This window comes from Gossypium arboreum, chromosome 10, assembly GCF_025698485.1.
Source record: "Gossypium arboreum isolate Shixiya-1 chromosome 10, ASM2569848v2, whole genome shotgun sequence".
In the NCBI taxonomy this organism is placed as follows: Eukaryota; Viridiplantae; Streptophyta; class Magnoliopsida; order Malvales; family Malvaceae; genus Gossypium; species Gossypium arboreum.
In genome coordinates this window covers 28,218,855-28,290,717 of record NC_069079.1, presented here as the reverse complement: position 1 = coordinate 28,290,717, position 71,863 = coordinate 28,218,855, and the positions used below count along the sequence as shown (strand labels likewise).

Sequence of the window (71,863 nt, the reverse complement as noted above, 5' to 3'; positions counted from 1 at the left end):
AATGGCTTTAACACAATATCAACCTTGGCCAAATACCATTTCCATGGCACAACAAGGATTTGAACCATGGGCTAACATGAACATTAAGTTAGCAACTAAAACATGCATGAATCTCATGACACAACCTCATACATACCTTAATCTTGGTACAAGTATGGCCAAATCTCCTTCTAGTTCTCTTCTAAACCAAAATGGAGCAAAATCCCTTTCTTCCTCATGATTTTCGGCCAAAAGATGAGAAAGGATGAACACAACAATTTTTTCTTCCTTCTTTCTCAACTCACGGCAAGGGGGGATTACCACACTCACACACATTTTTTCTCATTCTTTTATCACCCATACACCTTTGTTTATTATTTCACCCTAATGCACCAACAAAACATGTTTCATGACATGTTTAGCCCATACTCCTTGTCATGGCGGCCACTTCATGTTAGGGGGATTTGACATGCAAATCCCTTATTTTTTGCATGCATTATCAACTAGTCATCACACATTTCCCCATCATACTTTCAAAGTTTACTACTAGGTCCTTTCTAGTGAAATTCACATTTATAACTCTAAATCGAAACATAAAAAATGTCACACATGAATTAACACATATTATATGCATCAAAATAAATTATAAATTATTTTTATGCCTCGGTTTTGTGGTCCCAAAACCACATCCCGACTAGGGTCAATTTTGGGCTGTCACAGGATATGTCTCCCTTTTATTCTAATTATGATTCTTGCTTTGCTCTCTCCTCTCACGCTTAATCTCCTCCACAACCTCAGTCTTCTTCAGCAAAGTTTTTAAGATCTGCTCCTACTATGGAATTACCAGAACCTTTAGATCAAAACAGAGTTCGTCCTCAAAATTAATGCTCTTATCATAATCAATAGCCACAAAACTCTGAGCATACCTACTCAGCCTTAGAAACTCGGCCACAGTTATCTTACCCTACTTATGCCTGATGAACTCCAACATACGACCCTCAATGTATCTCGCTCCCACATATTTCTTCTGGAAGGCACTCTGAAAAAACTCCATGTCACATGCTTAGCCTTTGTGCCCCGCACCATAGCCTGCAACCACTAATATGCCTCATCACAAAGCAAAGATACCTCACCCTTCAACTTTTGCTCTAGGGTGTAGTCCAGATTATCCATAATTCTTTCGATGGCCTCAGTCTAACACTCAATCAATGTTGGGGTAATCTTAGCGACACCTTGAAATAGTTCAGCATCATTAGACCGGAGTCACTCAATTATCAACACTCGACCCCCAAATCCCAGTTAGGCCCCAATGACCCTCTGTAACACTCTAAGCATAGCTTGGGACACTACATTGTCCCATGCACCTTGATTACCAAACTCAATAGTATGCGTCTCAATTGTTTCACTTGTTTCCAAATTAGGAATATTGCCCAAAGAAGAAGACTCAACTCGAGCCCCACGACAACTCCCACCGTTCCCTTGCGTACCACGAGTACTCATTATACTTATCTATAGTTTCAAAACTCTATAGATTAGCTTAGGTTTATTAAAAATCTTAAGTCTAAAGTTTAACAAAAGTGACTAATCAGAAGTAGAGAGTGTTTTATCCTACAATCTCTAAAGTTCAAAAGTTTTACGAAATGACTAAAGTATAATAACTAGAGTATAGTAATTAGAGTAAAAAGTTTCTTACTTGAACAGGCATTGGAGTCTCAAATTCTTATTTTTGAAATCTTAATAAATTTTATAGAAATTCGCCCGTATCATAATTCCAAAAAAATTTCTTTAAAATAAAAATTTTTAAATTTACACATGCAATTTTTTTAAAACCAAAACACCACAATCCAAGTTTTAAACCTGTCTCTGATACCACCAAATGTAACACCTCAATCCTACCTAAACGTTATGATCGAATCTTGAGGGCTACATCTTCTATTTGTTTTAAAATTCTAAATTAATTCATTTAAACTACGATACATGTGTTTCCAAAATCGTTCGTTTACTTCTACTTGAATAGGTTTAAGACCACATCCTTGGCTTCTTTATTATCTAGAAAACTCATTTTCCTTATTTGGATTTCCAGTGAAAAACTCTAGAGTTGTCAGTTTTTCAAAACAATGACTCTAGTATGTGAAAATGCAAAAATTTACAATTTAACAAAAATAAATTATTAAAGTTGAACAACTAGTCCAAAACCAATAGTAATGTCCAAAAATTATCCAAAAGTCTAAAAGGTCCAAGAATAATTGTGAAATCAAATTAAATCGTTCAATGCTAGAATGTCCAATCCGATACCCAAACGCAGCCCAATCCTAAGTCTGTGGATTACTTGAAATGATTAAGTGGATGAGCTAGAAGCCCAATGTGTGACTTTACCCACCGACATAACATATGGCAAAACGATTAATGCACAGGTTACAATATATAGAGCATATACAAATGATATGGCATGTTAACGATGCAAAATATGAAACAGAACATATCCTACCCCCATCTGCTACACACTAACTTCATCCAACCCAACACATCAATTAGGATATTTGATACTCATCTAACCCAACACACCAAAAAGTGATAATATGTCACTGTACGATAATATGCATCCAAGTTACCGGATATTATGCGAAAATCTACCAAAATTAGATATTGTAATTTTAACTGACAGATACAAATATTACGATTTTACCGCCAGAAATGCAAATCGTAGTCTGCTAGAACTTCCTCCGTCACATTATCATAACCCACCCCAATGCACATACAATGACATAATACATTTACATTTACATTCAGAATAAACATGCTCATTTTAAGCATTTTAGATCAGAAACATGCTAATGGTACTTTCAGATTCACAAATCAGATATACAATTTATACGGCTAACATGCTTTTAGAAAAATATGCACACAAAACAAAAATATCATATTTCATTAATCAAACTACATACATATCATTCATTAGAGCCTACGAAATTGTTGACCTTGAATGTGCAATCAAAACAAATCCCTAACTAAACTTACTCAAAATGGGCCTGCACAACTGTGTGGCATCAACAGTTTTGATTTTTCAATGTTTTATGAAATTTCAAGTTAATGCCACACACCTGATTAATACCGGGATGTTGACACTACTGTAGCTCCCAAATCTATAGTCAACATTCGGAACCTAATCAATTAATACAAAATATACTCAAAACCGAACTATGTATTACCCCTAAATAATCAGGGAATTCAACCAACTTCAACCAAGTAATCGACCACTTACCCAAGGAGAACAGTTTATAGAATCTTAATTTGCTGAAGAGTTATTTTTCGCATGCACCACAACTAAACTGTAACAGCTCGTTTTCAGAGAAATCGGAATAGTGGTTTTGGGACCACAAATCCAAGTTCGAAGAGAAAAATTACTTTAATATTATTTTATGGTCTGAATTATGATAGAAATATTGTATGAAATTTTTGTTAGAAAAATTTTACCAATTACATGTTTAATTGATAAAAGAACCAAATTGCATGAAATGCAAAAGTTGAGTTCTAGTAGCTATAAGTATCAAATAGCTATGGAATTCAAAATAGGAGGTCTTTATATGGAAAACAGGAGTTAGTAGATAAGTATGCTTAGTCATCCATGAAAAATTAAATAAAGAAAAGGACTAAATTGGAAAGTAAAAATTATAAATGATTAAATAAAGAAAATATCATCTTTTTCATCATCTTTCCCAAATATATTTACATGGAAGCCCTAGTTAGAAGAGCTTGAAGGTAGCAAGCTTATTTGGCTCAATTAAGTAAGTATTCAAGTCCCGTTTTTAGTAATTTTTATGTTTTCGATATCGTAATAGCTTAATCTGGCTATCTTGAGGATGAATTTGCAAAGTTATCAAAGTACTAAGGTTTTTCCATGGATGAATATAGTTGAATTATGAAGTTTCATGGTAGAAAATGAAAGGTTGTTGATAGATAAACAACTTTTGTAAAGGGAATTTTGATGAAATTATGATTTAGGGACTAAATTAAAAATTTGTAAAATTCATGGAAAAGTTCTGAATTTTATGAAATACATGGGCTGCTATTGTGACATGTAAAAATTGATTAGGCTTGGAACAAGGATTAAATTGCATGAATTTCATTTTCCGAACTTAAGGACGAAATCGTAATTAAATAAAAGTATAGGGGTAAAATGGTAATTTTGCCTAAGACTTGAGTTGGATTGAATTGAATATGAATTGTATTAAATTGAGTTAAATTTATTCGTATAAATTCGGATAGACCAAATACGAAGCTAGATTGAGTTAAAGAAAAAGTAACTGATTAGTAGCATACAAGTCCACGAAAATTATCGAGGTAAGTTTGTGTAACTAAATCGTATAATTATATGTTTGAATTGAATATTATGTATGTGTGTTGTGTAATTGACATGTATGAAATTCAGTCACATATCCTAAAATGTCCAATAAATATTCAGTCCTATTTGGATAAATGAAATTCGATGGATACAAAGTTCCCGAATTGGTTGTGGTATTGTATATGTTGCAGACACACCATAGCTCGAAAAAGGGTCCCGTTATTAGCCCTCTCAAGCTTCCCGTTATATGGTTCTTGTGAGCTTCCCGTTAATAGCTCTTCGAAGTATCCTGATTGGTCGTGATCCTGTATGTGTTGTAGGTACAACACAGCTCATATGAGCGTCCTGTTATATGACTCTTCGTGAGTTTTCTGATTAAAGGCTCTTTGTGAGCTTCCTTATTAATTGCTCTCCGGAGCTTCCCGATATGGATCGCTTGAACTTCCCGATATATAGGCTATCTGAAGCTTCCTTTTAATAGCTATTCGAAGCTACACGTTATTGTCTCGCATGAGCTTCTTGATTATGGCTTTTATGAGATTCCCGTTATATAGCCCGGATAAGCTTCCCGTTATACAGCTCACATGAGCTTCCTGTTATATGGCTCGAGAGAGGACTTTCCAATTATATGCCTTAAGGAGTACTCTCGAATATGAATTGACGGATTACAGTTTGTACACTTCAATTGTACTACCTGTGTATCCATCGATATTTCTAATAAATTCAACAGGCAAAGTTTCCGACATGGAATAATCTAAATTTAAGATAAAATATTATGAAAATGTATATGTTATATTAATATATGATGTGGAAAACATATGTACATGAATATTTGTTACATGATGAGTTCATCCTGGTTTTTTGATATTCACATGAATTACATTATTAACATGTTTCTTGAGATTATATGTGTTTAGGCATATTATTAATTTTTCTTTGGATGAATTTTGCATGCTTACTTTAAATATAAATGAATGATAAGTTAAATTCCTGTTATACGAACTTACTAAGCATAATATGCTTACCCTATATTATTTTTTATGTTTTATAGTAATTTAGAAGCTCAAAGTGGTTAGAAGCTGGTCGAAGCATCATCACACTATCCTTCGGCTCATTTTGGTATATGTAACGAACTAAATTTTGGTATAATGGCAAGTATAGGTTCAATTAGGCCATTGATGGCAAATATGTGTTTGGTTATAAATAGCCATTAGAATGGCTTGAGTTAGACATACTTTTGTTAAGTATATATTTGTGTGGCTTCTTTATGTTTGTTGTGTTTGATGTGGTTGAGTGATGGATAAGGTATAGGCATATTGATGTATGAGATGAGATAGTATAGTTGGTATAAGTAAACAAATAGATGTTTTCATTAATATGGTAAACTTGAATGATGAGAAATGAGGATATATGACACGTTTATGACTTGATTTTGGTTAATTTAAATGTCTTGGATTGGCTTTTGAATGTGTTAAAATGTTAGTGTAGGTGGAAGACCAAATACGTGAGGGATATGGCTTGGAAATGGCCTTATTTCGTCCACACGGGCAGAGACACGGGTGTGTGTCTCAGCTGTGTGTCACACAGGTGTGTGTTTTGGCTATGTGTCCCATACATCTTTCAAATTTCAAAACAAAATGCTCAGAATTGATCACACAACTTGGCAAACTGGCATGTGCCTTGGCCATGTGACCCCTGCACCTATACACGGCCTAGCACACGGGCGTGTGACTTGGCCGTCTGACCTAAGTCAGAAAGTTACAGGGGTACAGACACAGGTTGGGACATGACCGTGTGCCCTACTTCAAATGACCACACAGCCTAGGACACGGGCATGTCACATGGTCGTGTGAGCCATACGGCCTGACCGAACTGGCGTGTGTCCCTTGCACCTTGGAAAAATTTTAAGATTTTATGAAAAATTCTCTTAGTACCCGGTTTAGTCCCGACTTGTTTCTAATGTGTGTATTGGATCTCGAGGGCTCATATAAGGGACTTTATGAATAATTTCTGACATGAATATTAAATAATATGAAATTATTGTATTTGTTCTGTATATTTCGGTAATGTCCGTAACCTTATTCCGACAACGGATATGGGTTAAGGGTGTTACATTAAACAGAAACACTAGGTGATCAAACATCACAAACTTACAATATTCAGCCAATGCAACAACTACCTCCTTATAGCATGAAATCGAAACGAATCAGCCACCCTTAAGAAATAATAGAAAGTACTTACAAACAGATGAAAACATAGTACTAAACTTCTTCTGATCGTGCAAGGCCAGCACCCAAAGCACAAAAATAACAGCACAAAATCAAATGGACGGCAACCAAGAAAAGAAAAGAACAACAAATGGAAGAAATAGAACGATGCCAATTGTGATATGGGAGAATCAACGGAAGGAATGGAAAGAATCGAAAGCCAAAAAGGGAAACAAGTAAAATATTGCAAAAAATGAAAACTACCGTCACAAAAAATGAACTAAAATGAGAAAAAAAATGAATGTGGAAATTGAGGGAAGAAGGGACAAAAACTAAGGAAATATTTTAGGAGAAAAATTCTAAAAATTTTAAATAAAATAAAATAAAATCTTACCAAATCTTAACCTATCAGACTATTGTTATCACAATCTGGTGGCTTAGAATTTGAATTTGACCCACACTCTAACATATGGGCGGCACAAACAGGGAGTAGCAAAAACAACCCCCTCTTGTACCTAATAAGATTTGAATGTGGGAACTAGTAGTGTAACACCCCTAACCTAACCTAGACGTTATGGCCAAATCGGGGTGCGTTACGAGGAAGGATTTTAAATTATATCTTTTAAGTTAAAACATATCGTTTTATTCGAAACCAAGATAGTGTTTGCAAAAACCATTTGTTAAAAACCATTTGTTTGCGTAAAGGGTTTTTATCAATGTTGCGGAAAAGAATGCAAAACAAAATCCAAATCCAAAAGTTAAAACCATACAATCCAGAGAGTACTCTCAAGAAAAACTAGATTTTAAATTAAAACCGATATTATTAAATAAAATAAAATAAAAAAATTATCTGTCGAGTGGTCACCGCTGAGCCTCCGTCGTACCAACCCACCCTAAGTCTGTGGATTACCTGAACAGGATAGACAAACATATGTGATTTTTTGTAAACTCAGTGTGTAACCTGACAGAAATAGTCATGCAACATACATAGAATTTCATATACAGTCAGATATAAATTCGGACTTAAGTCCATAACAATAACAGATATCAGAATTAGATAACAGATCGACGTACAGAGTCCTACCCCCATCCTCTACACACCATCTCTGTCCATCCCATCACACCATGTGGTGTTAAAAACACCCACCCATCCCTACACACCATAAAATGTCGATGCAACACATAACAAATAATATGCAGTCAAGCTACCAGAATTTAGATGAAAGGTCGCCGTACAGATCACTTCCTCCACATATACAAATCCCACCCCAAACACAGATACAGAATACAGATGCAAAAATAACAGAATAAACATGCTTAACATGCTCGCCTACATATAAATACATATTTAACAGTACAGTCAGGCATACATATCAGTTTCCTACTCAGATTAGACTATCAGAGTATTAGGTTACATGAAATAGGGTTTGGTTAGGCCTTACCGACCCTACGGTAGGTTCACAATCGATCGGAATAACTTGTACGACTCTAGGGAAAATTTTAAAATTCTATGCCCACATGCCCGTGTGGGCCCACACACCTAACTTGACCTAGCCCGTGTGGGTCACACGCCACACTCACATTGTTACATGGTCGTGTCAAGTGCACTGCCACACCTACGTTAGTCACATGGTCGTGTCTCGCACACGGCCAGCCATATGGCCGACCACATGCCCGTGTTGCATTGACAGACCCAATATTTAGCTTTCACCGAACTCATTTCTCGCGTTAAGGGTACACACCTAGTATGATTTTAATGCGAAACCACTCTCGAGACCACCAACACCTAAAAACAAAATACCCAACACCTTTTTAGCAATCAAATTACGAATCGACAACATAACCCGAAACAATGCACACAACTTACCGTTGATAATAACAGATACTATTACGATTTAAACCGTTGGAGCGAAAACCACAGGTTCACTGTTTTCTCCTATGCAATACATACAAAAAAATCAACTTATCCATTTCGCACTATTACGGTAATTGAAGCAGAAATAAGAGGAAACTAACCGATTACACTTACACTTACCCACATGAACGAAAAACAAAAGATTTAACAAATTCCCAACTAAAAGGACAATGGATTGATTGATCAAAAATAGAGAGAAAAGAAGAAGCAAAAACAAGATACAGAGAAAAAAGAGGAGAAGAGGGAAGCTGACGTCAAAAAGTTTTGAAAGAGAGAGAAAGAATAAAATTAATCTAATTTGAATACACTCCTACTACATCACAACTCCCACAAACCACTAACCACCAAATCCCCCAAAAACCTACCACTAACCTCATCCACTCTCAGAATTTCTACTCCATCCAAATTCCACCATACGACCAATACACACAGAAGCAAAAATTACATTCTTCGCTCGCACGAGGATTTAAACACAGGACCTCCATCACACTAACTCCTTTCCACTCAAACTAGTAGGCTCATTCTAATATGAGTTTACAAACGCCAACCCAGTAGGGATAAGGCTAGGATAAAAAATAATAAGATTTGCTAAAAGTGATACTTGAACCCAAGACCTCACACACACACCCATAACACTTAACCACTAAAGTAGATACATATTTGTGTCAAGATTTACAAAAACAGAAATAAATTATTCAAGGCGTTACAACCAGACTCATTCTTGTAGACTTAAAAATAATAAAGATAACCCTTTCGATCCAAATCAGATATATAATCAAAATTAATAGAGAAATTTCTTAGAAAAGGGAATCGAACACAAAACCTCCAACACACAACCAGACACTTAACCACTGAACCAAATCAAATTATTTCACATAATTTAGCAATTCAAAACTAGGAAATTTAGGGCATTACATTTCATGTCAAATATTTCGTTTTCAAGTCTTTGATAGGGATTATGACAAAAGAAGATCACAAAAATAAATTCAATTTAATAACAAGAGTAATAAATATAAAATCAATAACTCAATTCTTTTTTTCTTCTTTTCAAAATAGATATTTATAGCAATAGTGATTCATATGACATATAATCTTTTCCTTATTCACAATCTCAATATGAAATCCATTACAATGAATATCTTTTAAAACCAATGCATAACCATCACAATTTTTTTCTTTTTAGATATTGATATATTAGTTCTTTTGGAACTTTTCAACTAATTTTGTACTACTAAATATTTGAATAATATTGGTTTAAATTTTATTTTATGTTTGCATTCAGTTCGAGGAATGCAACAGATTTAGTCTGACAATTTATAAACGTTCTAATAGATTTTTTATTTCATAATTACTATCGCAAACATGCGTGGATTTCAAACCAGAATCTTTCTATTAATGTTGTCATGGTTAGCCTCCAGTTATAATAAACATGTTGTAATAAAATAAATTAGTAAAATATATATGTAGATCATCAACATCATCGTCATCACCTTGGTTATTATCAGGAGCATTATTACAAGTACTAAATTAACTAAACTTTCATAAGAACATACTACACATATGTTATAGAATAAAAACATACTACATATATGTTATAGAAATTTATGATGCTCTAATAAATTATTTGTACTTTATAATTCAATCTAAAAGGTATAATACAATCATTCAACAATAACAAATTAATGAATCAATTAGATACTAGTGAATTTTACTCTTTTTCTTTAATCAAAGGAAATTGATTAGTAATACTCTCTCACAATTTTCATCAAATTTCAAGCATATTTAATAACAATAATTAAATCATTAAAAATTTTAATCATTCAAATATCATGCATAATATAATTTGATAAAATAATATTAGTTTAAAAGAAACCTTAAAGTAATAATATTTTTTCACGAAATAATTTTACCAAAATCAATCAACAAAGGAGAAAAACATACCACGTAAGGATTATATAAATTTCTTTACATTATGATTACCCATAGTGTGCATGGCTTAATTGAAGACTGAAATAGCAATAGCTCCAGAAGGCAATTGAAAACAACTTGAGCAGCAAATTTAGAGTGATCGACTATTGCATTGATTGCTACTTGAAAGAGGTAAAGTATGGTGAAAGGGAAAAAATGGGAAAATTAGTGGCTAAGGACCCTTTCTCAAGTGGCAGTGGCTGAGGATAATTCTTTGCATGATTTGGGGATATTTTTATGGTGTGTGATCTTGTTAAAAAAAACTTATGGAGAAAAATAATTAAAAGATTATTGTGCTAATAATGTATGATAAAATAAAAAGACAGAGAGTAAAGAATAAAGAAAATGGGAGAGCAAAAAAAAGAGCGTATTTTATTGATAAATGGGAATTATCTACAATGCTTCTACAAAGTCTATATTTATACACTTCTAATGACTATTAGAATTTAAAGTACATCAAAACTTAACTTGATCTTGATGGACATCAACTTAAAACTAAAATATTCATAACATTTTTATTATTGTTTGTAAAAATAATTTTATCTTATTTATAAAGGATAAATTAGACATATATGTCATTTTAAGAAATAATTAGGGTTTTAGGTTAATTTTTTCGATATTTAAGAAAATAGGCCAATTTTGGAGAAAGAAATAAAAAACGCGTATTACAAGATACATTTTCAGCCAACAATAACTTTTCCCCACGATAAAAAAATCCAACAACAAAAGTTTTTCCAACGGCTAGTTTATTTGCTATATAAACCCAAGCCATTTTCTTCCTTTTGCATTCCAATCTTATTCTCTCAATTCTCTCAACTTTTTTATTCTCAATTTTTCATTCATTTTCACTCAAAATTTTTTTATTTTAATTTTTTATTTTATAATTTCTTTTTTTAATAGGTTTTTATAATGACAACCCACTTATTCGTTTGAATGACAAAAACATTTCCGACATCCAATTACAAATGATAAGAAAATATTATTCAAATTTTAATTTTAATTAAGTTCATGATTAAGTTAACATTGTTAATTTTATAATTTTTATATAATCAGGCCCAAGATCGAATTTTAGAGACGTGCATACACAATTTAATTGCGAGGGCACCACATGTTATTAAACAACACTTGCAAGAGGTGTGATTCTTGAAGGTGTCTCGTATGCTCGGGGGGACTAGATTGGATCCCACAATTATTAGCACTTTAGTGGAAAGATGGAAACCCGAGACTCATACATTCCATATTTCGTGTGATGGGTGTACAATTACACTCGAGGATGTAACTTTACAACTCAATTCACCGATGGATGAGTTAGTCGTTATGGGGGTAGTGGGCGTTGACCATTGGAGCGTAATTGGTGAGCAACTATTAGCTAAAGTGTTAGACAAGATTTTTGCTAGTCGGATGGAGATGAAATGGTTAGAAGAAAATTTCAATTATATCGACAACTTTGCGACTGCCAATGAAAGAGAAAATATGTCCTAGCATTCATCCTGAGGTTAATCGAGGGTCTTCTAATGCCTGATAAATCTTGAAATATGGTACATTTCAGGTGGTTACTAGAACTTGTCGACTTAAAAGAAGCCGACAACTTAGTCAAGGATTAACTGTGTTGGTAACATTGTACTGAGAGATGTGTTGGGTGACGCAACCATAAAAAATTAAAATCGGTGGTTGCATACTCATTCTTAGTCATGGGCATGGTACCGACTACCATTTTTACGTCCCCAAGTAAATGCCCCTCATTCATTCTCACTCGTAATAAGGTAAATTTCATTTAACAATATAGTTATCATAATATTTTTCATTATTATATTTTTGAAATAACATATTTTTTGAATAGATGGAACAATAAGGCTAGTCATGTGGGTATAGTAACAAGCTCAAAGATATCCAACTACTGTTAGATAAACGATCGAAAGATAATGTTAGATTTTGAAATTTTAAATTATAGAATATTTACGTAAGGATTTGAAATTTATATTAGGTACTTAATTTATAATTTCGTACTAATTGTTTGAATAGATGTCATATGTTGATTCGAGAATTCAAGAATGCATCTCGGCTAAATTTTTGGCCAATCGCAATATCTGGCATAGTTTTCGCGATGATCGAGATGCATGAATTCGGTCAAGTGATGCGCTAATTCAAGTTTAGGCTAAGTAATCTGTCATCACCCCAAGACATCAATGAACTGCATAAGGTCGCCTTGCAGGGGAGAACTAACGAAGATTGGGCAAAATTCCATGCCAAATATATCTACATTTTGGAGCATAAATACGATTTCATACCTATGCGCGAACCAATTCTTGCACTGAATTTGGCAACCTCTCCTGATTACAGGACATGGTTTAGACATTATGGTAAGCCATATCTACTGTAGAAGGAGGAAAGGATTAGGTAATGTCATCATAGGATGCCAAAACGACCCCGCATGAATCCTAGGTCGAGAGTACATGTCTCGATGGAGTCATCATCAACTCCAACCCCACACGAGGTGTGACAGCCCTAAAGTGACCCTAGTCGGAAAGCGGTTTCGGGACCGCTAAACCGAGTCACCAAATTATTTGGATGTGATATTTATGGTCTAAAATATGTGAATATGAATGTGCAAAAAAATTTTAAGCTTTGATTTAGTTAATTGCATGTGAATGGAGTACATAGGACTTATGTGAGAAAATTTAGAAATGTGCTAGGCAAATGTAAAATGGCCTATCAATACATGTGGGAAACTGTTTGTCCTTGCATGTCAAATTAGCCAAATTGAAGCATAGTGGCCAGCCATGCTATGGGTGGAAACATGTCACAAACATGTTGGGTTAGTGATGTATGTAAGGAAGAATTAAATAATGAAAGGGAGGAGTGATGAAAAAAATGGTCTCATCCATGCCCCCCTTTTGCCGTGAATGGAAGAAAGAAAACAAAGAAAAAATGTTTTGTTCATCCTTGAACATCCTTGGCCAAATAGAGGAAAGAAAGGAAGGGGAGGAGCTTGAGAAAATCGGCTATGGTGATTTGCTAGACAAAGGTATGTGTGATGTTGTCCATGAGATGCATGCATGTTTTAGTTGGTAGCTTGAGTTCTACCTAGCCCATGGTCTAAATCTTGCTAGGTGATGGAAATGACACTCGGCCATGGATGCATCATTCTTGCTTGGTGTTGATGTCATTTACATGCTAAAAATGAAGCTTTGTAATGATGCATGTGATGGTGGATTGATGTTTTAAGGTTTAATAGAGTTTAAGCTAGTAAATACTTAATTTTGGTATTTATATGAGAAAGAGATGAACTTGAAATTTTGAATTTACATGAATAAATCTTTTGGTTTGTCTTAGTATTAAATTGAAGGGAATGCCATAGGTGCTTGAATGTACTAACTAGATATTGTTGTATATACATCTCTCAATAGGTTCGGCTTTGTGCATGAATTTGGGGGATTAAACCTTGAATGATGTTATGTATAAGTTTCGACTATGAATCTTTGTGTTTAATTTCTTTATGTGTTGATGCTCAAATTGAAAAGGGATGTTAGTTATGTTATAACATTTGTTTAATAATGAAAGGACATGAGCTTAAAGCTTGAGTAGCATTCGGTATTAGAGTAAGTTAAAATTTGTTAGAAAATAACTCCCAAGTTAGTGAATCACGAGTTAAGAAAGGGATTTGGGTTGAATATATATATATGTATTCGCAATGGGATAAAATGTGTATTAAGGTAAGTTTCTAGGTGATTAATCGGCTATGAAATTAGCTAAATTGAATAGGTATGTTTAATGATATGCTTAGTATAATGTATGATCTTATAACTCGGTTTGGTATTGAGATAAAGGTTAGATGTATGATTGGATTTTGGTATGTGTTAAACTGGTCAATCAAAGATTAAATGATATGTGAGTGCCAAATGTGATTGTTAAGTGAATAATATTAGTTAAGTACTTAAGCAAATCTATTGTTTTACTTAAGCTTAAGAGCAAAGAGGATCGAAGTCGGATGGGGGAAAAGAGAAAGTAAACGAATAGCCGTGGACATCTAATCGTCGACCACATCCGAGGTAAGTTTTAAGCGATTAATCGTTGAGTAAATTCACTCATAATAGGACATAATGAGTTGATTTGATAAGATATGATGTGGCTATGATATGTCTTAAGCCCAAATGGTAAGTTCATAAGTGTTTGGACTTGGAAAGTTAAGAGCAAATTGTAATAAATTGCTTGGACAGCAGCAGTAATGTGATTTTAGAAAATCACTATAAATTTTGGTGTGGAATTATAGGCTGAATAAAACATGTGATCAAAGCTTAGTTGGTCTAGTTTCTTATAAAAGAGACCGTGGAAGCAAAGAAAATTCCTATGAAGAGATATCTAAAGTTGTAAGGGACAGTGTCGGAATGACTCCGAAATCCCTGTTCTGTTTTTGGAAAATCATTATAATTTGTAGAAAAATGGTTATGAGATAAGATTTATATGCTTAGACTCCTTAATGAGTCTAGTTTCAAATGAAATCAAGTAGAACATACTTTGAATTCTGTACAATGAGAATTTTGATTTGTAGTGAAGACTGGTCAGGTTCGTCAAACAGTGAAACAGGGAAACTTTAAGAAAAATATGGTATTGATTGGCCAAACCAAAAATTCTGAAAATTTCATGGATGGAAGATATGTGAGTCTATATTCTGAGAAAATTAACGGCAAGTGATTTGGAGTCTTGTAGCTCCAGGTATAAATAATTTAGTGACCATTGCTCAGGAAAACAGCTCAGAGCGAATATGTGATTTTGTTGTGATTTTGTTTTAGTTGCTCATAAGCTATTGATTGATCCCATATTGAATTCTAAAGTGTGATAGTGTAAAATGATACATGAGTGTTAGATGGATCTCTGATATCAAGATTCGTGAAAATGTATATATATGTGATGAGGCCTAATGGCCGATGTGATGAATGTGAAAATGTATATATATGTGATGAGGCCTAATGGCCGATGCGATGAATGCGAAAATGTATGTATATGTGATAAGGCCTAATGGCCGATGCGGTGAATGGGAAAGTATATGTATATGTGATAAGGCCTAATGGCCGATGTGATGAATGTGAAAGTATATGTATATGTGATAAGGCCTAATGGCCGATGTGGTGAATGTGAAAGTGTATGTATATGTGATAAGGCCTAATGGCCGATGTGATGAATGTGAAAGTGTATATATATATGTGGTAAAGCCGAATGGCTAATGTGAATGTTGTAACATGTGATTAAGTGTACATGAAACTTGGAAATATGTTCCGGTGAGACCCGATGACTACGTGTGGAGATTATGTCCGGCACGACCCGATGACTACGTGTGGAGATTATGTCCGCTAAGACTTCGTAATAAGAATTGCTTATAAATATACATAATGCGAAAGGTTAAACAGGTATGTACTCCTAGTTTACATGTGAGCTTAATTTAAACTAAACCATAAGGTAGTTATGTGATGTATACGAGAGAAATCTATGAGGCTACTCCCATGATTATGATGAGATGTGCATATTCGGAAAAGGGATGGTATGCCCGAAGGAAGAGTGAAATAAAAATACGAACAACTATGTGATAATTTGATTGTTATCTGTTGACACTGCTTAAAACTTACTAAGCATTGTAATGCTTACTCCGTTTACTCTGTTTCCTCGCCTTATAGGTCTCATTATGAAGCTACTGTGCTCGAGGATCGTCAAGAACTAGTCACACTATCGCTATCCACTGTTTGGTACTGCTACATTTTGGAATATCTTATGGCATGTATAGAATAGACTAGTAGTGAGAGGATATCATGGTTAATGTATAGGACTACCCTTTGCTGTTTTTCAAGTACGTTTTGTGATGTATGTATGTACAGCCATGCGAAAATGGCTTGTAAAAGTGGAGTATGGCATTAGACCATTTGTGTTTATGTATATATGTATGGTTTCATGATGTGACTACGGACTGAATGGAAGTGTTGGGCAAATGATTAGCCATTGGAGTGGCTAAATATGATTATATGTGGACCTATGTATGACAAAACTCTAGTTGGTCCATGGAAACTAAGAGATAGGTAAAGTTTACCTTGAAAACAGATGCTGGCAGCAGCAGTGGTGTGGATTTGAAAAATCATTAAAATTTGTAGCAATGGAATTAAATAGTGAATAAATTATGTAAATGAACCTTGATGAATCTACTTTCATATGGAAGAAACGAAACGGTCATATGAGTTGTATGTTAAGAGATATTAAAGTTCTCGTGAAACAGGGCCAGAACGGTTTCTGGATCCCCTGTTCCGACTTTGGAAATTCATTGTAAATTAACCAGAGATAATTAGGAGTCATGCCATACATGTATAGATTCCACTCTGAGTCTAGTTTCTATAGAAACAAACGGCATCAGTATTGAAGCCCTGTACAGGGAGATATCCAATTCGTAACGCACGAAGGTCAGTGTAGTCGATCCCTGCAACAGGGGAGATTTTAACTAATAAACTGTACTAATTGGAAAGACCAAAAATTCTAGAAAAAAATCTGTAGATGTACATATGAGTCTAGTTTCAGGGAAAAATTACGAATCTGATTTTCGAGTTGTGGAACTCAAGTTATGATTTTTAAGGTGACAGTGACGCAGTTAGCCAGTCGTCTGAAAAAAATTTTAATTGGACTGCGAGAGTAAATGAATTAGTCGGTTAGCACCTCGTGTTCGACTCCGGTAACGGTCTCGGGTACGGGGTGTTACACGAGGCATTGAGAGGTGCACCACCTCCCAGTCAATATAGCTCATATTGTTCTGGTGCTTTCACTAATCCTTTTTTTTTCTACACAAGCACCACTTTATGCACGATCGTACCAAGTATCAACACTTTCTGCAGGTGTATTTTTTGCACCACCTCTATCCCTAACACCATATAGAGCGCTACAATTGTCAACAAATCCTGACTGCTAGACAGATTGTGTGCCAAAGTTAAAATCGAAGGCTGAAACTGATGAATGCCTTCCTATTGATGATTTTGGCATTTCATGATAGGAACTTTGTAACAATGTTGTTAACCTACCTCACAACCTATGGTTCGACTTTATGCCATTCCAACATTAGTTAGAACTATTGTCGAACTCAGAGTACCTTTATTGATGTCGACAAAATGGGTATATAACTTTATATAATTGATCCACTAAAGCAATATGAATCAAGCATTGCCTTGACCTCTATGTCGATTCTGAGCTCAAATATATCATATCTATATTTCAAGCTCAAAATTCTTCTTTGGCCTAAAGTCGACACTTTCCTCTTACTTTTTGACCAAAGCTCATGCAATTTTATGCTCCGATGAAAGCAAATTTTGTAGATTGGGCTAATATAAAAATGACCCCAATTTCGATGTCACAAATTTGACTATCATAATAAATAACGGCTTTAATCCGTCTACTCATCTTCAACTAAATAACATGTTTCACATGTTTAAAACAAAACATTATGTAGAAAAAAAGGGTATGAATTATCCAAAAAAATTAACAATGAAACTTACTTAAACAAATTTACTTTGTTGATTCAATTTTTTAAATTCAGGTCTTTAACATAAACAATCTTCTCCTTATGCAAATCTCCTTATGAAAATGATTTGCTTGAAATTTTAGTATGGAAGTTCTCCAATAGAATGGTGGCTCATTTTATAGCAAATACTACCCCAGATATCAAACATAAATTCAAAATGTTGGAAAAGATTGAACATGACAAGTTTAAAAATGCTTCAAACATGAAGCGTTTTCCTGAAAAGTCTGAATAGTTTTTTAACAAACGTGTCTTGTTAGAAGCGTTTTTAAAAATTTTTGAATGTCATGTCTAAATTTTATTCAAGATTATTTGACTCAAGAATCTCTGGTTTAGGGTTAAGGTTACGAATCTTAATTTTTTTTCATGTGTTAGAGTTTGGGTTAAAAATGGAAAGGAAGAAAACGCGCCTTGTAGAACGCATTTCTAGTTGAGGTAGCAAAATGAACACTGAAAATGCACCCTATAGATCGTGCTTTCAACCTGCATGGCAACCACTCCAGCTGAAAACACGTCCTACAAGGCGTGCTTTCAGAGTCCCTTTTGCCACCTCAACTGAAAACACCTCATGTAATAGGCGTTTTCTTCCCTCCCATTTTCAACCCTAACCCATGAAAAAAAATCAAAACCTAAAAATCTTGGGATAACTTTTAGACATCCAGTGAATCCCAATATATTTTTTCTTCCGAATGCCTATATATAGTGGGTTTTGCTCCCCCTACTCCATTAACTCTCTTGACCACCGTCTCTTACAAAATAAAAATTTCTCTTCTAAGTTGTTTTTCTTTTTATGAATGTTGAAACTTTTGGACGGAAATATTTATTTTTGTTTGTGTTTGAAGGAGAAAGTGTGATAATTTTAAGGTGTGTTTGAGTTCACGGTGATGTGCTAGTGTTTGGAGACCCCAACATTTCATTTGTCATGTCAGGACGGAACCATACCTTAGAAGCTCATCACATTGTAACTCAGGCTCCCAATTCATGGTGGTTATATGGTCACGAGTTGAAGTATAACTAGGGCTCCTGATTGACAGTGGTTATACGGTCACAGGTTGAAATATAACTAGGGCTCCCAATTGACAATGGTTATGCAGTCACGAGTTGAAGTGTAACTCGAGCCCCAGTTAGCGGTGGTTAAACGGTCACAGGTTCAAGTTTCATGATACCAGAAGAGGATGCTTTATAAACCTTATTCATAAGTTTGGGACCATAATCATAAGGAAAAACTAAGAGGCTTTCTAGTATAATCAACTTAATTCTTTTTGTCCATATCCACTAAAGCAGTATCCTTAACCTCATTGTTCGAAACCTATGACAGAATTAGGGGCAAGAGGACTTTCAGAGAGAGGAGTGATTGTGGTGCTGTAGAAAAGCTGAAAGTCCTTTCAGGGCAGCAGCGGTTGTTGTGATTAAAGAACTCATTAATAACTACAACCTTAATTGCCCCCAACTCGAGTTTTAGCTTTCTTTCCACCGCCACAGTCACTCCTCCTAAAAGTCCTTTTGCCCCTAACGTTGTCATAGATTTCAGATAATTAGGTTAGGATACTGCTTTGATGAAAATGGAAAAAAATAATAAGTTAATTATATTGAAAAGCCCCTTTGTTTTTCCCTATGATTATATTCTCAAACTTATGTATGGGGTTTATAAAGCTTCCTTTTCCAGTATCATAAAACTTGAACTTGTGAGCACATAATCACTGTCAACTGGGCTCCCAAATTATACTCCAACATGTGACCACATAACCACCATCAACAAAGGAACCCTAGTTATACTTCAACCTGTGATTGTAGAACCACTGTGAATTGGGAGCCTAAGTTGCAATGCTATAGGCTTCTAAAGTGATAGTTCCATCCTGACACAAAAGATGAAATGTGTAGGTCTCTGAGTGCTATTGCATCACCATGAACTCTGATATACCTTAAAACTATCATAATGTTTACCTCAAACACAAACACAAATAAATCTTTCTCCCCAAATTTTTAACAAAAAAAAAACAACAATTTTCAAGAGAAACAGAAAATGCGTCAGGCACACTTTCCTGGCACCCCAACTAAAATGTATCCTGCAGAACGTGTTTTCTAATTCTCTCTCCAAAATTGGCTTATTTCCTTAAATATCAAAAAAAAAAATCTAAAACCCTAAATATTTTTTAAAATTTATATTTTATCAAATTTACCCTATTTATAACGTTAGCATTATTTAGTATAATTCAAAAAAATCTGAAAATTAATGTTTTCAAACAATTTGGTTCAGTTGAATCATCTTCTCCAAAAGCATAAATATGCCTATAGGAATAGACAACAATAAGTAATTATATTTATTCATTATTAAATATTTTCAATTAAGTCTAAAATGTACCAAATTTTATTTAAATACTCATATCGTATACATCATACATATCATATATATGCTAAAGTAAGGTTTACACATAAAAAGTATGGTTATAATGTCATCTCTGCATATTTAATTTGATTAATATGAATATTTGTATTCCACAATCTTCATGCATGTAACATATTCAAAATATTACAAATATATTATATCCTAAATAATTTATTATACACATTAAATCTATAGATCACACGAGAAACAAAACTAGCTTAAATATGTAATAATATATAATTTTTTTGAAAAATTAACTTTAGTGACAATAAATGAAGAAAAATAAATAATTTAGCTTTAAAAAAAAGCTACATTTTAAAAAAATTTAAAAGTATTTTCTCAATTTGAAAATGCATTTAATTTTAAAAATTATTTGTTCAATCTATACTATTATTTAAAGGGTTGACTAAGTTGGTATCATAAATTAATCGAATATTATATTAAGGTGAAAAAGTTATCAAAATCTATTCTTTTATAAAATAAAAATATTATTACAAAATTAATTTTATCATTTTATATTTTATGTACAATTTAGAAAAATAAAATGATAGAATTTAAACCCAAATTACCATTACTTTTAATATCTAAACTTTATTATTTCAATTAAAGTATTATTTTATTATATATATATATATATATCAAATTTTAGTAAAAGGTATTTTTATCCTATTTTAAAAAGTTCTTACTTGATGAAATTAGTAATAAATTTTAAAGTATATTATTTATTATTGTTGCGGTTGAAAAATTCTTTTCAAATATGTGAAAAAGCGTAGTTTGTTAATTTAATTGTTTTGCATTGATATAAAAATATTGTTAAATGTCAAAAATTAATTAATTTGAAATATAAAATTTAAATACTTTTTAAGTAATTAATATAAATTATTTGTAAAATTTAATTCAATAGATAAAATAAACTAGAGTAAATTAAGATTTCTTTTATTAATCTGTAGGCTAATTACTATGTGGTAAGTAAAAACTTAAGAAATATATATTTGTTTGCTAAAAAAATTTGATTGCTATGTAAAAATAAATACTATGGAATAATCCATTAAACTTATAATTGGTTGATAATTTTATATTCAAAAGCCAAAAGCATATTTTTCAGCTTTTGAGTCTAAATTTAAGGGTAAATTATTCTATTAGTCACTCTAAAATTAGGTTTTTCCTATTTTAGTAATCAATTTTTTTGTTAATTTGATCATTACTATTAAAGAAATTGATCAAATTAGTCACTTTAACTTTTTTTTTTTAACATTAATCTCATTATAGGTTTTTATAATCTCTACTCTTTTTGATACAATGCTTGGAATTAGGCATAGCCCCTCCTCAAACCCTTAAATAGGGAGATAATATGCTTCAATGCACTCGAACCCACATTTTTCTGCAACAACAATAATACTGAAGTCAATCGACCTAATACTCAATTAGCTACATAATTAAAAAAATTCTTTCTTTTTTTTTTTTTCTCTCATATCCTTTTCTCCATCTTCTCCCTTTTAATTTAAAAACTCTAGTTGGATTACATCTCAAAATCAAACCTTATAAATAACAGGATTAGAAGGTGAGAGCGTAAAAATTTTAAAACTTTTGGAGTGAGCTCGCAATTTAAAAAAAGAAAAATCTAATCAAGGTTTTGAATGGACAATTTAAGGCCGGAAAAGACAAACGATGACAACAGTGACAATGAAAAACAGCTTTGGAAATGGAAAACAAAAAAGAATAAGCGTCCCTTGGGTTCTTGAGTTAGAAAATGAAAAAATAAAAACAAAAAATAAAAGCATTGAGTAATTTGATCAAATTACGGATACCAAAACAGATAATTTATTTTGTAACCAAACCAAAATAACAACTACCCCACTGAGATAGCATCAAAATCAGCTCTCTTTTTTTTCTACGTTGTTTATTTGTAGTGCCAAAAATGCTTTTGCTCCGAAAGCGAATTTGAAAGGCAACGGTAGACTCAATTCCGTACCTGCAGTCACTTGAACCAGCAAACCGATTGGATTCTTCTCCTCTTCTTATAATTTATCAGATGCTGAGGACTCTTTTACTTTTTCATATTTGCAGACACAGTGAGTGCCAATTTCTTTCTCTATTGCTTGCTTTATATTGTGAAGTATTAGTTTCATTGATGGACACAATAGTTCATTCGATTGTACCCCAAGAAATGCAATCCCATGACATTCACATCTCAACTAATCCTTGTCGGTCTCTCATCCCTCAAAGTCTGGTTGGACCCAATTCAATAACTTAACTTGGGAGTCACAAATTTTAAGCTCTATCCCATGTCCTTGCGAATTGTAGATATCCTAGCTCAAACTTATCCTCAAAATCAGTTTCTAGTGGCTTCCATATCAGCCTATGATCTTACCCTATCTGCATATCATATAGGGAAGGCAATGGCTGAATGCATTTCCAAAGCAACAATATTTTTCTTGGCTTCAAAGCTAGAGATATCATTCCCTCTTCCATACTCTTCTTGTTTCACAATTTCAGATTTGTAAATGAGTATTAATGCATTAATTAGTATGTTTGGGTGGTCATGGACATTGTAGCACAAGCGACGTGTATAAATATGTCATCTTCGGAAGATTCAAAATGCGGCTTTTGGGTTAGTTTTCACTGCCATGGATACTTGCAAGAGATGCTTCATTCTTTCCTTGGTCTTTTTCATGGTTTTCTTTGAAGATTTGGGGACCAATGTCCATGGTTTTCAAGGGGAAGAGCAGATTGAAACCACGGTGGAGGATTTCCTCGATCATTCACCACATTTTACCACAACACAAGGGTAAACAATCTCGATAGCATACAATTTTTTTTTTTCTTAGGAATCTCCTAATATTGTTCAAGTTTGAACACTCTCATATACTGTATTCGTGGTTCATTGTGTTCAGGATGTATGATGTGGAAGAGGTGGCAGATGATGATGATGACTGGCAAATGGTGCAGGCCAAAGGGAACCAGTTTGTTGTTAATGGTCAACCTTTCTATGTCAACGGATTCAATACCTACTGGCTGATGGTATTCGCAGCCGATCAATCTACAAGAGGAAAGGTCTCTGAATTGTTTCAACAAGCATCTTCAGTAGGACTAACCGTATGCAGGACTTGGGCTTTCAACGATGGCCAATGGCGAGCTCTTCAAAAGTCTCCTTCTGTTTATGATGAGGAAGTATTTAAGGTACTAATTTCACTTTGAATGTTGGTATTGCTGTCCAAATTGTTACCAAGTTTTTCACCACAAAATGTCAGCTTTGAACTAGTGGCATATGGCAATGGCATTCATCATAATCAGATAATTAACACTTTCCTTTGGAAATTAATGCAGGCATTGGATTTTGTGGTGAGTGAGGCAAAGAAATACAAGATCAGGCTCATACTGTCATTGGTTAATAACTGGAATGCATATGGTGGTAAGGCACAATATGTTAAGTGGGGGAATGCGTCTGGCCTCAACTTGACTTCGGATGACGAGTTCTTCTCTCATCCAGCTCTTAGAAGTTACTACAAGTCCCATGTTAAGGTAAGTTCTTTTCAACTATATTTTAACAGTTTTGTTTGTTCAATTTTCTGATATACATTCTTAATGGTTTAACACAGTGCATCTCATTGCATGCATATTGTATCGGCATGTTACGAACTCCTACTTAAGCAATTACATTTCTGTTTCTCTGTTAATTTTTTGGCAATGTAGGCAGTGCTAAATAGAGTCAATACGTTCACAAACATAACTTACAAGAATGACCCTACAATATTTGCTTGGGAACTGATGAACGAACCTCGATGCACCTCAGATCCCTCTGGGGATACATTGCAGGTTTGGCTTTTTTTGGGTAAAAAGTAGTGACAAATGAAATTAGTTTTGTATATGATCATATATTAAGCCTCTATACTATTGTGTTCTAGTCATGGATAGCGGAAATGGCAGCATACGTGAAGAGCCTTGATGCAAAGCACATGGTTGAAATCGGACTAGAAGGATTTTACGGACCCTCAGCACCTGCAAGGACTCAGTTCAACCCGAATTCATATGCAACTCAAGTTGGAACAGACTTTATAAGAAACCATCAGGCACTTGGCGTTGATTTCGCATCTGTTCACATTTATGCTGATTCCTGGTAAAATTTATCACCTGTTCTGGAAGTACAGTGAACATTTTATACTTGCTATAAATTAATACAGACATGCAAATTCAACAGGCATGTTAACATTGATGACATATTAAAAAACTCCAGAATACGCATGTCTATCTCACTTTTCTTCTGTTAATCATAATATCCTTTTGTGATTTTGCTCATTTTTCCACTCTTCTCCATATTATACGTATAGCGACTTCTTAATAGGTTATTTAAATGATTTGTGTAGGATTTCGCCATCTATATCTGATGCTCATCTCGAATTCACAAAATCATGGATGGAGGCTCACATAGAAGATGCTGAGAAATACCTAGGAATGCCTGTTATCTTTTCCGAGTTTGGAGTGTCGAGAAAGGACCCTGGCTACAACTCATCATACCGAGACACTCTTATCAACACAGTGTACAAGACACTCTTGAACTCAACAAAGAAAGGAGGGAGCGGAGCTGGGAGCCTCTTATGGCAGCTATTCCCTGATGGGACAGACTACATGGATGACGGCTATGCAATTGTCCTCGCAAAGTCCCCTTCAACATCAAACCTAATATCCCTTCATTCTACAAGAGTCGCAATCTTTAACTCCAGGTGTTCTTGGAAATGCCGTTGGGGTTGCAGGAAGAAAAATTCTTTGGAGAAATTCCTTTACCGTGATGATCTGTAAAACTATTTATCGGCAAAGGGACCTCAGAAGCTGCTATTATACATGCTAAATGAGAAACGAAATAGAAAACAAGAAATAAGATCTTTGTGGAGTTGTAATATATTTGTTAAGTGTGGTGGCACAACATGATTATCAGATTATATCAGCTAATCACACTACTTAGTTCCTTCACCTGCAAACTCTATTGCCAGCTATTTCAAATCAACTTTGAAAATGCACATGTATAATAACTATTAATTAAAATAACCATACGAGTACACCTAAAATGATCATTAAGGAAAGACTTGAAGTGAAATTAACATCATGATTCGAGTACAATGCCGAGTGTTGAGCCTTCAAGCTAACGTAAGGAACTACTCTGATAGAAGGTGTCGAGACCATCCCTCGGTTAAAAAAATTTAATTTTTTTATGAAAAATAGGGGAATCGACTTTTGAAAAATAAAACATATGGAGTCGCCACCGATCCTTTTGTTTTGGTGTGATCGGATCACCTAAGAATTTATTTTAATAAAACCTTTTGGTTTACTAAAACAATGATTCTGGTCTACGAAAATATGAGAAAAGCGGGTTCGGAGTCGGTTACGTATGAGGAAGGATTAGCACCCTCACTACGCCCAAAAATTGGTACCAAATCGATTAAATACTGTCCTTATGTCTAGAATTAAAATGTTTTGAAATGTGGTTCTTTTTAAATAACATTTGAATAACCCGAGTCGGTTGCCAAGAATTTCTTGTTTCGACGTCCGAAAATTTGAAAATCACAAAAGGATGTTCATTATTTAGTTCAACGGAAAATCGAAACCCAGCACAGTAGGGCACGATTCTTCGAATTCCCAAACATCGACCATTACCTTGCCTTAGAAAAACGAGTTAAATTTCGAAGAGATATTCAATTATTTTGAACAAACGGGAGATTGTAACCCAGCACGATAGGGCACTATTCCCCGAGTTGCCAAACATCGAACATTTCTTTCGTTTTCAAGAGTTTTTAGAAAATGTGAGTGAAATTTCGAAGGGATCTTCGACTGTTTTGAACAAATGAAAAAGCGCAACCCAACACGATAGGGCACGATTCTCTAATTGCCAAACATCGAACATCACCTTCATTTTGAAAAGGGTTTTTTTTTTTTATACATGAGTGAAAATCTAAAGGAATATTCGATTGTTTTGAGCAAACGAGAAATCACAACCCAGCACGATAGGGCATGATTCCCGAATTGTCAAACCCCGAATATTGCCTTCGTTTTAACGAATTTTTAGAAGACACGAGTGAAATTTTGAAGGGATATTTGATTATTTTAAGCAAACGAGAAATTGTAACCCAACACGTTAGGGCACGATTCCGCGAATTGCCAAATATCGCACATCACCTTCATTTAGGGGATTTTTAATAGTTGTGAAACTAGCTTAGAACGCATTAATTCGATTTGAGATAAGACGAAATTAATCATAAAGTTCGGATTTTATAAAATTACATTTCAAAAACCAAGTGGAAAACGATGATATGGAGTAATGTACACATAAAAATATGACGATGGAAGAGCAAAAATAACACAATTTATTTAATCAACTAACAAACAATCACAACTAAGTATGAATAACTTGGAAATATGACTCGATTTCAATTATGCATGGAAAATAATGACAATAGAATGAATAAATAATATGCCACGGTAATATACATGGCAATAGCAATTAGAGGCCAATGTGATATAAAATGATTTTAAAATAATGACGAATACGTAAATTACACAATATATAGATTGATGAATTTGAAATCGTTTGTAAGAACAAACTAAAGATGCATATACACAACTCTCTAAAATATGTGTTATAGGATGAATATTTCCAAATCGAATGATATGCAAAGTATTAAAGAATTTTGGTCTAAAATTGACAATGTAAATGATAGCTTAAATAATATATAAAATATAAAAGAATAATAAAACACATGATAAAATATAATGTACATAATAAATTCATAAAACACGTATATATAAATAAATTTGGGAATAATTATTTTAAAAAGTGAAATTAATAAGGTATGAAAGAAACAAAGTTAATATATAAGTTATATAAGTAACAAAATATATATAAAAAATATAATGCATAAGGATAATATGAGAGTGTATACAATAAATAAATTATAAGATTTAAAATAGGGTTCTTAAAAGAAATATATTATACATATAAATAACTTTGAAAGAGGATACATACAAAGAAAAATATTTACATAAAGTTATATGAAAATAATAACATGTACCATAGTAAAAATAATTTAATATAGATTATATACATGTGAAGAAATGTTAGAAATAATTGTATGTCAAGATATCATTCAATTAAAATATGAGTTATAGAATTAAACACAGCTTTCATAAAAAGGCACAATTATATGAGTTTATTTAAAAAAATATATGTATAAGAATATCTTAGCTTTAATAATGAATAAAAATTAAATATGTGTTCTAAATATGTGTTTAATAATAACTTAAATAATACACAAAATGTGTGAGATTTTCCTTTTGAATAAGAAAAGTGTATAGAATATGTGAATAAATCTATGAGAAATTATATGTATAAAAATACCAATGTTTAAAATGTACTTAAATTATATAAACTAATAATTTTTGTATATGTATAGTTAAAATTTAATTAATGTATATAACGTATGATTTTATTTTAGAAAACAAATACATATATATATATATATATATATCATGTGGACCCAAAAAAAGATTAAATATGTGCATAATAATTTAATGTTAATAATGTTCATGAAATAGAACCAATTATTATGAAGTATATACACGTATATTAACACATAAAATATTATATCAAATGATGTACAGCAATATGAAAATTCAATTACCTTAATTTACAACAAATAAATAACCAATAACAAATGAAACAATTAATATGAACATTGCAAATAATATAAAGAAGAAAAACAATAATCAATAATACAAAATAAATAAATATTGACATATTAATAAAACAACTCAAAATATACAAAATAAATAAACTCAAATCCAAAACTATAACTGAAATCTAATGAATTAAAAAAATTTAAAGTAGAAATAACGAATACTCCATAATGAAAACATGTTGCAAATAATAAATGGATCCACATTTAACATGCATGAATTCACAGGGATTAATATTGCAATTATCCCCGATCCTGAAACCTGCATGGAAACATGGGCTAAAATGCAACATTAAGTAAAACTTTAGGGAAGATTTTTAAGAAAACAAAACCAATTAGGCGCAAAAAGGGGTTAATAGTAATGCAGCGTGATTGGGAAGGGCTTGTTACATAAATATGCCATTTTAGGCGCTTTAGCACAATCCTGGGTTCCCAAATAGGTTGAGGCGCAGGTTCTCCCCTCTTTTCATACGGCATCGTTTCAAAATTAGGTCATTTAAGACCTTTTTCTTCTCGCTTCTTCCTAAAACACAGTCCCAATTGTAGCCGAAAAACACACTGGGAACTAAGTTTCTGGTTTCTTTTAGCAATTGAATCACCATTATTTTGGTGGCCATCTGCATGCAAAAAGTTCCCGCTTTCCCCGTTGAAGACACTTGAACAAGTCTTAAAAGGGTTTAGTAAGTATCTTCCTCCTCTCCTTCTTTGTTTGAATGAAATGCTCAAATCTCTCATTATTATTATTTTTTTTTAAAGAAAAAAATGGAAACAGACTTGTAAAGTAAAAATGCTCCTTGACCTTCGCCATTATATCCGCATAGCAGAAATATTTGTGGCTTTCATCGGTTTTTAGTTGTATGTAATAACAATGAGTAAATTAAGAAGAAAATAAAAAATCAGAAGAAAAAAAGAAAAGTATGAAATCACCTCTGATCTTTGCATTCAATCTCCGTATATTTTTTCTCTTTTTTTTTTTTTTTTACAACTGATTCGCTGCTTCGCTTTTATAGCCGAAGAGAAAAAAGAAAGACAAAATGAAAAATAAATTCCAAATACAACCCTGTTCCTCCCATTTGTTGTTCGCCATTTTGTTTGTATCTGCCGTTATGGGGTGGTGTTTTGCGTGTCACGAGGCGTGGTCTGCTGAGGGTGCAGAGGAGGTGACGGAGGCCGAGGATCTTGAGGTGCAAACACGTCTTTGCTAGGGCTTCATCTTGGTTTAGTGTTCGGGCCTACACTGGGCCTTGTAAATTTGGGCCAAGTTTTAAAATTGGGTTTGGGTCTGATAGGGTTATTTAATGGACTGAGGTTTATTTATTTATTTATTTATTGTATATTTGGGTTTCTAGTGGGCCCGGGCAAATTTGGCCCACTACAGCTGCCCCTCTTTGCTCATTGTCGTGTAACGAGAACAGAGCAAAGACTATAAATGGGCCAATTTTGCCAGAGCCTGCTGAGCTTCGACTTCTTGGTGCTTCTTTTCTTCAAGTATCTTCAATATGCTCCATTGCAACTTCATGGAGACATAGTCCGTGGGTTTTTATCCTACTCAACTGCGACTTCAGAGAGATAAGGATTATGACTTTGACTTTGCTCCACTGCAACCTCAGGGAGACGAAATCTTGCAATCTTCGGCCTGTTGCCCTACAACTTAGGAGGTTAAGGCTTGTTTTCTCTGATCTGCTCCACTGGAGACGAGATCTGCAATCGTCAGCCTACTCCACTACAACTTTAGGGAGCTAGGGTGATGGCTTAAATCTGCTTCACTGCAACTTTAGGAAGTCGAGATTCGTCGTCTTCGATTTGCTCCTTGTCAATACAGAGACGCCAAATCTGTTATCTTCGATCTGTTTTCCGCCAAAACAGAGACTCTAAATCTGCTATCTTCGATCTGCTCTCCGCCAAAACAGAGACGCCAAATCTGCTATCTTCGATCTGCTCTCTGCCAATACAGAGACGCCAAATCTGCTATCTTTGATCTGCTCCCCGCCAATACAGAGACTCTAAATCTGCTATCTTCGATCTGCTCTCCGCCAAAACAGAGACGCCAAATCTGCTATCTTCGATCTACTCTCTGCCAATACAGAGACGCCAAATCTGCTAGATTTACCAATGTTGCCATACTGTCTTCTAAAGACATGACGTGTAATATGGGTTTCCTATATTTGTGTATGTCAAATAACTAGGATGCTATGATCGAGATGAATCAAGTGTTCCTAACTAAATGAATGATTATGAATGTAGAAATGTTATGAGAGTGGTTTCTTTTTAAATACTTAAAGTATCATTGCTCATAACTCTTCCGGGTTCCATCATTGATGTGCTATCGCGTCTTCTTACTTAGCCGTTATCTCTCACAGAAAATTTGAAGAAATAGTCCTAATTTGGATTTCTCTTTTTCCAATATTTTCCAACTTTGAGCCCGGTTAGTCCTGACTAGTGGCCCTGTTTCAGGTCCTTGTACTATTTAGAGACTTTCCAGAGTAATATGCATAACATCTTTTGTGTGAATATTATATGTTCAAAAATCACGATTTCAACAAAAATGCTCGAAAGAGATTATCAAGATGGACCAATGGAATTTTATTAAGCAAAATTTGATGTGAGTACATAGGATAGCGATTCTGATAAGGTGCAGAAAAAGGTGCCCCAGATATCACAGCACGAGTTTCACTATTCTAATTTCTCAAAAGTTCCTTCGAACCAAATGTATGTTCAGGAGATCCCGTGTATTTTGTTGATGCTCCAAAGCGTAATGTTCTTCTGTCTTGTTGATTTTGGAAGTACAAGACTACCATATGCCCATATTCAAAGTTTGAACTGCTCGTTTTCGGGTTTTCAACTCAAAAACCCTTTTGGTTCCAAAGGTGCCCTTTGCAGGCTTTCACCTCGGCCCTTTTTTTTTTTTTTTTTTTAGAATGCCTTTTGCGGGTTTTCACTCTGGCCTCTCCTTCTTCAGGTAAAATACTTCTTGACTGAATCTGAATTTACAGGATTGGGCAAATTTCTACCGTCCATCTCAGCTAGAATCAATGCTCCTCCAGAGAAAGCTTTCTTCACCACGTAAGGACCTTCCCAATTAGGCATCCATTTCCCTCGAAAGTCCTTCTGTATGGGAAGGATCTTTTTCAAAACCAAGTCTCCTTCGTGGAATTCTCGAGGGCGAACCTTTTTGTCATAAGCCCGCATCATTCGCTTCTGGTACATCTGACCATGACGGATAGCTCTTAACCTCTTTTCCTCAATTAGGTTTAATTGGTCATATCGAGACTGGATCCACTCGGCTTCTTCTAACTTTAACTCTGACAATACTCGAAGAGACGGGATCTCGACTTTGATCGGCAACACTGCTTCCATTCCGTAGACCAGGGAGAAAGGGGTTGCCCCGGTTGAAGTTTTGACTGACGTTCGATAAGCAAAGAGGGTAAATGGTAGCTTTTCATGCCAGTCTCTCTAGGTTTCGGTCATCTTCCCCACAATTTTCTTAATGTTTTTATTAGCCGCGCTTCGCCTCTATTCATCTTTAGGCGTCTAAATGACGAGTTGTGATGTCTGATCTTGAATTGACTGCAGACTTCTGCTATCGTACTATTGTTCAAGTTTAATGCATTGTCAGATATAATCCTCTCTGGCATTCCATATCGACATATAATCTCCTTTTTCAGAAACTTGCTCACTGCCGACTTGGTCACATTAGCATACGAAGCGGCTTCTACCCACTTGGTGAAGTAGTCGATAACCACGAAGATGAACCGATGTCCATTGGAGGCTTTCGGGGATATCGGTCCAATCACATCCATGCCCCACATGGAGAATGGCCATGGAGACACCATGACATGCAGCGGTGAAGGAGACACATGAATTTTGTCTCCGTAGATTTGGCACTTATGACATCTTCTAGCGTAAATGATACAGTCTCCTTCCATGTTTGACCAATAGTACCCGAATCTCATAATTTTCCTGGCCATTGTAAAGCCGTTAGCATGTGTCACACAGACGCCTTCATGAACTTCTTCCAATATTTTCTTAGCCTCTACAGCATCTACACATCTTAGTAGCACTTGATCCTTTCTTCTTTTGTATAATATGTCCCCATCTAAGACATAGTCGATTGCCAGTCTTCTCAGCGTTCTTTTGTCATTCTCGCTCGCCCAGTCCGGGTATTCACGATTCTTCACGTATTGCAATATATCGTGATACCAAGGGTGATCATCTCTTTCTTCAACTTCTTCAATATTGTAACAGTGGGCTGGAATTTCATAAATGCTCATCCGGATGGGTTTGACATCTTCTTGTTTATTTACTTTGATCATGGAGGCTAAAGTAGCCAAAGCATCAGCCATCTGATTTTCATCTCGTGGAAGGTAGTGGAAGGTGATGTCATCAAACTCTTTAACCAGTTCAAGGACCAGTTTTCGATAGTCGATCATCTTGGGGTCTCTGGTTTCCCACTCTCCTTTGAGTTGATAAATCACTAGCGCGGAATCCCCATACACTTCTAGCATTCTAATCTTGCGTTCTATGGCTGCGCGGATGCCCATGATGTACGCTTCATATTCCGTCATATTGTTTGTACAATCAAAATCCAATTTACTAGTTAATGGATAATGATCTCCGTTTGGGGATACCAAGACGGCCCCGATTCCATTGCCCACAGCATTTGATGCCCCATCAAAGTTCAATTTCCAAGGAAGTTCTTCTAGTGCACCTTCTTCAGCCATAGCAATACACATTAGGTCTTCATTCGGGAAGTCGAAGTTCAGAGTCTCGTAATCTTCCGAGGCTCTACTGGCCAGAAAATCTGCTATTGCACTTCCTTTTACTACTTTCTGGTTTACATAAACTATGTCGAATTTAGAAAGCAGAATCTGCCATCGGGCCATCCTTCCATTCAGGGCTGTTGACTCCATCATGTACTTTAAAGGGTCCAATTTTGATATGAGCCAAGTGGTGTGATACAACATATACTGCCTCAGCCTTCGGGTTGTCCAAATTAGGGCACAACACAACTTCTCTATCGGTGGGTACCTTGTCTCACATTCTGTGAACTTTTTACTAAGATAGTAAATGGCTTTTTCTTTCCTTCCCGACTCGTCATGCTGACCCAATACGCACCCCATGGAATTCTCAAATACTGCCAAGTACAGTATCAATGGCTTATCGGGATTAGGTGGCATCAGCATCGGGGCGTTAGATAAGTACTGTTTGACCTTGTCGAAAGCCTTTTGGCATTCTTCATCCCATTCACATGGGTTACGTTTCTTGAGGAGGCGAAGATGTGGTCACATTTCTCGGTCGGCCAGAAATGAACCAAGCAATGTAATTTAATCTTCCTAGAAAGCCTCGAACTTCTTTCTGAGTGCGCGGTGGGGATAGCTCCTGTATGGCTTTAACTTTGTCTGGATCGATCTCAATCCCTTTCTCACTAACCACGAATCCGAGCAACTTTCCAGACTTAGCTCCAAAGGTACATTTGGCTGGGTTGAGTTTTAGCTGGAACTTTCTCAACCTCAAGAATAGTTTTCTCAAGACTTGTATGTGCTCCTCCTCTGTTCGGGACTTAGCTATCATGTCATCAACATAGACCTCAATTTCTTTGTGCATCATGTCGTGAAAAAGGGTTACCATGGCTCTTTGATAAGTTGCCCCCGCATTCTTCAGTCCAAACGGCATCACCTTGTAACAGAACGTGCCCACATGGTTACAAACGTGGTTTTCTCCATGTCTTCAAGGTGCATCTTGATCTGGTTGTATCCCGAAAAACCATCCATGAACGAAAACAGTGAATGTCCCACCGTATTGTCCACTAGGGTGTCAATATGAGGTAGTGGGAAATTGTCTTTTGGGCTGGCTTTATTCAAATCTCTGTAGTCCACACACATTCGTACTTTTCCATCTTTCTTAGGGACAGGGACGATGTTGGCTACCCAATCTGAGTATCTTACCGCCTTTAGAAATCCAGCGTCAAACTGCTTTCGGACCTCTTCCTTTATTTTTAGCAAGACATCGGGCCTCATTCTTCGGAGTTTTTGCTGAACTGGCTTACACTCTTCTTTTATGAGGAGTCGATGCACCACGATGTCAGTGTCCAATCCAGGCATATCTTGGTATGACCATGCGAAGACATCTTTGAATTCTTGAAGTAATCCAGTGAGGTCTCGCTTCATCTCTGTAGTGATACATGTTCCGATCTTCACCTCTTGTCCTTCTCCTAAGCTCACAATTTCAACTAATTCTTTGTGAGGTAAGATTTGTCTCTCGTCTTGTTCTACCATCCTCAACAAATCAGGAGATAGGTTACAGCCTTGGTCATCTTCAAAATCCTGAGAATCATCCATACACACATCTTGCTCAAAAGGAAATTCTGAGTCGCTGGTAATATCGCTCATATCATTGATATCTGGGGGCCTGTTATGGATGAAGAAAGAAATCCAAAGAACAATGAATCTAAGAATATTTTATTTGTATGGTATGATTATGAATGAATTGGAAAGAATAAGAATATTCACTCAAGATGATACGCAAAAGTGCATTTTTTATTGAAATAACGATATTTGGACATATGCCTATTTCATAAAAAGATTCTTATTGCCCCTAGGCTTAGAGCAATAAGCTTGTTTTGAACATTACTCTGAGTTAACCCTAAAAGTTACAGGGATCTCCTCCACGGTCCAATTGTTCAAAACGCTTCCAGGGATGTAAGGGCGAATTCCGGCTAAATTTTCTTCAGTTTTCCCCTCGGATATAGCGTTAATGCTCAAACTGTTCAATATTTCTTCGGCAGGCTCTTTCCTTGTCGATCTTCCTTTAGAGTGAATAGTCTCTCCTGAGACGAATGTTTTGGATAAATGAGGGAAGGTCATCGGCTCCCACTTGACCTCCTCACCATACAAACGCGCTCTCCTCATCTCTTGCCTTTTCTCCACTCTTTCTTTTTTGCTTCAGATCCGCTTAAATCCTAAGCCAAAGCGGTCTCGCTTTTTCCTTCAACACCGGTACCTCGATCCTTCCTTGGAGGCATCTTCTAAGTCCTTTCCCCGGCAAAGCTCATTTGCCAACAGTTAATCGTAGGCCCATCCTTGTGGTTTTGGATATTCTAGGTGCTGGGATCTTGTTTCCTTCAACGATGAATGTAGCATTGACAAATTCTAGTGATCGAAAAGAACACTCTATCGCCTCATCATCTGTATTTCACGCATTGCATCACCGTGAGAGATGCAATGATATCTTCCTCGCGCTTATCGTTACCAACCTACCTCGATTACCAACTTCAACTTTTGGTGTAGGGACGACAGATCGCTTCGCCGAGTGAATCCACGGTCTCCCCAACGAAAATTGTATGATGGCTTGATGTCCATTACCAAGAAGTCTACCTCGTATGTATTTGGGCCAATCAAGAGAGGTATCTCGATCCTTCCCATCACTTTTCTTTCCGTACCGTCAAACGCTCTCACGACGTTTTGACATGTCTTCATGTGAGAGTTATCCACTGGCAACCTATTTAACGTGGACAGGGGCATGACATTCAATACCGATCCATTATCAATCAATACCCCCGGCAATGTGTATCCTTTGCAGCGAGTGGTAATGTGTAGGGCCTTTGTAGATCCCATGCCTCCCGATGGTATTTCATCATCATTAAAGAAAATAAAATTATCCGCGCTGATGTTATTGACTAGGCGATCGAGTTTGTTGACAGAGATGTCATCCGCAACATATGTTTCATTTAAAACCTTCATCAATGCATTTCGGTGAGTATCTGAACTCAAAGGCAAGGCTAGTACGGATATACGAGCTGGCTGTTTGTGCAATTGCTCCACAACGCTGTACTCGCTGTGTTTTAAGAATTTTAAGAATTCCTTAGCCTCTTTTTCAGTTACAGGCTCATTGACAGGTGATTCAGGTCTGGTCGTCTTTTCCTTTTCTTGTTCAATGACCACGGATTCTCCTTTAGCTGATTCTGCCTTTGTATTCGGAGTATAACGCCTTCTGCTGCGTGTATAGAAACCTTCGTCTTGACCTTTCTCCAAAGCGACAACTGGATTCTCCCCTCCCGGGATCGTTACATTGCAGTCGTAATTCCAAGGAACCCTTTTGCTATCCTTATAAGGGAAAGCAACAGGCTTTCGAATTATGACCTTTGGCGCAATTGGTACTCCGACTTCATTGACTCTTGGTCGGGATATAATTACGACCGGGTGATTGACCCCTCGGACATTGTTGGTTGGCCCTTGCTCTGACGTGCACACATCTTCTCCCTTCGGGCCCTCGGTGTACTCAAAGAATTCGATCTCTTTATTTTCTATCAATCTCTATACCAGAGCCCTGAATTTATTGCACTTTTGGATCTCATGCCCTTCCTCGTCGTGGAATTCACAATAGTATTTCCCTCCTTCAGGCTTCTTCCCTAAACCTTGTGTAAGTAAACCTTCTTCTACCATTTTCTTCCAAACCCACTTCAATGGAGTCTTTACCTCTGATACATCTATCTTGGTTCTCCTCCCTTCGTTTTCGACTATCGCGTTTACCCCTTTATCTGAATGACTGGGTAACGGATTTCCCACCACATTAGGTCCTGTGGGATCATCGAACTTCACAATGCCCATCTTTATGAACCTTTCGACCAATTTCTTGAAGGCCGTGCAGTTTTCAATTGTGTGTCCCAAGATCCCTGCATGGTATTCGCATTGAGCGTTTGCGTCATACCACTTAGGGAATGGAGGTTGCATGGGTTTTAGGTAAAATGGGGACACTACATGTGCGTCGAACAGGTTCTTGTAAAGCTCTTTATACGTCATTGGAATTGGCGTGAATTGAACTCTTTCTGTGCTAGGCCTTGGGTTGGAATCCTGTCTTGTAAGGCCCTGATGGCTAGTAGTCACTGCCCTTGGTTGGCTCACTGTGACTGGCTTGGAATAACTTTTATTGTATATGCTTGCATTGTTTACTTCACTTTCTTTCCTTCTAGGAGCCGATCTTTTGGCACTTTCTCCCGCTTCAATTTTCCCACATCTCACCGCGTTTTCTATCATCTCCCCGGACATTACTATGTCTGAGAAGCTTTTAGTAGCACTTCCTAACATGTGGTTAATGAATGGGGCCTTTAGAGTGTTGATAAATAGCATGGTCGTTTCCTTCTCCAAGAGGGGTGGCTGAACTTGCATCGCTATTTCCCTCCACCGTTGTGCATACTGTTTGAAGGTTTCACTCGGCTTCTTTTCCATATTTTGTAGGGTGATTCTGTCAGGTGCTATGTCCGTCACGTGACCGTATTGTTTTATGAAAGCTTGAGCCAAGTCTTTCCATGAACCAATTTGGGCACGGCTGAGCTGGTTATACCACTTGGCCGCAGATCCGATCAAACTGTTCTGGAAACAGTGGATCAACAGCTGATCATTGTTAACATACCCTGTCATCCTTCGACAGAACATCGTAATATGAGCTTGTGGCAGCTCGTCTGTTATACTTTTCGAACTCCGGTTTTAAATTTTGGTGGGAGCACCAGATCTGGGACCAAGCTTAAGTCCTTGGCGTCGATCCCGCCACAGTAATCAGTAGCTTCCATTGCTTTGAATTTTTCCTCAAGCCATTTGCACCGATTATCGAGTTGTTTTGCCATATCTATTTTTCCTTTCTCCATTTCGCCATGTCATCAAGGTCCGGACAAATGGATTAATGGATTATCCCGGATTAGAGCCTGATCCTATAGGAATGTTTATTGGTGTCGAGGCATTGGCCTGGTATTGCTGGGGCATGATCGTGACAGATGGTTTCGGTAAATTAATCTTGGGCTTTATCGGTACATGCGTCGGAGTGAAGCCAGGGGGGTATTTAGGATCCTCGTTAGTTTCTTCAACTTTATCCATAGGGCCCTTTCCCTTATCCGCTCCTTTCAGCAATAGCTGGGATAGCTAACTCATCATTTCCCTCTAGGACTCCATCATTTGCTCTTTCATCTCTCGCTGAATCTTGGCTAGTTGCTCTTGCATCTGAGACTGCATTTGTTCTTGTATTTCTTTTTGCATCTGCTCCAATTTCTCAAGTCTCTTATCCATTAATTTTTTCCTTGTACCGTAGGGGTGTGTGGTTGGTTGGTTTTCGTTGGTTTCCAGGTTACTGACATAATTTTTAATTAATTAGTTAGAAAACTCCTATGGCCTTTAATGCATAATGATATGATGTAAATGCAAATGCATGAATGCAAAGGAGGCATCAATTTTTTGATTCAATTGCCCTTAGAAAATTTTACTTGAAAATAAAATCTTTTACATAAAGTCGAGTTACAAATAAAATCTCGCTCTAGCGCCCAAAGTCCTAATTTTTCTAAGCAATGAGGCCAGCTCTTGTCCGCGCTCCGATACTAACTCATATTTCACGCTCAGTGTGTCCGCCTGGACAGCTAAAGTTTGTAAGTAGTCCGCTACTTCCCGAATCTGAGTTATGGCCTCCCCCATAAGGTAATCTCTGTTTCTAACTTGGTCTTGCGCATGGTGAAGCTGCTCCTTCCAACGATACTCGTTTGCCTCAAAAAATTGGATCCTCATCTCATAGTTTTGCAGCGACGCCTCTAACTCTTCAATTTTTCCTTTCATTTCTTCTATCTTGCTCAAGCTTGCCTTTAATTCCATCGCGGTGTTGCGGTTTCGGTATTGACGCAAAGACTTCTCGACTTCTGACACTCTAGCCCTTAATTCCCCTCGCTCATTTCTATTTTCCGACAGACTTTTCTCCAAATCTTCGTTTCGTGCCTGAGCTTCTCAGAATTTTCTTTCCCACCGGTCGGTATTAGCCTTTTCTTCTCGAATTTCATGGCGCCATTGTTCTAAGTCTTACCTAAGCCCATGATCCTCATAGATAGGCGTAACTTCTTGTAATCCATTTTCAAACTGTCTAGATCTTCTTCAGCCTTAGTTTTTCCTTTTTTCCACTTCTCAGCCTCTGACTTCTGGACATCAGCCTCTAACCTTAGGTGCATCTTCTCTTCCTCCAATTGTTCGATCTTCTTCCCAAGCTCCAAACTTTTCTTCTCGAAATCTTGTCTTATAATCTCTAATTCTGATGGGGCGATTTGTAATTGTTCTCCGACAGGTCGAGCACTCTCCAAGCTTGGCCTAGGAATATTATCATTAATCCTCTTCTTAAGCCACTCGCTATACTCGGATGTTACCATAGAACCGACGGCTAACCTCTTCATCCAGAAGTTTGTTTCAAAGATCTCGATAATTCCGAACTCTCTTCTTGTAGTGAGCACCTTTAAATGAGAATTCATTCGAGCAAGTCCGTAGGTCGTGGGAACAAACCGCTGGACTTGTATTGCCTTAAAGCTATCAACGGAGTATACCCAGAGCTCCCCAGATTCCTAACAATGGCACCCAATCGGTTACCACATCGGTACATGATCTCGTTGGGGACCATCCAATAAGCTCTCCATTCAATATCCCCTCCTTGAGGTTTTGAAGAATATCCATCCATTTTTCCTCCGAGATATCCTCTCCTCTATATGGTCGCTTCTTCCTCAAAGGGAATAACCTTCGAAAAGACTCGGTAAGAAACCTTGTCTACCTTCTAAAAGTGCCCATGAAACCATACCATCAATAGTTGAGCACATCCAATGAATCGCCTCGCCCATCTTCCGACATGAGCTCAAAGATCTGAAAGTTTTGCCAATATCGCGCAGATCGAGTGATTCCCTTCTCAAGGCGATCAAACAAGTCAATGACCGCCTCGTCCACGTGCCTCAAAGCCTTAGGAAAGATCACTAATCCGTAGATGCTTAAGGCAAATATATCGACCCTCTTTCTTTCGTCTGGATGAGTCAAGATCAAGTCTTACAAATTCTCCCAAGGGACACATTTGCTATCTCCTTTTTGCTGAATCCGAGCGGTGACCCAAGGCTCGCTCATCCCAGAAATGCTCATCAGTTTCTTCACGAAAGCCTGACTACTAAAAACCCAGGCATAAGTCTTCCGGACCTGAATTTTTGGACACCTAAGCAGCGTAGTGTATTCCTTTATAGTAGGTGCCAAATCCACTTCTCCAAAGGTGAAACACTTGTATGCAGAATTCCAAAATTGCACCAAGGCTCGAAACAAATGCTTATCCACTCTAATGTCTAGCAGATAGGATATATCACCATAACTTTGGTAAAACAACTGCTTGATCCTTTCATCCCAACTAGCCCAAATGTCTCTCAACTCTTGCAGCTCATTCTGTACTACATTGACGCGAGTGAAATCCCGTAGCTCCGATACATACCCTTTTGCTAAGCTATCCCCTCTCTCAGATTGTAGCTTCTCCGACCATGCACGAACGGCCGCATTATCCTCGACTTTACTAAGAAATTCATTCTCCATGTCAAATTTTCTAACTTAGTAATTGAATATGGATTGACGCCTCCTTTAGTATGCAATGTCATGCAAAAAAGACAATCAAAACAAAACATCGGTTAGTATAGCGATAGAATGCAAATACATAAACGGTGATTATAATGCATATACAGGTAAGTACTAAGGCTCGACGCGGCTCCACCCAAGGATAGCTCCTAAGGTTCACTATGTGTGGTTTAGATCTAGGAAAAGAGGTACCCGAACCAGCAGATTCCTCAATCCTCACCCATTATAGGCTCATATAGATCGAGTTCGGTTCGGGGGAATACATTTCCCTATGACCATGCGGAGATGAAAATCTCACGAAATCATAGGTACGGATGTACCCCGGAAGCAATCCACTAGCCCATGCGGAGGTGAAAACCTCACGAAAGCGTAGTTTCTTACTCCCACTTAGAAGGTGTGACCATAGTGGTCATGCAATAAAATGCAGTCCTATTATACAAGACCCGCACCAAAACAATCATAAAATGCAATCGAAAGATGCATGATTCTTAAAATATATTTTCGAATTTTGACAAAAGGATAATAAATAATCGATTTCATGGCTCGACTCTCAAGTCCCCAGCGGAGTCGCCAAGCTGTCGAGACCATCCCTCGGTTAAAAAATTTTAATTTTTTTATGAAAAATAGGGGAATCGACTTTTGAAAAATAAAACATATGGAGTCGCCACCGATCCTTTTGTTTTGGTGTGATCGGATCACCTAAGAATTTATTTTAATAAAACCTTTTGGTTTACTAAAACAATGATTCTGGTCTACGAAAATATGAGAAAACGGGTTCGGGAGTCGGTTACGTATGAGGAAGGATTAGCACCCTCACTACGCCCAAAAATTGGTACCAAATCGATTAAATACTGTCCTTATGTCTAGAATTAAAATGTTTTGAAATGTGGTTCTTTTTAAATAACATTTGAATAACCCGAGTCGGTTGCCAAGAATTTCTTGTTTCGACGTCCGAAAATTTGAAAATCACAAAAGGATGTTCATTATTTAGTTCAACGGAAAATCGAAACCCAGCACAGTAGGGCACGATTCTTCGAATTCCCAAACATCGACCATTACCTTGCCTTAGAAAAACGAGTTAAATTTCGAAGAGATATTCAATTATTTTGAACAAACGGGAGATTGTAACCCAGCACGATAGGGCACTATTCCCCGAGTTGCCAAACATCGAACATTTCTTTCGTTTTCAAGAGTTTTAGAAAATGTGAGTGAAATTTGAAGGATCTTCGATTGTTTTGAACAAATGAAAAGCGCAACCCAACACGATAGGGCACGATTCTCTAATTGCCAAACATCGAACATCACCTTCATTTTGAAAAGGGTTTTTTTTATACATGAGTGAAAATCTAAAGGAATATTCGATTGTTTTGAGCAAACGAGAAATCACAACCCAAAGACGATAGGGCATGATTCCCAATTGTCAAACCCGAATATTGCCTTCGTTTTAACGAATTTTTAGAAGACACGAGTGAAATTTTGAAGGATATTTGATTATTTTAAGCAAACGAGAAATTGTAACCCAACACGTTAGGGCACGATTCATGAATTGCCAAATATCGCACATCACCTTCATTTAGGGATTTTTAATAGTTGTGAAACTAGCTTAGAACGCATTAATTCGATTTGAGATAAGACGAAATTAATCATAAAGTTCGGATTTTATAAAATTACATTTCAAAACCAAGTAGAAAACGATGATATGGAGTAATGTACGCATAAAAATATGACGATGGAAGAGCAAAAATAACACAATTTATTTAATCAACTAACAAACAATCACAACTAAGTATGACTAACTTGGAAATATGACTCGATTTCAATTATGCATGGAAAATAATGACAATAGAATGAATAAATAATATGCCACGGTAATATACATGGCAATAGCAATTAGAGGCCAATGTGATATAAAATGATTTTAAAATAATGACGAATACGTAAATTACACAATATATAGATTGATGAATTTGAAATCGCTTGTAAGAACAAAATAAAGATGCATATACACAACTCTCTAAAATATGTGTTATAGGATGAATATTTCCAAATCGAATGATATGCAAAGTATTAAAGAATTTTGGTCTAAAATTGACAATGTAAATGATAGCTTAAATAATATATAAAATATAAAAGAATAATAAAACACATGATAAAATATAATGTACATAATAAATTCATAAAACACGATATATAAATAAATTTGGGAATAATTATTTTAAAAAGTGAAATTAATAAGGTATGAAAGAAACAAAGTTAATATATAAGTTATATAAGTAACAAAATATATATAAAAAATATAATGCATAAGGATAATATGAGAGTGTATACAATAAATAAATTATAAGATTTAAAATAGGGTTCTTAAAAGAAATATATTATACATATAAATAACTTTGAAAGAGGATACATACAAAGAAAAATATTTACATAAAGTTATATGAAAATAATAACATGTACCATAGTAAAAATAATTTAATATAGATTATATACATGTGAAGAAATGTTAGAAATAATTGTATGTCAAGATATCATTCAATTAAAATATGAGTTATAGAATTAAACACAGCTTTCATAAAAAGGCACAATTATATGAGTTTATTTAAAAAAATATATGTATAAGAATATCTTAGCTTTAATAATGAATAAAAATTAAATATGTGTTCTAAATATGTGTTTAATAATAACTTAAATAATACACAAAATGTGTGAGATTTTCCTTTTGAATAAGAAAAGTGTATAGAATATGTGAATAAATCTATGAGAAATTATATGTATAAAAATACCAATGTTTAAAATGTACTTAAATTATATAAACTAATAATTTTGTATATGTATAGTTAAAATTTAATTAATGTATATAACGTATGATTTTATTTTAGAAAACAAATATATATATATATATATATATATATATATATATCATGTGGACCCAAAAAAAGGTTAAATATGTGCATAATAATTTAATGTTAATAATGTTCATGAAATAGAACCAATTATTATGAAGTATATACACGTATATTAACACATAAAATATTATATCAAATGATGTACAGCAATATGAAAATTCAATTACCTTAATTTACAACAAATAAATAACCAATAACAAATGAAACAATTAATATGAACATTGCAAATAATATAAAGAAGAAAAACAATAATCAATAATACAAAATAAATAAATATTGACATATTAATAAAACAACTCAAAATATACAAAATAAATAAACTCAAATCCAAAACTATAACTGAAATCTAATGAATTAAAAAAATTTAAAGTAGAAATAACGAATACTCCATAATGAAAACATGTTGCAAATAATAAATGGATCCACATTTAACATGCATGAATTCACGAGGATTAATATTGCAATTATCCCCGATCCTGAAACCTGCATGGAAACATGGGCTAAAATGCAACATTAAGTAAAACTTTAGGAAGATTTTAAGAAAACAAAACCAATTAGGCGCAAAAGGGTTAATAGTAATGCAACGTGATTGGGAAGGGCTTGTTACATAAATATGCCATTTTAGGCGCTTTAGCACAATCTGGTTCCCAAATAGGTTGAGGCGCAGGTTCTCCCTCTTTTCATACGGCACTGCTTTCAAAATTAGGTCATTTAAGACCTTTTTCTTTCTCGCTTCTTCCTAAAACACAGTCCCAATTGTAGCCGAAAACACACACTGGGAACTAAGTTTCTGGGTTCTTTTTAGCAAATTAATCACCATTATTTTGGTGGCCATCTGCATGCAAAAGTTCCAGCTTTCCCGTTGAAGACACTTGAACAAGTCTTAAAAGGGTTTAGTAAGTATCTTCCTCCTCTCCTTCTTTGTTTGAATGAAATGCTCAAATCTCTCATTATTATTATTTTTTTAAAGAAAAAATGGAAACAGACTTGTAAAGTAAAATGCTCCTTGACCTTCGCCATTATATCCGTGATAGCGTAAATATTTGTGGCTTTCATCGGTTTTTAGTTGTATGTAATAACAATGAGTAAATTAAGAAGAAAATAAAAAATCAGAAGAAAAAAAGAAAAGTATGAAATCACCTCTGATCTTTGCATTCAATCTCCGTATATTTTTTCTTTTTTTTTTTTTTACAACTGATTCGCTGCTTCGCTTTTATAGCCGAAGAGAAAAAAGAAAGACAAAATGAAAAATAAATTCCAAATACAATTCCCGTTCCCTCCCATTTGTTGTTCTGCCATTTTTGTTTGTATCTGCCGTTATGGGGTGGTGTTTGCGCGTGTACGAGAGCGTGGTGCTGCTGAGGGTACAGAGGCGGTACGGAGGCCGAGGATGCTGAGGTGCAAACACGTGCTGCTAGGGCTTCAGTCTTGGTTTAGTGTTCTGGGCCTACCGGGCCTTGTAAATTTGGGCCAAGTTTTAAAATTGGGTTTGGGTCTGATAGGGTTATTTAATGGACTGAGGTTTATTTATTTATTTATTTATTGTATATTTGGGTTTTTAGTGGGCCCGGGCAAATTTGGCCCACTACAGAAGGGTTGCAGCTGGCCTTATGTAATTGAAATCTGTGAAAGGGTTTGCATTGGTCTTTGGGCTAGACGCTGGAGAAAAAGTCAACGGCATGTCAGTCCATCGTTTGTCAAAGTTGGCAATGCAATGCTTCCCAGCAATTTCAGGACGGAAACTGGGTTGAATTTCCCTTGCCTCTAGTTTCCTCCAGTCGATTGACTTGAACCATTTGCATCGCTTTATTTCCTCGCTTCCACCAGGTCCATTTCCAAGGCGCTTACAAGCATCTTTATGCAGCAGCTAAAACAGCAGAAAACCAATTATCAATAATAATCAGTTCCTAAAAAAAAATCACCTGTTACCAAAATAAGGGTTAGCAAGGATCAGCCATTCAAGTTTCATCTTGAATCAGAAAATAAAAGGGAAAGTTCTAGACCGGATATGAACATTCATTCCATGCTATGTGAATTTTTTATGGAAGGAGATCACAACGACCTGGTTTACAATCATGAATTAAACTAGAAAGATGCAAATAACTTTTGAGACTCAAGAACCAAAACATAAATTAAGGCTTTGAATATTTACCCCTTTCAACAGAGAATGTGCTTCGCTAGAAAGGAATTTGGGCAGCTTCATCCTCTCCTTGACAATCTTTTGCTGAATTTTGTCTCTGTTTCCACCAGTAAAAGGAGGCTGGAAGAACAGAAAGCACCAGAAGTTAATGTTTAATTCCCACAACTGCCATCACAAGAAAGCTCACAAGATGCACCTAAAAATGTTTAAACATATATTTTTTATGTTGTTGAGATATGTTCTTTAGAGACTTGCAATCGCATATAAAGGCCTAAGAGGTCATACATAGATGTTACAAAGTCATTGGCTACCAACTTTCACAATAAGTTTAGCTTCAGCAGTCAACCAAAGAAATCACTATCCTTATACCTTGACACGCTTATCTAAAATATCTAAATGTTCATCTAGTTTCTAATGTAGGCACTAGGCTGTACAGATCCATGCATCATCTAACACCAACATCAGAAACATGCAATATATGTGTACTCTATACCATCAGTTCTTTATAAAATTCATCACGATTAAGTTAATTAATGTCAACATTAACGACCCAAAAGAAACCCAGTGTACCAAAAATTTGTAGAAGAAACTAAAGGAACATAAAGAGCGAATAATAAATGGTAAGTAACCAATGAAAGTAAGCATTATAACATTTAACAAAGTGACATTTGATACAAAGTGAAGGAAGCAGAAATATATATATAAATATATTTATTTATTTAAAAAGCACTAACCTTTCCAGTAAGCATTTCAAATAATAATATACCAACACTCCACCAGTCTGCAGCCTTATCATGGCCCTTCCCCGTAATTATTTCTGGTGCCATGTATTCCACTGTTCCACATAATGAATTTGATCTTGTACTTTCGTCAAATTGCTTGGCCAGGCCAAAATCTGTCAATATTACCTAAACAAAAAAAATGAAAATACACGATAAAGATTTAGTTAATGTTCCTGTTACAGCAAGCACAAAAAAATATATATGACAGAGAGGGAGAAAATGTATACATGGCCATCACCATCCAAAAGAATATTTTCAGGTTTAAGATCCCTATGCATTACGCCATTTGCATGAAGGTGTGAAACCGCAGAAACAATCTCAGCAGCGTAGACACGAGCCAGATCCTCTCTGAAAAACAATGAAAACTACTAATCAACCATTTCTTGGCCATATTATAATAACAAAAGACAAAGATTACAATGATACCTGAAAAGACCATGATGGTGAAGCTGAAAGAAGAGGTGCCCGCCATTAATGAAATCCAGAATAAGGTACAACCTATACTTGGTCTGTAAAAGAACAGATAAGAATCATTAGCCTAAGCTCTAAGGCATTATAAAATTTTAGTTGCTTAGATGTCTGCTACAAGCATTTAAAAATAAATTCCAAAGATTAGATTCATTGAAGAGCTAGAATTACTTGAAATGAATATCTGAGCTGGACAATGAAAGGGTGATCAACTTTTGTTAAAATATCCCTCTCAGCATTCATGTACTCTGCGTGATTCTTCTCCATTATCTTGTCTTTCCGCATAACCTTCATTGCATAAATTTCTGGTGTGCCCTTTTTCCTTACCTGATATACTTTTCCGAATGCACCTTGCCCAACCACCTTCAAAACCTCAAAATCCTCAATGCCTATGCTGATGACCTTCATGTGATCTCCATTAACATATTTAAGGGACTTCTTATTATCATCATCATCTCCAACAGAGAGCTCCTCAACTTCACTGATACTTTCTTCCTTAATACTTTCTACTAGATCCACTGAATCGCCTATCTCGCAAAAGCTGAGTTTGCTTATCAAGGATTGACTGACACGAGAAGAAGGGCCGAGCAAAGAATGTGATCGGCTGTAAACAATAGCTGGATCATCATAAACAATCCCAGTCACACCCGCAGCTGAAACAGTATTCTCTGGTTCACCACCACTGTCTTCTATTGAAACCTGAACCGGCAGGGGGCCAAACACATCAGAAAAATCTACTTCAACCTGTTCAGTTAAAACAGCATCCGGTGGGCTTGCATTAAATAGTAGCCGAGCATCAAAAGGTTTACATGTACGACCCTTGGTCAAACCAGATAACTGTGAGGAGACCATGTTACCAAAGAAGCAAATTGGCCGACAAAAACACGATTGATGACCCCCCCTGAAATGTCACCTAAGTGATGACTACAGCAGGACTCCTATCAATGGCCTTGAACAAGATAAAGGCGATAGGAGTTCCAAGAAACTTGGGAAGCAAGCAAAACAATAGCCAGAAGAAGAAGCTGCTCTTATTTCCTGGTTTACAGGAAACAGTGAAGACTCCAGTGGTTCTTGAACTCATGAAGATCATACAACAATATCTGCTACACAAATTCACATGAAGATCGTAAAATTCGCAGCAACAACAACAACAAAATAATAAAAAAATATTTATTATCAAACAATTGATTCAATCCTAAATGTTGGAAACAAAAAATTCAAAACTTTAGATGATAAAGACAAACGAAAATCAAGACTTACGAAAAGAAAATTACCAGATCAAAAAATCAAAACAAAACGCTCGGCATGTAAACAGAGTTGGAATTTCGAAGCATGCCAAATCATTTAAAAAAGTCCTTTTTTTGGGGGGCTTAAAACGTTGATAACAATCAAAACTTCAATAGCTGTTGAAGTCAGGAAAATGTTTACGATTTGAAATCCCTGCTTTTAACGTTTTACGTAAATATGATGAATAAAAAAAAAAGGAATAATGAAAAGAGAAAACGTTTAGAGTTGTCCCATTCTCCAGAAAACTAAAATTTTGAAAAATGAACAAATCGTCGGCCTCAAAACTTCTGTTATAGATATCTAAGATGAATCAATGAAGTGAAACTTGATAATAAAGATTAAAGAAACAGAAAAACATGCAGAGAAATCAAGTAGTTGACGATCGAAATATTGATAAATTCAAAAAAAAAATCCAATAATTCAAGACGATGTATCTTAACAAATAAAAGCGCCATTGATTATAAAAAGATTTGGAAAGAGAGAGAAAAGGTTTACGTGAAAAGAAATTACCTGAGAGAGAGAAGGAGAGGGAAGAGGATGGCGAAGGGCAAAGGCAAAGCGGAAGCATAGATAGATAGAAGAATTTAAGTTGAAAGTTGAAACAAGGAGACGCCGCCGTTTTTATTATAATATTAATAATGTGCTGTAAATAGACTTGCGTTGCATAAAATATAACTCTCCGCATCTTCTGAGTGGTTCATACGAATAGGAATATGCTTTATTTATATACTTTATGATTGGCATAACGAAATTTTTGCGTTCCTTCTTGGGTGGCAGCCGTCAGTGTTACCCCAATTCCACCGCAAACCCCTTCTGTTTAATCTGTTATATGTACCACTAAATGATTAATGCTTTCACGGATCAAATTATATTAATTTCAACTCTAAGAAATAGATATATTTTTAAATACAAAATTTTATATAAATGTATATATTTTTAATTTACACGCAACTCCCACGATTTGAAATACGAGGAATTCCATAATTTTTAGGAAAGTAAGAATAAAAAAAAATCATAAATTGATGTGAGCACATAAATAAAGATATATTGATAATTGAGAGTTTTGATCTAAAATATTTTATGAGTGTTAATTTAAAGGAAAAACAAACACTAAAAAAGTTAATCTTGGGAAAGTCGTATTCAACATTTTTGACACCACCCAATTATAATAGATCACATCTATTTTGTGGGACAAGAGAGTGTTACTTCAAAATCCCAAGTTGAGATTCTCAAGCATTGGGGATTGCTTTTTAATATTGGTATTTTATTTTTATTTATTTTTCCTAAAAAGAAAAAGAAAGTTGTGTGTAATTAAAAACTTTCTTCCAACTTGCAAACTCATGGTGAGATAATCAAGTGAAAAAATAATGCACAAATTCATTCACCCAATCCATTATAATATCCATCCAACACAACACAAGAAATGTGAGAAAGCATTCACCAATGACCTCACGTAAAATGAGGAGTGTCTACTACCTAAGAACATTGAACAGCAGAAGAGAATCAAAGTCCACTAGCGGTGGCACTATAAATGATGAAAATAATAATCACTATACATTGAGAACAACACAGCACACAAATTCTGAATTTTTTATATTAGACGGCTAATTTTAGATGAATAGTGCATTTACTTTCTATAAGGTTAAAGGTAATATTGACTATAAAATTAAAGATTTCACTGTACTACAACCACCGTCCATTTAAAAACACTCTTAATCTCTGAAATTTATTTAATACCACTAATTGCGAGTGAATTAATTAGATACTTATAATTTCAACCATATTTAAAATCTATGATGAAAAAAAAATGCACTTATTTAATTATTCATAAAATAATTTATTCGTACATAATTACTTAAAAGACACATTATCACAATAATTATTTTATATATTAACTTGTAAGATATGAAATTTTTTAAGACAAGCAAGACAATGTCTTTTCAAATCTCCAAGGTCAATGTGACATCTTCATCCCAACAAGTAAAATTACCTGTAAAGGATAAAAAGTTTCTTGCCTTAAATCAACTCAGTCAAATTTGATTAAAATAATTCAAAATATATATTTAATTTTAAAAATATATGAATATTAATATAAAAATGCATTTCTATTTTTATATTATCTTTATCAGCAGCAAAATAAGTCCAGTCCGAAATAATTAATAGAACTATTTTTTAAACCCGAACTGCAACCCAGTCATGGACAGCAATACTCAAGAGTACATGTGAATCTGACTCTAAGAGAGCAAATCAAATCTTCATAAAATTAGCATACTAGCTTGGACAAAATTAGCGACGACAAGGGGAGTGACAAAAGTGGGGAACAATTGGTTAAAAAGGAAAGCAAGAGGAGGAGGAGGAGGCAAGTGATGAAGAGGTCAAATATGGTGGCAAAGAAAGTAATAAGCATCCAATCTGCTTAAAGCTTAGGCTTTGTGTCTCAATTATGGGTGGATACCACCTCTGTCAGTACTTTGCTCTTCACATTCTTGTTATTATTATTGTTTTAATGCCAATTTTCAGCTCAATTTGGAATCTTGGGGTTGATTATATATCCTTCAATATTTCATTTCTAGGAGTATCTCAGTTTACTGCTGAGTTCCTTTGTTAATATTGCTTTTACCATTCACATTTTTGTCCCATAAAGCATAATGCCAAAAAAATAAACTTCTATAAGAAAAGCAAGTACTATTTTCTGTGGAATTAGAAGTTGAAATTTTAACGTTTTGGATGCCAAAAAGTATGTATTTTCTTTTTCATATGGAAAATTTGTGCTTGAACATGATTTGCATTTTATCCAATTCGTTTAATTTTAGGGGCTTTTTATTATTTTCCTTGTTGAGTTTTAACAATTTTTCAGGAAACAAAAGTATGTATCAAAAATTACAATCAGAAGTGAACCAAGGTTATTTGTGCAAGTTGTTAATACATATGCTGTTGTTTCCGTGGTCGGTATTGGTTGTGGAGGTGAGGCCAAGCTTGCTTTCTGGGGAATCAGGAAGTTTTCTTTGACAAGATGTTGACAAGGTAATAGATTATGTTTTTTGTATTTTGCATTTAACTACTACTATTCACAATCAAGTCTCTGGCTCATGTTTGATGTCTCTATAAGTCTGTCTTTAACCAAAATAGAGCCTGAGTCTGTAGGTCAAGGGTTATGCTTGCTTTTACTATTATTTCAACTTACTTTCCCTGCCCTGTAATTCTTCACTAGCAGTTTTCTTTTTCAGATTGTATGTAACTATGTTTCTTTGCTTTTAAAGGTTGGTGATGTTGGGCTTGTTGAAGATGAGACAGTGATAGAGAATGATTGGACTTGAGACTCTGGTAGGTTTTGCTCTACAAATATCTTATTTCACTGTTTCGATGTACATCTCATCATTTTTATCTGTATAAGTTGTTGATTATTCTGCCCCATGTTGAAGTTGCAATTTTCTTGCCTGGTATTGTGCTTTTTTGCAAAATTTCTGCTGTTTGATCCTATGAAATTCTCATGACTAGTTGCTCATTTGAAATAGAGTTGTATTGTTTCAGCTTGCAAGTTTCAGTTGCTTTAGAACATGGTCCCTTGATATAGAGACGTGAGTTGCAATCTGAGCCCAGCTTGCAACTGTTGACTGTGCACTAGAAACCCTTTCCATGGTTTTATTGATTTATGGATGAATGAGGTTGATATGCTAAATTCTCATCAGATATCAAAATTTCCCCTTTGTTATGGTTATTGGGAATTGCTTTTTCTCTTCTTTATTTTATATCTTAGATTATATATATCTGAGAGCTTAATTTCTGATGTTTGCTAGGTAGGATACAAAGTTGTATGTCCAGGACATCAAAACATTGGGAAGGGGGGACTACATATTTTATGCACTAGAAGCTCTCTGCTTATTTCATTGTGCGTTATATCATTTCATATGTTTCTAGGTGCGGGGCTATACTTTCAACATTAAATCAGAGGCTGTTGAATCTCTTGAGTTGGATTCTTTCGATCATTCATTCAAGTTCTGTAATTTCACTGTCATAATCAGATACGATTCCTGGTGAGCACTTAGGCATTGCTTGTTGAGGATGTGCTGGAAGTTATGGCTGATACAGTAATATCAGGCTAAAAAGCTTAATATAGCCTTACAACTTTTCTACTGCTGGACAATGTAGCTTCTGTTGTCTTTGACTAACTGCATCGGGTTGTCCATATATGTACAATATAAAAATCCCATATCCATATGATGACTATGTGTTTTGATCCATGAGTTGGTTGTTACCTGTTCTTCTTTTTGAGACCTTTAGAAATAACTACTCCTAAGTTGCAGGCATCGTGGGAAACGCCTAATGCTATTTGGTATTCAATGCATTTGTGCATCCACGTTCTGATATCTGAAAAAAGGGAAAAACAAAATTATTGGCCCATGCAGGGATCGAACCTGCGACCTTCGCGTTATTAGCACGACGCTCTAACCAGCTGAGCTAATAGGCCAACTGCTTTAATTTTTTCAAATTCATTTATATAACAGAATAAATGCTTGTCGTTATCAGATCCTATTATTATTCCATTCCCTCTGTTGGGCAGAGGCAGACAAATACATCTAATTAGGCGCTCTTTGTTTTTTATTGTTGCGCAGCAATTTATTTAAAATTCAGATATCATTTCAAAAACAAATTCAAATTAGAGGTGAATATGAAAATAATTTCAAATCAAGGCATGGGTTCTGTCTAATTTCACCCTTCAAATAACTTATTTTACCCTTTAAAAATATTAAAATAATAAAAAAATATATATTTTATTGTACAAGATATAAAAGGATGTCTTTATTTTCTTGAAATGTCCCTTAAATTGCTTATCAACCATTTACTTATTGGATTAAGTGATAAAACAATTAATATTTAAAATTTTAAATTTGAGTATTGTAAATTAGAAGAAAAAACAGTTTATTAGGTTACTTTGATACCAATATAGAGCCTCTTATCGTTTGTTTTATTGGAGATTTTGTTTTTTTTTGGCAAAGGGGTTTATAAATTTATAGGCGTAGAATGTCTCTGCTTTTAAAAGCTGAAAATTTTAGTTAAGAAGTTTGAAGAATAAATTAATAGAATTTATAAATTTGAAAGGTTAAGTTTATTAAATTATTTAGAATTAGGATTAAATAAAATATGTAAATATTAAGGGTTAAATGTGTTATTATACCAGATAGAAAAATAATTTCTATTATCAATTTAACAACGAAATCAAACATTAATACTTAAATTGAAAATTTTTAAAGTTAAGTGACCAGACATAATTTGTATACCATTTGTAAAGTATACCAATTAATTATATATGTAAATAAAGTAATAGCCGTTAGCGCCTGCTTCTATTCAAATTCAAACCCTCCTTGTTTTTATATCTGTCTCCTCTCCCTTTCCTTTTCTCACCACTCCCATTTGCTGCTTTCATTTTTTGGTAAAACAAAATCCCTAATCTCTAAGAATGGCGACGCCTGAGATTCATGTCAGCGTACGTAAGCCTCTCCAGCCAAAGAACACAGCTGCCGCCGATGTCAATTTCGTAGTGGTGATGAAGGAAGGCTCAAAGACTAAGCAAGTAAAGTCAAAGCCCAAGCAAGAGCACCGCCTGGACAATGATTCAAACAAGGAGAACCTGAACCACCATCATCATCCCGTGACCGTTTACGCTACACCCACGAAGAAGAAGAAGGTGGAGGCGTCGTTGGATTTAGATTCGTCGTTGGCGGAGGAGCTCAGCGCCATGAGGAAGAGGCTGGAGCGGTTGAGGTTGGATAAGGAGAAGACGGAGAAGATGTTGAAAGAGAGGGAAGCTGTCTTGGATTCACAACTGAAGGAGATGGAGGACAGAGGTCTATTTCAGAAACAGCTCGAAATCGAGGTTGATAGATTGTTCAGATTAAAGGAGCTCAAATCTTATTGCATGGTAACTAGTTAAACCAAGGCAGCCTTAAAGAAATTAACAAAAACAACTAGTTCTCTTTTTTTCTTTTCCTTGCAAATTCATGGTTTGATTTTGAAACAGAGGATATCTCCAATAAAGTCACTGAGGGAGAGACAACAGGGTGGCAGGAAGAACAATGTAGTGCAATCAGTGGTAAGTTGTTTTGAATTTGATTAAAACTAGCAATTGAACAGAGTAAACGATAAACATGAAACCCAGAATGTGATATTCTTTCAATCTTCTTTTTCAGGATATAAAAGCTGCTGCAGAATGGGAGGAAGAATCCATGGATGAAAACACATTGCAGAGTCCAACTCCATCAGATTCATCTGAGTTTGTTGGAGAGAATAATAATGATTAATCATGTCTTTCCAAACCAAATCAAAGCTATCTCAGCTGTATGGTTTTGCTTTTTGCTTTTCATCATTTCTTTTTATTTGTCATTTTGAAAGGAAATACTAATGCAAACTAATATTATTGATGGGAATTCAAATTCAGAGGCGCTCCTCTTTGAGTTTGACTTAAAGATTGTTCTTTTTAGCCTTTTTTCTTTTGGTTAGGGCTCCACAATCCACAGCCTTTCCTGGTAATAAAGCCACATAAACAAACAACTTGCCAAAGCGGAAGAAAATGATACCAAATCCCTTTGGGGTATAAAAACAACCACAAATAAGAGCCTCCATTTACAACGTTGTTGGCACGATAAGAAATTAAGTAGGCCTAATTCTACAACTACCATTCTCCCTACCCTTTAGAAACAAATAAAAACTACAGGAGCTGTTTTGATAAAAGAAAAAGAACAAGCATTAGCAACTTAACATGAAATGAATGCCTCATGCCATCCAAGCTCATCTTTCCACCAGCTGAGCCTCGTTTTTCGAGATGAGTGGGAGATATGGAAGCACACAAGTTGTGGAACAGCTGAGTTATGGTTTTTGCACAATCATCCCTCAAAGCTATCCCTATCAAAGTCCCAATAGCAGAAAAATATGAATGAAAGATGAATTCTAAAGTTAATGACCACAAACTCCTCATAAACAGAGTGAAGCAACCAAGATGATCAACACGACATCTCTGGATTTCACTAACAGAATTTCCAATGGTTGTTGCAGTTGACACACGTAACATAGGTTGTCATAGGTTCATCTGCACTCCTTGTCTGCATTTGATAGTAAGTGGTCTTGCGTTGACCACAACGACCGCACTTAAATTGATCTGTCGTTGCCTTTGGTGCAACACCTCGCTCGCAATCAAATAAAGCTTTTTCTTTAATTTCATTAATTTCACGTTGCCTTTGTTCACTTGCCATTTCCTCTGGGGTCATTGTAATAAGCCTTTCTGGTTTCACTTCTCCGAGAAGAACCTTCCTCCTTAAATCTGGGTTGTTTGGATCCTTAATGTTGAACATTATAGATCTGTACTTAAATTTCTGGGCCCCATTTGATTTACCCATCTTCTCAAACATCACAGATTCTACAGACACAGCAACTCTGATGGGATCGCAAGCAGTCACTTGATCAAGCATGTCCCCATCAACCTCACTCGGGACTTTAGACAACGCCTCTACAAGAATCTCCCTAAATTTGTCACGCACAAGATCGTTACATTTGACCATTGATGTCAGCTTTGGTGGACCAGCAGGTGGTTGCGATGATTTCTTTACATTCGGTGATTGTCTGTCATCCTTACAAATCTTTTCAACCTTACCCATCTCTCCCCGATCTGACTTCTTGGCCATTGCAACATCTCCATTTGCTTCCCTCTTCTCAACTTTGACAGATTTTACTGAATTATCTTTAGATACTTTCTCAGCCTTTACATTTTCTGTATTGGAGAGCTTTTCAGACTTCACGGCACTTGGCTTTGGAAGTTTCTCCGACTTAATGGCACTACTGGTGCCATTTTTCTTACCTTTGGTAGTCTCCTCGATAACAACCTTTTTCCATAGTTCAAGCAAGTCAGAAGCCACAGTTTGAATCTTCTCCCTGGGATGCTTAGAGAGAGATCGAAGCCTTTTCCCAACCTGTAATATATATAGGGGATCAATTTTTCTTAAGTTTACAGATTCAACGACATACACATAACAAGATACGTAACCACATGGAGAAGAAGGTTATATCGAAACCATGATCGTAAAGCTATCAAACAACCTGTTTTTCATTCATTAAAATTCTAAAATTACAAGACAGAATAGCTTGTAACAGGCTCAATAGTTAACAAAATAGGATGCTAAAAAGGTGGATGGAGAATAAAGGAAAGAAACATTCTGCTAACTTACTTGTGGCAGAAAGTGCCATTAAGTTTGAGGGCCTACCTAAATTTTTCAAAAAAAAAATTTAGGGGCTTAATAAGAATTTTTATAAATTTTAGGGGTTTAATTAAATTTTTTTTAAGATGAATGAAAATTTTCAAAAATTTTGGAAGCTCTAATTAAGTTTTATAAAACTTTTGAAAGATTGAACTAGAATTTATAAAAAATTTGAGAAAGTTTAATTAAAATATTTGAAAATTTTAAAGTGTATAATAAAAATTTTGGGAAATTTGGGGGCATGAGGTTCCGCCCCTAGGGAGAAAACTGAGAAGAAACGAAATGTGATGGCGTGTGATTTGCCCACCAAGCCAGGATTGATTTGATTGGTTATTTTATACTCCACTATCAATCCTCCCACTATGACCTCCCCAATCTTTGATTAAAATAAATATATTTGACTAATTGAGAGAACCCTATCCCCTACACTTCTCTACCATAAAAGAGGAACCTTCCTCTGGGAATAACCATATACATCTTAAATGCTCCTACATTTAGCAAATGAAGTAGCGCCATTCATCTGTCCCACAATCTAAAAGCCGAAATCAAAATATTATAAACTGCACTGCTTGTTTGCTACCATTTCAAGAGAAAAGAAAAAGCTAATTTCTCAACCATGCAGATAAAGGAATTAAATTTCTCTCCTAATCTACTGTCACAAAATGAAAGCAAAGAAAAGCCCAGCTATAAGAATGTTGATTCATGAGATCTCAAATAAATAAAGAAATCTGTATTAATGGAATGCGGGTGAAAAGAGAAGAAAAAAAATACCTGAGTAGAAACAAGAATATCGTAAGAGACAGGGAAAGCCCTGAGCTGCTTCAAGGCATCGACGCATCGGGAAACCTCGGAAACGGCGTCGGTGGCAGCGGCTAAATCAGCCGCTTTCTTGGCAGCTTCGAACAAATCCACCAGCTCCCTCTCCATTCGCCAAAATAAACCTACAGTTCAAAACTTAAAAAAGAAAGATAAGAAAAGCTATGCTTCACATTTTATAAGGATGTTTTGAGATAGACCGAAGCCAACACGATCAAGGATACAAGTGGTGTTTTGGACTTTCTGGTTTAGTTTAATTGGACCAGAACTGGGTCAACATCAAGGCAGAAACTTTGGGGGAAGGTTTCTTGAAATACGGATTATCGTTCTCAGACGTCCGCTGATCTGAAGGGAACCGACGGTCTCTCATCATTTGGGCTTCCTTCTACACTGCTGGGCTGTTACATCTGTTTTTAGACTCTCCTAGTATTAGTAATCAATTAAGATGATTTAATTACTAGTCATTTTCAATCACTGCTGATCTTAAATTTGAAAAAATATAAATATATAATACCCAAAATAATTATAAAATTAATGGAAATTTTTATAGAGTAAATATTTTTTGTTATTTAAAAGATTAAAAATATGGATAGAGTGATTAAACAACAATAAAGTTTATGAAAGTGATATTTTCTAAACCACCGTTAAATTCATCCGCAATTCTTTGGCACGTTTTTCCATCTGTCTTTTTGACATGGTTTTTTAGTTTTTACTTTTTAGTTTTTGCTCAGCTTTTCAAATTGAGATAGTGCATCAATGAAGGATAAGATGGCGAATCTGAATCTTGATGACGAGGAGGAAGAGGTTTTTTAGGAGAAAACGATTGAGTCTAAAGAAGACTTTTGCTTTTGTTTGGTTGACAGTTGCTTAACAGATAGTGTAGTCCATTTTCCGTCTTTAAGAAACACCATGGCTGATTTATCGCACCTTATTGGGGGCATTGCTATTACTGATCTAGGTGAGAAGCGTTATTTATTTAAGTTCTTCTATGAAGTTTATCTGAATAGGGTTATAGAAGGAATGCCATGGTTTTTCAATAACCATTTATTGATGATGCACAAGTCACAGACAAGAGAGGATCCGCTAACGTTGCCTCTCAACCATGTTGAGTTTTGGGTCCAAATCCATGACTTGTCACCGAGCCTTATGTCAGAAATAATGGCACGACGTTTTGGATCTTTCTTGGGGGATTTTTTTTGTCTATGATACAATGGTTCCTTCTCTAGGGATGAAGCGGTACATGAGGCTAAAGGTTTGCTTAGATATGCGATTGGCCTTTAAACAAAAAAAAGAAGGTTATGTTGGGTGACTGAGTGTTTTATGCTAGGTTTTAATATGAAAAACATAGCTTATTTTGTTTCATCTGTGGAAAACTTGGTCACGATGAAAGTTTCTATCTGGTGAAGGTAAGGGTGGATTCATCATAGATTTTTTTTCAGATGGGATATTACTTTGCGAGCTCCAACAAGAAGGGGTTCGATGGGAGTTAGCCGTTGGTTGTGCAAATTAGATGGAACGAGAAGTCAGAGTCTGGATAAGGAAATAGAACTTATCTTGTGCAATTTTGGAGATTTTCTAAGGAATCTTTATCCTAACTCAATCATAATCAATCAGGCTCCACTAATGAAGGGATGTTGTTGGGAATCCATGGCATTACTACAAAGGGATTTGGGCCTAGTGGTTTTGAGCTATCTGTTGCTGGGCTTATGGAGATATGATCAGATGAAACTAGTCCTATCCAAGTAGAAGATGGGAAGAAAAAACAACAGACGTTGTGAAGCACATCCAAAGTTTTTCTTCTAAGAGAAACCGAGTGCCAAACGACAATGAAGAGGCATCAGCTGGCTCTGCTAGGTAGGGTATTTGGCCACAATGAAAACTTTTAGTTGGAATATCCATGAGTTGGGGAAGCCACGGGCAATTCATCGTTTCAGGAATAAACTGAGAGAAATTTGTCCCAACTTTTGTTTTTGATGGAACACAAAATCAATGCAAGAAGGATGAAAAGTGTTAGGATGAATTGTGGTTTTCCAAATGGTATCGATGTAGGAGCTGAGGGATCTAAAGGCGGTTTCTCATTAGGTTGGAGGCAACATGATATGGTCATTTTACAGAGTTATTCGCAGCACCATATAGATGTAGTAGTTTATGAAGAACAAGATAGTTTGATGTGGTACTTTACCGGTTTTTATAGGCATCTAGATGAAAGATTCAGGAGTAACACTTAGGAGCTTCTTCGTCAGTTGGGTTAAGATTAAACTCTTATGTGGTTACTTGTTGGGGATTTCAATGAGATTGCTTTCTTTTTAAAGAAGAAGGGTGATTGTATCTGTGCAGAGAAAAATATGGAAGCTTTTCGCACTGCTTTACTTGATTACGATCTTAGTGATTTGGGTTTTACAAGGAGATGATTCACTTGGGAGAGAGGGTAATTTGCTACAAACAATATTCGAGAAAGACTTGATAGGAGGTTGCAAACTCGTCGTGGTGGAGTAAGTTTCTAGAATTTTCTATTGCACATTTGAGCCATTCTTTTTCTACCTATTGCTTGGTTTTGATGGATACGAGAAGCCGAAGTAACACAAGGCATGGGAAAGGAAAAATGAAATTTAGATTTGATGCAGGCTGGTGTCTAGAGGGATTATGTAAGAATGAAATTCAGGATTATTAGGCATCAGTAACAGAAAACTTGCCGGTAAAGTTTGAAAGTGTCACACCCCAAACCTGGCCCAGACGTTATGGCTGAATCAGGTGACGTCACATGTTATGGAGTTTGAAGTCAGATTTGATGAGTTAAAACCGTTCCAGTTACTTAATCTTTATTTTATCACGGAGTAGAAATACATGGTCTTTGTTGTGATTAAAACGTAACTCTTTTTCGCCGAAGCTTTAGAAACATTCTATTTTAGGAAAAACCGTTTTTATTTACGAAAAGCTTAGTTTTTAGGAAAATCGAGTTTTGATGAGTTGTAATTTAAATAATCATAAAATCGTATAAAGTCCCGAATTAAAACCAAACAGTCCAAGTCCAGAATTACATCAAAAACTCCATATAAGTATTAAAAACTAGAAGTAAATGGAAAGTCAGCCTAAAATTTTACGTGTGGCCACTATCGAGTCCTCCGCTATACCGATTCGTCATGACTGAGGATTACCTGTACAGATTAAATAAAAAAAAGGGTGAGTTTTCGCAAATTCAGTGTGTAACCTCCACAGAAAACATACAGAATAATCACCAGAAGTCAGAAATAAACAGTCTGGGGCCGAAGCCTATTACAGAATTAGTTCGAGTCTTAGCCCATTCAGATGCAGAATCAGATATAAATTAGGGCTTTAGCCCAATAAAATATAGAAGCAGAACGGAATATCAGAATCCTACCCACCAGCCTCTACACACCATCTCCATCCAAGCCTACACACCATATGGGAAAAAAATCTACCCACCCATCTTTACACACCATCTTGTACCGAAACGCGGCACATAAATTGATATTTACAGCTGAGCTACCAGATAACATGCTTAAGAGCCTTTCAGACACTTCCTTCAATAAATCATCCACCCACTCCGATGCAATGCAACGTACAATGAATGGCTTGCTAATATGCAATAATCATTCACACAATTAGTTCAGTATTATCAGACTCAGTAGAGATATTATACACTAGATCACACGTTTAAGGGTCAAGATAATGATTACCGACCCTACAGTAGGTCACAGTCGACTTGGGCGACCCGTGCAACCTTATAGAACTATTTCAGAAAAATGGGTTCACACGCCCATGTAGCCTGCCTGTGTGGCCAACACGACCCAAAATGGCCTTTGCTGTGTGGATCACACAGCTTGGCCTAAAATCTCACACGTCCATGTGGATCACCCGTATGGCCCAAACGGCCCAATTGATCAAGCCCGTGTCTCACACATGGCCTTTACATCCATCACACGGTCGTGTAATTTGCACACGACCTGGCTCATCATTCACACGCCCGTGTTCAGTCACGCGGCCTGTCACACGGGCTGCCATACGTCCGTGTGACATCGACAGTAGGCTTTTCAGCTTTTTATTGAGACTCGTTCTTAGTGTTTCGGGTACACACCTGATATTGATTGATGCTAAAATGATCCCCAAGCACTCCAGAACCTAAACATAAGCATATTAACGCTCAGGATCAAACCTAATACATGATTAATCTAAATCATGAAGCCGACAATAGTTCAATTCACAAACCATCACTTACCCCTACACTCCGAACTTTGTAATTACGATTCCGTAAGATAAGAGTCTCATTCCTTGCGATCTGTTGCTGCCAAAACAAGAAATTAGCCCAACAGAATCAACATATCAACTTAGAACAACACTATACGAGAGCCATCTCTTAAAGCAATTGAAATCTTACCACAAAAATACGTAATCCAAAAGTTGAATACAGCGAAATTGTTAGGAAGAAGAAAGAATAGGGAAGCAAAAAGAGAAAATTGACAGAATATAGAAGAACAGATTTGACGTTCAACTTGAGAGAGAAAAAAATTCAAATTTGAAAAAAAAAAAAGAAGAAAAGAAAGTATGGAAAGATGCTATAGATCCCTTAAAATTCTTCCCTACTAACTACATAATCTCCACCACTCAGAATTTTGGTCCAATTGAAATTCTAATAGTCCACCGAACAAAAATAAATTCCCTTGCTCGTACAGAGTTTCGAACTCCAAACCTCCAACATATCAACACTCCACTTAACCTCTAGACCAGCAGACCCATTCTGATATAGAATTACAGGCAATGTAACATAAGCTTACTGAACTAGAGTGAGGCTTTATTCATTAAAAAGCCAAAATTTGTCAAAGTTAAGACTTGAACTTAGGACCTCTCACACATATCTAGAACATTTAACCACTGAAGCAGATACACATTTGTCAAGGAATTAACAAAACATATACAGATTTTTTGCTCTCCAAAATCACAAAAGCCGGAATTACAGAAATTTGGTGCGTTACAACTCTACCCCTTAAAAGAAAATTTCGGCATCGAAATTTTACCTGATCAGAAAATGTGAGGATACTGCTGACGCATCAAATCCTCTGGCTCCCAAGTGGCCTCCTCAGTGCTATGATTCCGCCATAGCACATTCACTAAGGAAATAGATTTTCTTCGTAAAACCTTAATGTCGCGATCTAAAGTCTGAACCAGCTCCTCCTCAAATGTTAGATCTGGCTGAACCTCAATCTCCTCCACAAGAACAATGTGTATGGGATCAGAGCGACAGTGTCTTAACATTGAGACTTGGAAAACATCATGAATTTGATCTAACTCTTGAAGTAGCTCCAACTGGTATGCAACTGGCCCACTCGTCTTAGAATCCGGTACTGCCCAATAAACTGAGGCTTAGCTTGCCCTTGCGACCGAACCTTAGTACCTTCTTCCATGACGAGACCTTAAGAAAAATAAAGTCTCTCACAAAATATTCTATCTCTCGATGCTTCAGATCTGCATAGGACTTCTGCCTATCAAAAGCCACTTTCAGTCGGTCCCAAATCAATCTAACTTTATCATCAGTTTCTGAAACCAATTCTGGACCCAAAATATGTCGCTTACCCAACTCAGTCCAACATAAGGGAGTGCAACACTTACGACCATACAGTGCCTTGTAAGGTGCTATCTGTATACTAGACTGGTAGCTGTTATTGTAAGCGAACTCTGCCTCAGAAATCAATAATACAACCTCTCAACATGTCCTTCAGTATCTGAATCACCCTCTCTGACTGACCATTTATCTGAGGATGGAAAGCAGAACTGAAATCTAACCTCGAATCTAGAGCCTCATGCAGCTTTTTCTAGAACCCAGACGTGAAACGAGGATCTCTATCGGAGATGATCGAGATGGGTAACCCATGTAGCCTCACTATTTTTGAAATGTAGAGTTTAGCCAACCTTTACAGAGAAAAGTCTGTCCTGACCGGAATGAAGTGAATAGACTTGGTTAATCGATCAACGATGCCCCAGAAGGGTGTTAGAGGCAACCCACTAGCGAAATCCATCGTTACTCGCTCTTTTTTCCACGTTGGTATTTTAACTAGCTACACTAAACCCGAAGGTAACTACTGTTCAGCCTTAACTTGCTGACAAGTTAATCAGTGAGCAACGAAGTCAACAACCTCACGTTTTAACCCTGACCACCAGTATAATTCTCGCAGATCTCGGTACATCTTGTTCCCACGAGGATGCATAGCATAAGGACTACTATGCACTTCCCTCAAAATCGACTGCCTTAAATCCCCATCATTCGGCACATAAATTCGACCACGAAAACATAATACCCCATCACTGTTAATCCCAAAATCAGTAGTAACACCATTCTCAACCTGACGAAAACACAACTTAAGAGACTTATCTCTCATCTGTTAACTTCTGATCTGATCAATCCATATCGGTTTTACCTGAAATTCTGCCAACAGACTCCCATCATAATAAACTGAGTTGAGCAAACATCACTCTCAGGTCAGTTAGAGCCCTACTGCTTAACGCATCAGCCACTAAATTGGCCTTACCGGGATGGTACTCGATGGTGCAGTCATAATCCTTAAGCAACTCAACCCATCTACGCTGTCTAAGATTCAACTCCTTTTCGGTGAGGAGATATTTGAGGCTCTTTTAATCAGTGTAACTAGTACATTTCTCACCGTACAAATATTGTCTCCAAATTTTTAAAGCGAAGAATATTGCTGCCAACTCTAGATCATGCGTCAGATAATTAGCCTCATGAGTCTTAAGCTGACTAGATACATAAGTAATCACCTTCTATCTTGCATCAGAACACAACCCAGACCCACATGTGACGCATCGCTGCATACCACAAAGCCCTTACCAAGCTCAGGCTGTATCAGAACAGGAGCTTGAGTCAGAACAGTTTTAAACTTATCAAAACTCTCCTGTTGTGAATCAGTCCAAACGAAGGGAACTCTCTTACGCAGTAGCTTAGTCATCAGAGCCGCGATCAAAGAGAACCCTTCTACAAAACGTCGATAATATCCTGCCAGCCCCAGAAAGCTACGAATTTTAAGCACATTCTTCGGTTGTTTCGAATCCAACATAGCCTTAATCTTACAAGGATCAACACGAATCCCCTCAGCTGACATCACATGTCCTAAAAAGATCATTTCTTGGAGCCAGAACTCACACTTACTAAACTTTGTATACAACTGTTTCTCACAGAGAGTCTGTAGAACTACTTTGATATACTCATCGTGCTCATCCTCTATCTTAGAATATACCAAGATTTCGTCAATGAATACCACCACGAATTGCTTTAAATAGGGCTAGAACACTCGATTCATCAAGTCCATAAATGCCGCCGGTGCATTAGTCAACCCAAATGGCATAACTAAGAACTCGTAATGTCTATAACGAGTCCTAAATGTTGTCTTATGTACGTCGGCCTTCTTAACTCTCAACTAATGGTAACCCAATTGCAGATCGATCTTAGAAAATACAGAAGCTCCTCTGAACTGGTCGAATAAATCATCTATTCTTGGAAGTGGGTACTTATTCTTGATTGTTAACTTGTTCAGCCGTCGATGATTAATGTACATCCTCATTGTCCCATCTTTCTTCTTCACAAATAGAACAGGTGCTCCCCACGAAAACACACTAGGATGAATGAACCCAAGGTCTAACAGTTCTTGAATCTGATCCTTAAGCTCTGCAAGCTCCTTCGGTGTCATTAGGTAAAGGGTGATAAAAACCAGAGTTGTACCAGGAATCAACTCAATCCCAAACTCTACTTCACGGCTCGAAGGCAACCTCAGTAGTTCCTCAGGAAATACATCTGGAAAGTTTCTCACGTTTTTGACGTCTTTAATCGAGGAGTCCCCAGAATTAGAAACACTGACGTAAGCTAAGAATGCCTCACACCTTTTCCTTACTAACTTTTCTGCCGCTAACGTAGAAATCACATTATTCAGATAGTCACGTTGTTCCCTAATCACGACTACCTCATTGTGTTTATCGGTCCTCAAAATAACCATTTTCGTCGCACAATCCAGATTCACACGGTGTTTAATTAGTCAGTCCATCCCCAGAATCAGATCAAACTCCCCAAAACGGAAGCTCTATTAGATCAACTAAAAATATTGTCCCTTGCACCTCCAGAAGAACGTCTCTTTACACTCTACTAACCCGAACAAATTTCCCCAAATGACTTAACACAATTACCTCACTATCAGTACTCTCGATCGAAATCCTCAAAGTCTCAGATACAGAACTAGCTACATATGAGTGTGTAGAGCCTAGGTTTATTAGTGCAAGATAAGGTACATTAAATATTAAAAACGTACTCGTAATGACGTCTGGTGCATCTCTATTCTTACGGCGACGAGCAACACAGACCAAAGTAGATTGTCTCGCCTCAGTCGACCCAACACATCTGCTTAATACTCTCTGCCCTCGGCCCATGCCGTTACCATCCCTGGCCTGACTTCGGCCCCTAGGTGGCTGCTGAACTACTCTAGGTAGCTGCACAATACCAGTACCCGTAGCTTGCATCTAATCAGTTCTCAGTAGACAATCTTTGACATGATGCTCAGTAAAGCCACATCTTAAACAAGCCCTAGTAGTCCTCCAACATTCGCCTGGATGGCGTCTACCACAGTGCCCACAAAGCGCTACCCCAGAAGGTGCAATAGGAGGCCCAACTCTAACTGCCTCATCAGCTTTGGCCTTTTTTTTAGGCCTCATCCCAGAACTCGAGGGCTCTAATTCCCTCTTATTATTTCCTTTCTCTCAGTTTTGGTAGCCCGAGCGCTTAACCTCCTCGGCGATCTTCGTCTTCTCAACTAGAACAGAGAAATCACGCTCCCTCTACGGAGCTATCAAAACTCACAACCTGTCTCTAAGACCATCCTCAAATTGGACACAACGCTTATACTCGATCGTCACCATGCCTCGCGTATAACGGCTTAACCGCAGGAACTCGGCCTCATACTCGACCACTGAACAATCTCCCTAAGTGAGATTAAGAAACTCCCGTCTCCTAGAGTCAATATAATTGGCCCCCTCGTACTTGCTCTGAAAGGTCGTCTTAAAGAGATCCCATGTCAGTAGGTCGGGCTGGATGCCCTCCTTAACCGTCAACCACCACTGGTACGTCTCATCACGAAGTAGAGATACAGCTCCATTGAGCTTTTGTTTAGCAGTAAAATCCAGGTTGTCCATAATTCTTTCTATGGCCTCCATCCAATACTCGGCCATGTTAAGGGCAACTCTAGTGACACCCCTGAATAATTCAACCCTATTAGACTGGAGTCGTTCTGTAACTAACCCTCGACCCCCAGTTCCAGTGTTGGGCCTAACGACCCTCTCCAAAATCAGTAGCATGGCTTGGGATAGTACGTCGTCCCCAGCCGCACGATCTTAAGACCCAGTCTCTGTCACAGGTGATACCGGTGACGAAGTTAGGCAGATTCCCAGATGACGAGGATCCCGCTTGATCCCCTTTAAGACCTCTGTCCGTCCACGAGTACCATGTGCGCTCGTATTAAATTTTAGAATTTATCTGTATTAGCAGTTTTATGCATTAGTTAACAGTTTTGATATTTTTATTAACAAATATTTTATGCAGCATAGTATCAGAATATTCAGAGTCGGTTATCGCGAGTAGTAGTCTCACTATAGTTTTTAATTTACACAACCTAGAGTATTTTCAGTGTAATACACTACCTAAAGTAGTTTCAGTATATACTATCTACAGTACTGCGAAACAAACAGTACAAATTTTAAAAAACTTACAAAATTGACGGCGGAGACTCTGTGAACTACACGCTTAACCAGAATATTTGAAAACATTTAGAAATAAGTTCTTTAAAAACCAATTTTGGAACGCAAAATTCACAGCTGAGTTTTGCAACCTTTCTCTGATACCATTAATTGTCACACCCTAAACTTGGCCCAAACGTTATGGTTGAATCTGGCGATGTCACATGTTATGAAGTTTGAAGTCGAATTTGACAAGTTAAAATGTTCTAGTTACTTAATCTTTGTTTTACCATGGAGTAGAAATACATGGCCTTTGTTGTGATTAAAACGTAACTCTTTTTCAGGGAAGCTTTAGAAACATTCTATTTTAGGAAAAACTATTTTCATTTACAAAAACTTTAGTTTTTAGGAAAACCGAGTTTTGATGAGTTGTAGTTTAAATAATCATAAAATCGTATAAAGTCCCGAATTAAAACCAAACAGTCCAAGTCTAGAATTATATCAAAAACCCCAAATAAGTATTAAAAAATAGAAGTAATTGGAAAGTCAGTATAAAATTTTACATGTGGCTACCATCGAGTCCTCTACTACATCGATCCGTCATGACTAGGGATTACTTGTATAGATTAAACAGAAAAGGGTGAGTTTTCACAAACTCAGTGTGTAACCCCCACAGAAAACATACAAAATAATCATCAGAATTCAGAAATAAACAGTTTGGGGCCAGAGCCCATTACAAAATTAGTTCGGGCCTTAGCCCATTCAGATGCAGAATCAGATATAAATTAGGGCTTTAGCCCAATTAGATACAGATGCAGAACGGAATATCAGAATCCTACCCATCAGCCTCTACACACCATCTCTATCCAACCCTACACATAATGTGGGGATAAAATGGACCCACCCATCCCTACACACCATGCTGTACTAAAACGCGACACATAAACAGATATTTGCAGCTGAGCTGCTAGATAACAGGCTTAAGAGCCTTTCAGACACATCCTTCAATAAATCATTAACCCACCCCGATGCAATGCAACATACATTGAATGGCATGCTAATATGCAATAATCATTCACACAATCAGTTCAATATTATCAGACTTAGTACAAATATCATACAATAGATAACAAGTTTAGAGGTCCAAATAATGCTTACGACCCTACAGTAGGTCACGGTCGACTTGGGCGACCCGTGCAACCTTACAAAACTGTTTCAGAAAAATGAGCTCACACGCCTATGTGGCCTGCCCGTGTGGCCCACACGGCCCAAAATGGCCTTTGCCGTGTGGATCACATGGTTTGGCCCGAAATTCTATGCACTCGTGTGGGCCCACAATCCCGTGTGGCCCACACGACCCAATTGATCAAGCCCGTGTCTCACACACGGCTTCTACATCCATCACACGGCTATGTCATTCGCACACGGCCTGGTTCATCATTTACACGCCCGTGTTTGGTTACACGGGCTGCCATACGCTCGTGTGGTACCAACAATAGGCTTTTTCAGCTTTTCGTCGAGACTCATTTTCAATGTTTCGGGTACACACCTGGTATCGATTGTTGCTAAAACGATCCCCGAGTACTCCAGAACCTAAACATCAATATATCATCACTCAGAATCAGACCTAATACATGATTAATCTAAATCATGAAGCCGACAACAGTTCAATCCACAAACCATCACTTACCCTTACACTCCGAACTTTGCGATTACAATTCTGTAAGATAAGGGGTCTCATTCCTCACGATCTGTTACTGCCAAAGCTAGAAATGAGCCCAATGGAATCAACATATCAACTTAGAACAAGACTATACGAGAGCCCTCTCTTAAAGCAATTGAAATCTTACCACAGAAATACGTAATCCAAAAGTCGAATGCTGCGAAATTGTTAGGAAGACCAAAGAATAGGGAAATAAAAAGAGAAAATTGACAGAATATGGAAGAACAAATTTGAAGTTCAATTTGAGAGAGAAAAAACAATTCAAATTTGAAAAAAAAGAAAGAAATAAAGTATGGAAAGATGCTACAGATCCTTGAAACTCTCCCCCACTAACTACATAATCTCCACCACTCAGAATTTCAGTCCAATTGAGATTCTGACAGTCCACCAAAGAAAAATAAACTCTTTTGCTCGCGCAGGGTTTTGAACTCCAGGCCTCCAACACATCAACACACCACTTAAACTTTAGACCAGCAGGCCCATTTTGATGTAAAATTACAGGCAATATAACATAAGGCTATTGAACTAAAGTGAGGTTTTATTCATTAAAAAGCCAAAATTTTCCAAATCTAAGACTTGAACTTGGGACCTCACACACACACCCAGAACACTTAACCACTGAAGTAGATACACATTTGTCAAGGAATTACCGAAACATATACAAATATTTTTGTGCTCTAAAATTACATAAGCCGGAATTACAGAAATTTGGGGCGTTACAGAAGGGTTGGGAAAGAAGCTACAAATTTGGAGTCGTATAATTAAAGGAGAACGAGAGTCCTGTAAAAGAAGGTTAGAGGGCAGAATGAAAGAGTTATATGCAAAAATTCTAGATGAAAATATACTTGTTGAATTGACAAAAATTCAACTTGGTTTGAATCTAGAGGCAGACAATGAGGAAATCTTTTGCAAACAAAGATCATGTATCAATTGGCTTACTAATGGTGATCAAAACATTACCTTTTTTCATAAGATGGCTACATGGTGGAAACTGCATAATGCTATTAGGGCCTTGAGGATGATGTAGGGCTTGGATTTCTGAAGAAGATGAGATTAAAAAATTGGCCATATGCTATTTTCGCAACTTATTCACGACTAAAGAAGCAGGGGATGAATCGAGAATATACAGTGCTATTAAAATGAGGATTTCAGATTATGTGAGTGACAATATAATGCACCCATTTAGAGAGGATAAATCTGAGCTATTGTCAACGATATGGCTCCTCTTAAAGCTCCAAGAATTGAAGGTTTCCCGACTTTGTTTTATAAAAAATATTGGCATATTGTTGGAATGGATGTCATGTCGTATTTCCCTATTGTGCTTAAAGGTGAGATAGGGCCTTTTTTTTTATAAAACTAACCCAAAAAAATTAATTAATTACATAAATAACCTATTTTTTTTATAAAATATGAAAATAGCCCAAAATCTACAGTAAAAGTTGGTGGAGCCAAGGTGTTTGGTGCCACCAACATGCAACGTCAACAATTTGCATAAAAAATCAATTTTTCGATAGAGTCATATAAAATGACGCCACTTATATAAATACTACAGAAATATTGCAATTTTTGAAAAAAATAGGGGGCCTTAAGTAAATTTATCTTTTTCTGGCAGAGCTAAATAATTTGGCGCCACCAGATCCCAAGAACCTAGCCTATTCTACTGCCTATGCAAATAACCTGATTTTTTTTTTGTTCATTTGTTCCTTTTTATGATTCTTTCTTTCATTTCTTTGTCCATTTTCGTTTTTTTATTTTGTTTTTCTTTATTTTGTTTTTTAGTTTTTTATTTATTTGTCCTTTATTTGTTTTATTTATTTGTTTATTATTGGTTTTATAATATTTAAATGTATATTTAAATGTTTTATAATATTATTTTTAAAATTTTAAATATGTTATGAATATCTTATTAATTAGATGTTCATTATGATCAAGATAAAGTTTTAATATACTTTAAATTCTAATAGTTATTAGAATTAGACCTTTACTTCTAGTATACTTCTTATGCCTATAAATAGAGACTCGATGAAGCACTATAATTATCCCTTTTAATCAATAAAGTATATTCTCTGTTGCTTTCATATTTTCTTTGTTTTTTATTCTCCCATCTCTCTTTATTTTATAATACGTTATCAGCACGATCTTACTCAAAGTGATAATTTCTTTTATCTATGATCAAATTTATCCTTCATAATTTTCAATATCTTTGATGGCAAGATGCAAAGGTTTTACAGGAAGTTTCTTTTATTTAATATTTCATATGTGATTATTATTTTTCATTCTTCTTTCATTATACGTTGTCAATGTTTTGATTAACTTATTTTACTTTTTGTTCTTAAGGGTGGTGAAAGATTTTCTCTTCATTACAAAGGATGTTTATAATCACTACTTTTCATCCATGGCAACGTAAGTCAATCTAATCAACTTATTTTGAAATTTGATTTGATTTATATTAAAAAATTCAATTTATATAATTCACTATCTGTATCTCTATGAATTTATAAAACCCTTCACGTAGTTAGTTATTGGGATTTTTATGTAGAGATAAATATTTTTTCATTTTTAATAGAATTTATTGGTTTAATTTTAGTTTTGATTAAGATATATGATTATTGCGAAATGTGAGTAAAAATTTACTTGTCATGAACTTTGGAATATTCACCCTGTCTATGATAATTTCATATCAGTGTAAAATTTGAGATGAAATAAAAAATCAATGGAGGCTTTTAGAAGCCTATCCTACTAGATTTATTGCATTCCCTGAAGTGAATGCAAACATAAAGAAAATAAAAGATATAATCATGGACTACTAAAAGTGGGAACATAGTAATAAATAAGAGAACAATGAGAGTTCTAAAGATAACTCTTTAAAGGATAAAGATAACTTATGTTATCAATGTGATATGAAAAGTTATTGGCCACATATGTGGCATATGCCTAAATATTTTATTTTTGTTAATATTATTTGAGGAATGATATGAGAATGTAGTAATAAATTCTATCATTATAGATAGAAAGTATTTATCTTATTTGGTACTAAAACAAATAAATATTATTCCAATATTTGATAGTACAAAACTAATCGAAAGCTCCGGAAGAGCTAATATGTTAATATCTTGTAATGGTCAATCCTTTGGTTATAAAAGATATTTATAATGTATCTTATATTGAGATTGTGAAAGAGGAAAATATTATATTTCATATGAATCACTATTGCTATAAATATCTATTTTGAAAAGATGAAAAGAGTGGATTGAGTTATTAATTTATATTATAATCTTTGTAATCTTCTTTTGTC

General features: G+C 35.9%; 5 protein-coding genes, 2 long non-coding RNA genes and 1 other non-coding gene across 9 annotated transcripts; 3 read left to right on the top strand and 5 right to left on the bottom strand.

The window, feature by feature from the left end:
• Positions 1–21,556: 21,556 nt before the first annotated feature.
• Positions 21,557–22,696, bottom strand: LOC128281573 (uncharacterized). The gene is made up of 2 exons (XR_008271809.1): positions 22,313–22,696; positions 21,557–21,721 (listed from the first exon to the last, which is right to left on the bottom strand). It is a non-coding gene; the product is annotated as an uncharacterized LOC128281573 (long non-coding RNA).
• Positions 22,697–22,911: 215 nt separating this feature from the next.
• Positions 22,912–25,316, top strand: LOC108484074 (mannan endo-1,4-beta-mannosidase 6-like). Its single transcript, XM_017787713.2, has 6 exons — positions 22,912–23,128; positions 23,235–23,520; positions 23,668–23,862; positions 24,034–24,156; positions 24,246–24,457; positions 24,705–25,316. The coding sequence occupies exons 1-6, from the start codon at positions 22,968–22,970 to the stop codon at positions 25,135–25,137; spliced, it is 1,410 nt and encodes a 469-aa protein (XP_017643202.1). The 5' UTR covers positions 22,912–22,967; the 3' UTR covers positions 25,138–25,316.
• A 9,795-nt stretch (positions 25,317–35,111) lies between these two features.
• On the bottom strand, positions 35,112–37,704 carry LOC108473721 (uncharacterized). The gene is made up of 4 exons (XM_053020245.1): positions 37,567–37,704; positions 36,383–37,432; positions 35,317–36,322; positions 35,112–35,248 (listed from the first exon to the last, which is right to left on the bottom strand). Exons 1-4 carry the CDS (start codon positions 37,702–37,704, stop codon positions 35,112–35,114), a joined length of 2,331 nt encoding a protein of 776 aa, XP_052876205.1.
• A 6,968-nt stretch (positions 37,705–44,672) lies between these two features.
• LOC108483178 (serine/threonine-protein kinase AtPK2/AtPK19-like) lies at positions 44,673–48,868 on the bottom strand. Of its 2 annotated transcripts, none has more exons than XM_053019769.1 (7): positions 48,550–48,868; positions 46,924–47,855; positions 46,711–46,793; positions 46,512–46,632; positions 46,237–46,410; positions 45,515–45,622; positions 44,673–45,229 (listed from the first exon to the last, which is right to left on the bottom strand). In XM_053019769.1, exons 2-7 carry the CDS (start codon positions 47,602–47,604, stop codon positions 44,948–44,950), a joined length of 1,449 nt encoding a protein of 482 aa, XP_052875729.1. In that variant the 5' UTR covers positions 47,605–47,855; positions 48,550–48,868; the 3' UTR covers positions 44,673–44,947. The 2 variants fall into 2 exon arrangements, with proteins under 2 accessions (XP_052875729.1, XP_017641926.1); XM_017786437.2 differs by having other exon boundaries at positions 46,924–47,852.
• Positions 48,869–50,068: 1,200 nt separating this feature from the next.
• Positions 50,069–52,280, top strand: LOC108488630 (uncharacterized). Its single transcript, XR_008271808.1, has 5 exons — positions 50,069–50,501; positions 50,897–51,063; positions 51,300–51,367; positions 51,841–51,957; positions 52,062–52,280. It is a non-coding gene; the product is annotated as an uncharacterized LOC108488630 (long non-coding RNA).
• Positions 52,281–52,433: 153 nt separating this feature from the next.
• Positions 52,434–52,507, bottom strand: TRNAI-AAU (transfer RNA isoleucine (anticodon AAU)). The gene has a single exon. It is a non-coding gene; the product is annotated as a tRNA-Ile (tRNA).
• Positions 52,508–53,353: 846 nt separating this feature from the next.
• Positions 53,354–54,470, top strand: LOC108459208 (uncharacterized). Its single transcript, XM_017758563.2, has 3 exons — positions 53,354–53,959; positions 54,059–54,130; positions 54,228–54,470. The coding sequence occupies exons 1-3, from the start codon at positions 53,498–53,500 to the stop codon at positions 54,336–54,338; spliced, it is 645 nt and encodes a 214-aa protein (XP_017614052.1). The 5' UTR covers positions 53,354–53,497; the 3' UTR covers positions 54,339–54,470.
• Positions 54,471–54,589: 119 nt separating this feature from the next.
• On the bottom strand, positions 54,590–57,550 carry LOC108459198 (transcription elongation factor TFIIS-like). Its single transcript, XM_053019770.1, has 2 exons — positions 57,057–57,550; positions 54,590–56,000 (listed from the first exon to the last, which is right to left on the bottom strand). The coding sequence occupies exons 1-2, from the start codon at positions 57,210–57,212 to the stop codon at positions 55,062–55,064; spliced, it is 1,095 nt and encodes a 364-aa protein (XP_052875730.1). The 5' UTR covers positions 57,213–57,550; the 3' UTR covers positions 54,590–55,061.
• Positions 57,551–71,863: the final 14,313 nt, after the last annotated feature.

What these genes read in the sequence shown, in the direction of transcription:
- LOC108459198 (XM_053019770.1), bottom strand. Translation starts at nt 57,212, where the DNA reads ATGGAGAGGGAGCTGGTGGATTTGTTCGAAGCTGCCAAGAAAGCGGCT. An exon ending in ATATTCTTGTTTCTACTCAG is followed by an intron (nt 56,001 to 57,056) that starts GTATTTTTTTTC and finishes TATATATTACAG; the next exon opens with GTTGGGAAAAGGCTTCGATC.
- LOC108483178 (XM_053019769.1), bottom strand. Translation starts at nt 47,604, where the DNA reads ATGGTCTCCTCACAGTTATCTGGTTTGACCAAGGGTCGTACATGTAAA. An exon ending in TTTTGGATGGTGATGGCCAT is followed by an intron (nt 46,411 to 46,511) that starts GTATACATTTTC and finishes TTTTTTGTTTAG; the next exon opens with GTAATATTGACAGATTTTGG. An exon ending in CACATTCTCTGTTGAAAGGG is followed by an intron (nt 45,230 to 45,514) that starts GTAAATATTCAA and finishes CTGCTGTTTTAG; the next exon opens with CTGCTGCATAAAGATGCTTG.
- LOC108484074 (XM_017787713.2), top strand. Translation starts at nt 22,968, where the DNA reads ATGGATACTTGCAAGAGATGCTTCATTCTTTCCTTGGTCTTTTTCATG. An exon ending in ACTACAAGTCCCATGTTAAG is followed by an intron (nt 23,863 to 24,033) that starts GTAAGTTCTTTT and finishes TTGGCAATGTAG; the next exon opens with GCAGTGCTAAATAGAGTCAA. An exon ending in CACATTTATGCTGATTCCTG is followed by an intron (nt 24,458 to 24,704) that starts GTAAAATTTATC and finishes TGATTTGTGTAG; the next exon opens with GATTTCGCCATCTATATCTG.
- LOC108473721 (XM_053020245.1), bottom strand. Translation starts at nt 37,704, where the DNA reads ATGGAGAAAGGAAAAATAGATATGGCAAAACAACTCGATAATCGGTGC. An exon ending in GCAATAAATTCAGGGCTCTG is followed by an intron (nt 36,323 to 36,382) that starts GTATAGAGATTG and finishes GAGGGCCCGAAG; the next exon opens with GGAGAAGATGTGTGCACGTC. An exon ending in GAAGTTGGTAATCGAGGTAG is followed by an intron (nt 35,249 to 35,316) that starts GTTGGTAACGAT and finishes CGTGAAATACAG; the next exon opens with ATGATGAGGCGATAGAGTGT.
- LOC108459208 (XM_017758563.2), top strand. Translation starts at nt 53,498, where the DNA reads ATGGCGACGCCTGAGATTCATGTCAGCGTACGTAAGCCTCTCCAGCCA. An exon ending in AGCTCAAATCTTATTGCATG is followed by an intron (nt 53,960 to 54,058) that starts GTAACTAGTTAA and finishes ATTTTGAAACAG; the next exon opens with AGGATATCTCCAATAAAGTC. An exon ending in ACAATGTAGTGCAATCAGTG is followed by an intron (nt 54,131 to 54,227) that starts GTAAGTTGTTTT and finishes CTTCTTTTTCAG; the next exon opens with GATATAAAAGCTGCTGCAGA.